The following is a 72,089-nucleotide window of genomic DNA, read 5'->3' on the forward strand; positions in this document are numbered from 1 at the left end:
GAAAATTATGGGCTTCTAGTGTTTCTAGGAATAGGAATGTTGTAGATATCATGTGCAGGTTGACAACTATGGAATCATGCCTTTAGAAAGAAAAGGGTTAGCCTTACATACCTTCACGTCTTCTTAACTACTAACATTTTCCTTCAAAGCCCGTAAAATCTACATTCAAGAGGATTCATAACAAGGTTAAGTCTTGAAAACATGCTTAAGTTCAAACTAGAGCAACTAAAAGGCTAACGGAATTTGGGCAGCACTTCCCCTATTTTATCAATTTCCAACATATTGCAAAACAACTTCCAAACAACAATAACAACATCCATAATATCATAATCAAGAAGTTATATTCAAATTAGTCTCAAATTTAACCAAAGTCCTTTTTTCAAGTTCACCTCGTAGTCATCTTCTTCAACTTAATACCTCACGACTTCTCTATCCCTATTTTCTTGACTTTAAGACTTATTAAACCTCTAAATCAACTCAACATTCGCAATAAGATGAAGAACATACCTTGTATTTGAATAACTTCCACTCACACAACTTATTTCAAGGCCAATTTCACCATAACTCCATATAGAAACAAGAACAAACACCTTTCTATAAACTAGTTGAGGATTTAGGGGTTTGATCCTTTCTTAATTTGATTTGGGGTGCCGGGAAAGACAAAGACGGGATTTCAACATAAAAAGCGGTGGATGAACGGTAATGGCTGGGGAAGGGGGCAAGTATATCCTTTTGTTCTCAGTTCGTGGGAATTGCTTCCATTACTAACCAGAGGGAGCTTAGAGAGACTTTAGGGATTTATTTTGGGTGAAAATTAAAGCCTACGTCATGAAAAAGACTATTTAAAAGCTCAGGAAAAAAAATACCACCGACTCAAATTTCTGAAAATTTCGGGCAAAGCACGGGTTACTATTCATCCCGTACTTAAAAGTACGGGTTACTGTTCATCCCATACTTTGGAGGAAAAAATTTCAATTTTCTGAAAATTTTGGCAAAATACGCCCAAAATGTACGGGACATACATTTTTGTACGGGTCGTACTTCACTCCGTACTTCACAGAAATATGATCTGTCAGTTGCATTGAAAAAAGACTCGTCGAACTTCAATTTACATAGGTTATGCATTCCATAACTCCTCATATCCTAGGAGATATGTCTCTTTGAATTTGGACCAAAAAATCCTGTCCAAAATTCTGCCAAGTTTTTCCAAATTTTAAACAAACCTAATTTCTTCGATTCGCTTGATCCCGCAACCTTTAAATACTTATCTAACAATTATTAAAAGTCGTCCTTAACCTTATAATGGTATCATAGCCTCTTTAGACTCACGTTAGTTTTCTTACGACGACGCGAAAATTTACGAGGCGTAACACTAGTAGGCTGCTTCATCAGCGATTGCACAGGGACGCTCCATTTGTTCCGGAGCTGCGGTTTAGTTGGTACTATTCTTTTCTGTACATATATGGATATGAAGGCGTCCTGTCCCGTCTTTATGATGTTATGCACTCCATGTAGGGGCTCGTAGATGTTATGATGTATATAGTTAGATGCTCTATAAGTTTATCGGTTCATAGTTTGTATATTATTTTTGGTAACTTTGTCGGCTTGTACGTATGAGCATAGTTGATGGTGATTATATAGTTGTGCATATATTTATTGAACTCGTGTCTCTTACAGTTTATGATATTTATGAGTTAGCTATGTAGCCCATCTAGATATGATTATGAGGTAGATGTTAGGAGGTGCTCGGTAGGTTAGCTCCGGGTGCCCTTCGTGGCCCTCTATTTGGGTCGTGGCATTAAATGATCAACAAGTTCTGAAACAAAAATTAAATTTAATGTTAAATCCGGAATGTAAAGGACATCCTTCAACTATATCCTATTATTTAGCCTGGTTATTCCTTCTCTTGTGGCCACCGAGCTACTTCCATCCGGAAGCCCAATCGGACAATTAGGAATGTTGTGCTGATCGCTCAGTTCCTCCAAATTGCCTGTCACATGGTAGGTAGTTCCGAAGTAAATAATCCAGAATGAGTTTTCGGTCTTACTATTCATTTTGCCATTCTGGTTTATTCCTTAAATTCAAAATGTGAATCACAGTCTTCCGGATCTCGTCGCTCAATTATAAGATAATCTCCTGCCTTTGGTCACTAGTCTTGTCTCCGCTTGAGTTCCTTCTTTTGCAACCACGACGTTAGCTCGGTAGTTGCCTTTTCCAAGACCGGATCCCGGTCCACCCCTCTACTGTTATTGCTGTACTTGTCTTCTTCCCCCAATTTTTCATCTGCTTTTTTATTTGTGGGCCACCAATACGGATAATGAATGAGTCGAAAACATTCGTCCACAACGTGTTCGAATCTCTTGCAGTGTTTGCAGAATGCACCATCATTTTTCCCTTCACCTTGATCACGGTAAGGGTTTCTCTTGTATGGCAAAAGTCATGGTTTCACTCTGGTCCTCCATTTTCCGTAATCCTCTCACACACTCTTGCACCAGCTTCGAATAGACCTTGTTTAATGATGGTAATAATTCTTGGGCTAGTATTTTTGACCTCACCGATTCATACATTGCCTCATCCAATCCCATGAGGAAAAGATGCATTTTTTCTTCTTCTCTTTTGTCTTCTAGAACCGTTCTTAGATTGCATGTGAACTTTCCGCACATACAAGTTGGAATCTGTTTGTAATTCATCAATTCCTCCACAATCTTAGTGTGTTTTCCATAGTAATCCACTATAGTCCTTCCCTTCTGCTTGTACTCCGCTAGTTCCACCTTTAGTTGTTGCATCCGAGGGCCGTTAATAACGGCAAACCGCTCTCGGATGCTCGTCCATAATTCTTCCACTTCCTCTTTATGTGAAATCATTGAGCGAAGCGTTGATTCTATGGTGTTGCAAATCCACGACACCAACAGTGAGTTCATAATCCACCAATCTTCCAAGTCCAGCTAGGCTTCATCCGACTTTTTAATTGTAACGTCGACGAAGCCGAACTTCTTTCTTGCTCTTAGGTTTGTCCTTATGGATCTAGCCCATTCTTCACAATTCTCACCCTTTAATTGTACTTGTGTCATCACAATTCCAGGGTTATCATTCGATGTAATGTCGTAAGGAGAGATTGTTTTTCGTTGGATTTTGTTTTCTTCACCAGCAATTCTTTTGCCTTATTGTTGGTTACTTTACAGTCGCCTGCCATTATTTTAGGATTTTGGTGTTCTTTCTAACGTGACTCTGATACCATTTTAAAATCGAGACAGGGACGAGAATTTAGAGAGACAAGAATAATCGGAGAATTCTTTCTGCTTTGTATTCATCATAATGACATTCTTATGTAGAAGGTCCTCCTTCTCCTAGTCTAATAAGGTAAACATATTCTAATAGGACTACACGTCCTATATTACCATAATTAAAATTTCACCATAAATAAAACTATCACAATTAGACTAGACTTGGGTTCCATACAATTTTTAAGAAATTACAATCCAAATTCAAACCAAATCGTTAAGGTTGGCTTAGTTTGAAGTTTGATTTTGGATTAATTAGTTTGGTTTGTTCGATTTCTTGATTTGTGCCTATAAATTGGATGTTTCCTTTTTCTCACTGATATGAACATTCAATTAAATATTTATACACATTATTCTTGATAAGTTCTTGTTCCCAATACAATAATCCAAATAAAGTTTAGCCTTTGTCTCGAGTGTCTCGGTATCTCGATACTAAAGGATAAAGTGATGAGGGTGAGAGAAAACTATCTTTGAAACTTCTATATTTCTTTAAGTGGACTAATATGATATTGAACGATTTAACTTAGAAATGTTGACAAATATATTGCAGTCATGGAAACTATAGACACCGAATTATCCAAGAATTAAGCTTGGTAACTAAAGTTCATCCAAGAATTAAGCTTGGTAACTAAAGTTCATCAAGTCTTTCAAAATAGAAAAAGAAGTACCAAGAGGTGAATATTCTCACTCTGATTTCACTTAATGACTCCTCAATGACTCATAAAGTACTTAACATAATCCTCTATAGCCAGAAAATGGCAAGTCCTCGAAAACTTTTATTTTTGACAAATCTTCTGTCAAAATTAAATTGATTCTACAATCAAATCTAAAGGTACTTTTCTCTTTTTTTTTTTTTTTTTTTTTTGAGTGAGGGTGATTGTAATTAAATTGGAAAACATCTAAACTTTTGAGAAAGATTGAGGGTGAATGTACATCTTAATGCGTATTGTGCCAAATTTCATCCAAACATTTAAGGAAGGTTAGAGGTAAAATTAGATCCCTGATGTAGATCCTCAATGTGTATTTGCCAAACTAATGAGGAATTCAGAGATCACATGATTGTAAATTGCACATTCATTACAGAGTTGTGGTGTAGAAAAATGAATTGGCTTCAAATGCAACCCCATGGGATAAGCAACTGGCAGGCTCATTTGTAATGGTGCATCAAACAAGGTAAAGGAAAGTCTCAGAATGCATAAGTGTTCAAAATGATTTATACAAAACTGATTCATGCCATTTGGTTGGAAAAGAATCAAAGAGTTTCTAAGAAAAGAAAAAAGAATGTAACGCTATAGCTAGGGAAATGGCTTATAATTTAATGTGAGGGCCCCTAATAGGATCAAAAGGAACTACAACCCTTTTGGTTTTGATAAGCTTAGTTTCGGTTTTGATGTAGTTGATTGAGGTGAGAGTGAGTAAAAGAAATCTAGATATCGATGTGATGATTGAGCTATGGTATTGTACAGTTTTACTTGGTAATTAAATAGAATGCTTAGTTACCAAAAAAAAAAAAATGAAGATCGAAGGTGATTTGGACTAGGTTGAAATCAACAAGAAAAATGTCACTTTAATGATGTATATCACATGTTTATTGGTGTATATTGCACGCGAGTTTTCATGGATATACACATATATACATGATATGCAGACATGAATATATAGGAAAGATATACATAGATATACAAGGAGACATGCACGAATAAACAAGTGGATACACACGGATATACACTGACAATAAAACTTATGTCACACATTCTCCGCCGCACTGCCACCATAAAATCACCATAGCAGCCATTCATTCTGCCATAACAATACAAAACACCATTTTAATAAAAAAAAAAAAAAGACATGAGTGATGTTCAAATACTCGTCATCCACGATTTACCTCTTTCTCTTTACCTGAAGTCGTGGCTTATGTTGGGGAGCCAGGTAGAAGAAGGAGAGTCCAACAGTTTCAAGGATGTGCTTTAGTTGAAACAAGGTAGTATTTGCAGGATGTTTTACAATTATATGGTTGTTATAAAATAAAGGCTATAAAGTAAATACATCAAAAACAAGAATATAGAATGAGATTGATATATTATTCAACCTTTAACTTAAGAGAGATTTCATTGTATATATATTTTTTTACAAATGAACTACTATTTATAGGAGAGAAATGCTTGATGGCCGAGCAGTAAGCGTGGCTTGGTGGCTAAGGAATCTTGCCATCCAAGTTTACTGAGGACATCCAATTTACAACACTCCCTCTTGGATGTGCATTAATTAGATGATGTGCCTCATTAAAACCTTATTAGAAAAAATTAGTGGGAAAAGTCTTAATGAAGGGAAAAGAGTACACATATCTAGTAATACGCTTTAAGAGCTGCCTCATTATAAACCTTAACAGGAAAACCCAATGGGATAAAATCTTGGTTAAGGGAAAAAGAGTACAGCGCGTATTTACTCCCCCTGATGAAAACCAAACTTCAGATGTCGAAGTCTTCGCATTCCAATATTGAATATCATCTTCTCAAGAGTTGAAACTGGCAAAGATTTGGTGAACAAATCTACATGATTGCCACTTGAACGGATTTATTGCACATCAATATTACCTTTCTTCTGGAGATTATGTGTGAAGAATAACTTTGGTGAAATGTGCTTCGTTCTATCTCCTTTTATGAAGCCTCCTTTTAATTAAGTTATGCATGCAACATTGTCTTCGTATAATACTGTGGCTATTTTTGTATCATACTTCAAGCCATATCTTTCTCTGATGAAATGTATTATTGATCTCAATCACACACACTCTCTACTTGCTTATAGCTATTATCTCAGCATGATTCGAAGAAGTAGCAACAATTGACTGCTTTGTAGATCGCCATGATATAGCAGTACTTCCGCATGTAAACAGATAGCCTGTTTGAGCTTTATGTGGATCAGATAAATAACCTGCATCTGTATAACAAACAAGATCTGCACTACTATTCTTAGTATAAAACAGACCCATGTCAATAGTTCCCTTCAGATATCGCAGTATATGCTTAATTCAATTCCAATGTCTTCGTGTGGGAGAAGAGCTATATCTTTCTAGCAAATTAACAGAGAATGCTATGTTAGGTCTTATAGCATTAGCAAGATAAATAAGTGCACCAATTGCACTAAGATATGGTACTTCATGACCAAGAAGCTTTTCATTTTCTTCTTGAGGTCAGAATGGATCTTTACTCGTTTCAACTAAGCGAATAACCATTGGAGTACTTAATGAATGCACGTTGTACATGTAAAATCGCTTTAATTTTTTTCCGGTATAAGAAGATTGATGGATAAAGATCCCGTCTGCTAAATTTTCAATCTGCAAACCAAGACAGAGTTTTGTTTTTCTGAGATCTATCATCTCAAATTCTTTCTTTAAATATTCAATCGCCTTTTGGAGCTCTTCTAGAGTTCCAATTAGGTTTATGTCATTAACATAAACAACAAGTATAACAAACTCTGATTTTGTTTTCTTAATAAAAATATATAGACAAATGGCATCATTTATATAACCTTCATTTATCAAGTACTCAGTGAGGCGATTATACCACATGCACCCTGATTGTTTTAAACCATATAATGATCTTTGTAATCTAATTGAATACATCTATCGATACTTTAAACTAATTGTTTCAGGTATTTTAAACCCTTCAGGAATTTTCATATAAAATTCACTATCAAGTGAAACACAAGGTAAGTTGTAACCACATCTATCAGATGTATTTCAAGGTTTTCATGTACAGCTAAACTAACGAGATATCGAAATAATATTCCATCCATAATGGGTCAATATGTTTCTTCATAGTCAATACCGAGTCTTTGAGAGAATTCTTGTGCAACAAGGCGTGCCTTGTATCTCACAATTTCATTTCTATCATTCCTTTTCCGCACAAAGACCCATTTGTGGATAGCTGATTTTACACCATTAGGCGTTTGAATACCGGTCCAAATACCTCACGTTTAGAAAGTGAATTCAATTCTGATTGAACTGCTTCTTTCCATTTTGGCCAATCATAGCATCGTCGATATTCTTCGACAAATTAAGGTTCCTGATCCTCAATGTCTTTCATATTATTCAATGAAACATTAAATGCAAAAACATTATCCACCATAATCTTCGATCGATTCAAAAGAACTTAATTATAGTTCTTTACTTACTTGAGTCTCAGGTTCCCTGTTATCTTCAGGAGTATCAAGATTAATCAGATCTTGAATATCTTCATGATATTCTTTCATAGTGCCATTATGATCATTTTTTGTGTTTCTTTTTCTAGAATTTTTATCCTTGGAACCTAACGGTCTACCATGCTTCAGGCGTGTATGAGATTCAGAAGCTATGGCATTAGTAGATCCCTTTGGGACATCAATTCGGATAGGCATATCTCTGCAGGGATATGTGACTTAGTTATTATTTTCAAATCAATAAATGCGTCTGGCATTTGATTTGCTATGGATGATCTTCTGGATCTCCTGTTCACATATAGGGGCACGTGGATCAAAATGAGCTAGTGATGAAACTCTCCACACAATTTCTCTTTTGATTTCTTCTCTCTCCCCTAATTGTGAGAAATTTGTTTCATCAAATCGAAAATCTGTAAATCGACCAGTGAATAAATCTCCAGTTAATGGCTCAAGGTAGCGAATAGTGGAGGGTGATTCAAACGCAATATATATTCCTAACCTTCTTTGGGGGTCTATCTTAGTGCGCTGTGGTGGTGCTACCAGCACATATACAATACAACCGAAGATTCGGAGATGAGTAATATTTAGTTCAAGGCCAAATACTAATTGTGACGGGGACTATTTATTATAATGAGTAAGTCTGAGACGAATAAGAGATGTTGCATGTAAAACAGCATGACCTCAAAAGATAGTGGGCAACCGTGTTTTCATAACTAGTGGTCTTGTAATCAATTGTAGGCGTTTAATAAATGACTCAACAAGACCATTTTGGGTATGAATATGAGCTACATGATGTTCAACTTTAATCCCAACTGATAAACAATAATCATCAAAAGCTTGAGATGTAAATTCCCTGACATTATCGAGGCGTATAGCCTTAATGGGATAATCTGGGAAATGTGCCCTTAAGCATATTATTTGTGCCAACAATTTCACAAACACCAGGTTGCGAGAAGATATGAGGCACACATGAGACCATCTAAAAGATGTGTCTATTAGGACCATAAAATATTTGAAAAACCCACCAGGTGGATGAATAGGTCCACATATATCCCATGTATATGTTCTAGAAAGACAAGGGATCCAATGTCAACTTTCATTGGTGTCACTACCCAACCAGAGGGCCATGATGGGTACCCGGAACTAACCCACCGAACACCTATTAACATACTTCTCGTAATCATATCTAGGTGGATCACTTGCCTAACTCACATTTATCATAAACCGTAAGAGGTAAGAATTCAATAGATATATGCACGTCTATAATAACATCGTCGACTATGCCCAATTGGACAAGCCGACAAAACTACCAAAATGATATACAAAATGTGAACCGATGAGGTTACATAACATCTAACTATATACATCTGTATGCGAGCCTCTACATGGAGTACGTAATATCATAATAGACGGGACAGGACTCCGCCATGCCTAAGTATGTACACAAAAGGATAATACCAACTAACTGCAACTCCGGATCAAATTGAGCCCTTCTATGCAGTCACTGATGAAACAACCTAGGGGTCTGATCCGTCTCCTTGTCTACCTGCGGCATGAACGCAGCGTCCACAAACAAAAGGATGTCAGTACGAACAATATACTGAGTATGTAAGGCATGAGTAGCAACATAATGAAAATATGAAGATAACATAAGATAAGGAGGACAAGTTATACCTCATAATACCTCTTAAGATGACTGTCATGCATACTGAACCTTTCTCTAACGGAAACATATCATACATATACATACCATGATACCATACCCGGCCATATAGGCTCAGTGTCACCCATACCCGGTCATAATAGGACTCGATGGTGTCCATAACCGGCCATAACAGGGCTCGGTGTTGTCCATACCTAATTGCAGTGCCGCGCGCAATAGATATCATACCCGGCCATATAAGCTCGGTATCACAACATTGTTATGTATATAAGTAAAAGAAACATCACGATCATAAGTAAAAGGAACATCACCATCATCATCACTATATCTCTCCTTAGAAGGTCAACTGCCATAAGACGGGATCAACAATGATGGGCAAAGCTATATATATATATATATATATATATATATATATATATATATATATATATATATATATATATATATATATATATATATATATATATAACATACATGCGTATCCAAATGAGGCATTACAACTCTATCGGGGTGACATAAAGTCGGTAAACCCCCGATTTCATATTATTGAATCATCCTCCTCCTCATTATCATTATCATCAACAATATAGAGAATATTTGTCAACAATATCATAAGAACTTTGAGAATCATGAGCTTCTATCGTTTCTAGGAAATAGAACGTCATGGATATCATAGATGGATTCACTATGAGGAAATCATGCCTTTAGAAAGAAAGGTTAGCCTTAACATACCTTTATGTCTTCTTAACTACTTAAAGTTATCCTCTAAAGCCCGCAAAATCTAAATTCAAGAGGATTCATACTAAGGTAAAGTCTTGAAAACACTCTTAAGTTCAAACTAATGTAGTTAACGAGCTAGTGGAAATTGGGCAGCACTTCCCCTATTTTATCAACTTCCACCAAATTAAAAATCAACTCCCAAACAACAATAATAAAATCCACAATATCACAATCAAGAAATTATATTCAATTTAATCTCAAATTTAACCAAAAGCCCCTTTCAAGTTCATCTCATAGTCATCAACTTCAACTCAACACTTTATGACTCCGCCACTTTAATTCTTTTCCTTTCAAAGGGTTACTAAATTTTCTCATCAACTCAATCATGTACATAATAGGAAGAACATGCCTTATAATGGAGGAACTCCATATTATTCAACTCTTTCCAAGATCAAGTTCATCATCACCTTGAAGAGAAACAAGAACAATCACCTTCCATGGATTATCTTTGAGGTTTTGAAGTTAATCTTCTCTCTTGATGCTAAGGAAAGGTTGGAAGGTTATGGAACCTTCAAGAACTCTCTAGAAGTGTGGGGAAATAAGTGTGGGAGGTTGGCATGAAATGGGATCTTTTGGGATTTAAAAATGTGTCAAAATCGCTCCCCCGCATCACTTTGCGGTGGAGATGCTGCTCAGCATATTGGATATGCGGCCGCATCTCCCCTCCTCTCTTTAGGGAGGAGGTTGGGCAGTGAGGCCAGATATTTGGGTGAGTTTGCGGCCAATATGCTGCACAGAAAACTCAGTTTGCGGCCGCATATTGGTCCACAAACTTCGGTTTTCGCAAAAACGCATTCTTTTCTATTCGTTTGACCTCCAATCCTTATAGAACCTTCTTGGAACTTGCATAAAAATTCATTAACCATATAAGGGGCCCTATATCTCCCCCTCAAGGTAATTCTAAGAAATGTATAACTCAAATGATACGAAATCTTCCCAAAACATGACTCAAATTCCAATTTCTTCAACGAACTTACTTCTGCCAATTTATATGACTCCAAAACCTTAGGGTACACACTTAGAGTTACAAAATGGCCTCCTTAACCTTGTAATGGCCTCATGTACACTTTAGGCTTGCGTTAGTTTGCTCATAATGCAAATGGCACGAAATTTCCAAAGTATAACAGATGGCTTAGCTATCAATTTACTCAGATAACAAGCGGGGTGGGGGGGGGGGGGGGGATATGAAAATTTGCCACTTTCAAGAATCTTTAGGCTCTTAAGTGGATGCCCAATTGAATTTCAATAATTCGTCTCATTATTATTGATCCAGGGTAACCTATTCAGTCATGTCAAAGCACAAAAGTACTTGAATCATTAAACTTCTGATTTACAATTGAGTGTGCTTCAATTGTACTAATTTCTGCATAATACAGGCCAAAAGACAAAGTAAGTAATTTCTCCAAAATATATTTCTGGCCGGAGACATTCTTTGTACTTCCAAGATATCCATTATTTATTTCATTTAATGTCTCAACATGATACCTATTACGGCGAATATCTTTGAAACTTAACAAGTTTCTGGGGGATTTAGAAGAGAATAATGCATCTTCTATAACAAGTTTTCTTCCCTTAGGCAGAAATATAGTAGCTGTTCCAGAGCCTTCAATCAATTTCGAATTGCCAGAAATTGTACTAACATTTCCCCTTTTCCTAAGCAAATGAGAAAAATATTTCTCATCTTTGAATATGGCATGCGTTGTTCCACTATCAATTACACAAATATCTTCATGATTGGTCATTGATCCAAACAGAATTTGAGAAATTTCCATATGTTCTTCAAAATGAAAGAATAGACAAAGTGAACATTGAAGTAGATATTATATTAAACAAAGCATTACATAAACTTTATTTACATAACTATGGAAACAGAACTATATTAGCTAATAGTAACAACATGGATGAAAATATCTAAGTTATTACAGATCCATCACCGATCAGATGATCTAGTTTTTCTTCAGGGAGTTTAAAGAAATCAGCCACATCTAGATGTATGGACTCAACATCATCTTCAGAAATAAAATTTGCTTCGGCATTCTTTTCGGCCTTTTTTAGGGAGGCTTGATAAAGCTCAACTAGATGCTTTGGCGTACGACATGTACGTGACCAGTGCCCCTTTCATCCACATCGGTAGCAATTATTTTTTGAATTTTTCTTTTGCACAACTTCATGCTTTTCATCCTTTTTTTTACACTGTTGGTTGTGAAGGGTACTATTTGGTGCAAGACGGCTATCATGATTAAAATTCTTCCTCGACCACGGCCATGACCACGACCTTTTCCACGCCTAGAATGGTGAAAGTTTGCTTTATTCACTTCAGGCAATGGGACAGTTCCAGTAGGTCGATTATCATGATTTTTCATTAATAGTTCATAATGTTGTTCAGCCGCTAGAAGATGTGAAATTAGTTTAGAATATTTCTTGAGCCTCATTTCTCGATATTGCTACTGCAGGAGCATGCTCAAGGCTGGGAAAGTGGAGAATGTTTTTTCCAGTATATCATGATCATTGATATTTTCACCACATAATTTCAACTGAGAAATAATTTTAAACATGGCAAAATTATACTCATAGATAGATTTAAAATCTTGTAGCCTCAAATGGATCTAATCAAAACGTGTTTGTAGAAGCACGGACATCTTTAGGTGGTCATATCTATCTTTTAAATTATTCCACAACATAAGAGGATCTTTAACAGTGAGATATTCCAGTTTCAAGCTCTCATCAAGGTGCTAGCGGAGGAATATCATTGTCTTCTATCAGTCCTCCCTCAATTATGACTATTCCTAAAATCTTGAATTAATAAATGGTAACGTATTAATTGGAAGTATTCCTTCCCAAAATATCTCTCTCACTCCTAGGCTATCGTGGGGTCACACTATGTAGGAAAGAAAAGCCAAATTTTTATTGATATATATTTTTTCATTTAGAAATGACCTTTATTATAAATAGATACCTTTCAAACTAAAAACTACAGACATATAGGGAATATTAGCAAATGAATATCTAGTATAAACCCTACTGGAAAAAATGATTTTCCCAAAAAACAAAAGTCAGATGCATAGGATTGTTAGCTCGTTTTAAATTTATTTTTTCCCCTCCTTTTGATTTATATTCTTTTACTCTTCACTTTGATGCAATTATCTTTTTGTGACTAAAAGAAAACTATTAAGAAAAATGCATGAATATTCATATTAACTTGTAACTATTATTCGCACTTCAGCATGAAAACTATTCTTGTAACTTTTATACCATAAAAAAAAAATATCAAGTATATTGTAATATTACATATGGTATATAATATCAAGTATATTGTACTATTGTATACTTTATATTATATTAAATATACTATATACAACATATAACATTGGTATAATATTAAGTATTGTGCTATTGTATACATTATAATATTATTATTTTATTTGGACAGTTACATTAATTCTCTCTCATGTCTTTTTCATATTTGAAAGAAAGAGAAAGTAAAAAGTATATGAATTAATAGTAGTAACTCTTAAAAATATGTGTTATAAAGATATTACAGAATCTAAAAAGTTGTAAACTATGTAAATAAATTGAAGAAAAATTTTATGTGATTGAAAAATTGGAATAAATTGAAGATTTTATTTTTCCAATACCAAACCAAATCAAATTAAACCACTAGTCGGTGTACAAAGAAAACCAACAAACCGCACCAAACCGATAATCCGAATCAAACAGAGAAAAAAACCCGACTATTGGTTTGGATTGACTTGGTTTGGTATTGGAAAAAAAAAACCCGACCATAATTGGTTTGATTTGGTTTTAACTAAAAAAACTTAAACCGAACCAAATCAACCCGACATTACATGTATATAATTTTTTAAAGTATTTTATACATAAAAACATTTATTTATAATGTAACTTATATATATCTCTTAAACTTTCATAGTTTTTGTCTTTTATATTATTTCAAGCTTGGACTTAAAATTTGAATGCCCATAAGTTTATATCCCATTGATGTTAGTAACTCAGATCAATACTAATGCTAAAAAAAAAGAAATCAATTCTAACACTAGGAATAACAATAATGTCAGATATTTATTCTTAATTTTGCATTAGTCTAAACAATGAAAATACATAACTTATTTAAGTTTTTCTTTACTATTTGGTCATGTAATTAATACTTATTACTTATTAGCTATACTTATTTTAGCATGACTTGGTATTTTTAGATTATATCATTTTCATAATGATTTCACTATTTTTTTTTGTTGAATATTTTAGTATAATGTCACCACTCATCTCACATTTTGTGTTGTTTTCTTAAGAAAAGAAACACCTTAATTAGATAGTTGTATCTTACTAGGACTAAAGAAATATTTGAAGCACAAGTTATATGTTTTGTATGAAGACTTTACCGCAAAACTCCGAATAACCTGAGAAAACTGCGGTTAAAAACCCGCCTTTTTTTTTTTGCTTGATTTGGTTTATAGATTTAAAAACCCGACAAAATTGGTTTGCTTTAGTATTTCCAAAACTCAAACCAACCCGATCCATGTACACCCCTAATTATGAGTTTTAAATTTGACAGGTGTTATGGAATGGAAAAAACGAGAGATAAAATCGAAGAGAAAAAGAATGAAAAATCTTTGTATTGATTCTTGCATTGAAAATAATAGCTTGTTTAGCCAAGCTTCTAAAAACACATTATTTTAAAAAGTACTTTTTCAAAAGTATTTTTCAAAAAAGTACTTTTGGCTAAAAGCAGTTTGTGTTTGGCCAATTAATTTAAAAAGTACTTTTGAGCAGCAATTAGTGTTTGGTCAAGCTTTTAGAAAGTGCTTCTATATATATTTTTCTCAAAAGTACTTTTCAAAAAAGTGTTTTTGGGCAAAAACTATTTTTTAGCTTCTGAAAAACTGATTCTGCTACTCCCCAAAAGTACTTATTTTCTCCCAAAAGCTTGGCCAAACATCTCATTTTTTTAAAATAAGTACTTTTGGGAAAAAATAAGTTTGGCCAAACAGGCTATAAGAGACTACATCACTATTTATAGAGAACTAAAATAAAAGGAAATATGTTATATTCCTTATAGATACTAAACTAAAAGGAAATTAAATATTATCTAATTAATGTAAATATTAAACTTAGAAGGAAAATAAATATTCTAAAACATTCCTAGACTAAAAGTAAAGTAAAAATTATATCATTAATGTAAACCGTAATATAGAAGGAATGTAAATTTGAACAACAGGTTCATTGATGAATTTCATGGCAATACCTATTTATCAATCATAAGGGCTGAAAATAGTTATTTGTGAATTTACCAGATTTTTTTCGGTCTTAGTAGGAGAAGATATCAATTAGTAAGTGAAATCGGTATTTTGTCGGTAGGAACTTTATTCCCCGGCAATGCCTTTGAAAACAAAAAAGGGAATTTTTGACCGAAGTAAGCTATTATTTAAATCAATAGCCCGTTTGGTTGAGTTTCTAAAATTAGTTTATTTTAAAAAGTGCTTTTCAAAAAAATACTTTGGGTGAGAAGCAGTTTGTATTTGGCCAATAAATTTTAAAAAGCTCTTTTGAGAAGCAATTAGTCTTTTACCAAACTTTTAAAAAGTGCTTTTGGGGAAAATATATTTTTTTTTGCTTCTGAAAAACTATTTCTCCTACTCCCCAAAAGCACTTATTTTCTCTCAAAAATTTGGCGAAACACCTCACTTTTTTTCCTTCAAATAAGCACTTTTTGAGAAAAATAAGTACTTTTGGAGAAAATAAGCTTGGCCAAACAAGCTATAATTCACCAAAGCAATATGTTTTTTTTAAAATTAATAGAAATAGAATAAACGTATTCTGCAACAACGTATTAGACATTATTTTATTAAAAAAAAAATAGAAGGCAAAAAAGTTAGTAGTTGACGGCGTTAAAAGATAACTCGTACTTGTGAAACGTTTTACCTTTAATACGTAACTGATAGTAACATATACTAATTGTCCCCTCATTTAAAAGAACGATGTTGCTTTGGATTTACCCAAGTTTGCTTTGGATTTACCCAGATTTAAAAGTTGTTAATCTGACAAAATTAAAATCAATTTTTGATAAAACTGAAACACATAAATGGATATTTAATATTTAAAACTAAATACTTAAGTGTCTAAAGTGCAAACAGCATACATTCCAGCAAGAATTACTTGAAGGTAAAAGAAAAGTTGAGAACGATCTTCATATGAATAAACGAACAACACCATGGTTGATATTATGTTTGTGTGTTATTACTTCTCCATCTTCGCCCCATTTGGGCTTTCGTACCCTTCTTCCCCTCTTATGTGGCGTTCACAAAGACCCAGCGATTGCGCACAAAAAAATAATTTCATCGCACTTTGTCATGAAATAAGAGACCAAATAGAAGGAACTAAAATCATTGTAGGTAAAGGAATCAAAATCTACTATGACTTTAGGCTAGTGATTTTCCGTGGTATTTTTTCTTATCTTCAATTGCAGTGTTAACTCACATAAAAAAAATAATAATAATAATGAATCAGTGATAATAATAATAATAATAATAATAATAATAATAATAATATCCTACAAGGAGAACCACACAATGGTATGAGTTTTGTCGAAGAAAGCAGGGCTTAAAGCGTTCATGGTTTGGACCGGTCTAAACAGTTTTTAGATCTGATTCTAAATATGACCAATCAGATTTGTTCAGATATGATAAGAGGTACAAAAAACTAAAAAATATATATTTAATGGCCTAAAGACTGATTCATATCTCTATTAAGGGCAAACAAATGAGGGGTTAGAATCGTTACTCTCAGTTACGTATTAAGGGTAAAACGGTACTCACAAGTACGAATTATCTTTTAATGTCATCAATCACTAACTTTTTTGCCCATAAGTTTTTTGGAATAAAATAATGCATAATATGTGAGAAAAGGACATAAATGGTCCCTTAACTATGCACTTAACGGTTTTGGTCCTTTAAGTTTGCCATAAGTTAACAAAAATGGTCCCTCAACTATGAGGGTTGGTTAAAAATAGTCCCTTAAGTATGCACTTAACAGTTTTGGTCTTTTAAGTTCGCCAAATGTTAACACTTTTAGTCTCCGACAAAATATTTATCGAACTCTGTTTGTTAGATTTGACGAGAATTATGAAAAAATTAGCGAGAACTCACATTTGGGTGTACACATTACTAAAGAAAAGGCCAAATACCTCAGGATAAAACCGACGGACATCAGTCGGTTATAGGGAAAAACAGAGGAAAAACCTACAGACTTGATAATGTCAGAAAATAGTGTCTCGGAACACAAAGACCGACGGACTCTGTTGATTAAAACTGAGGTAGTCTATCAGCTAAGTAAAATACACCAGACCTTAGAAATAAATTAGAAATAGCAGAAACTACAAAAATTATCACTACTAAAAACAAGCGAAAAAAACGATGGACGGAAATCGATGGATAAAATCGAGGGACACTATTTTTTATTTTTTTTAGCTTTTATTATTTTTTACGAAAACCAACGAACGTCCGTCGGTTATTTTCAAGGAAAATGCGCAGTTTTTTTTTTTTTTTTTTTTAAAGAATCACTATGATGGAAGATTTTTTTTTCGGGTTTTCAGTACAAATGAGTCTAGTGTATTTTACTTAGCCGATGGAGTCCGTCGGTACAGAGTCTGTCGGTCTTTGTGTTCCGAGACGCTATTTTCTGACATTATCAAGTCTGTAGGTTTTTCCTCTGTTTTTTCCTATAACCGACTGATGTCCGTCGGTTTTATCCTGAGGTATTTGGCCTTTTCTTTAGTAATGCGTACACCCAAATGGGAGTTCTCGCTAATTTTTTTATAGTTCTCATCAAATCTAACAAACAGAGTTCGATGAATATTTTGTCGAAGACTAAACGTGTTAACATTTGGCGAACTTAAAAGACCAAAACTGTTAAGTGCATACTTAAGGGACTATTTTAACCAACCCTCATAATTGAGGGACCATTTTTGTTAACTTGTGGCAAACTTAAAGAACCAAAACCGTTAAGTGCATAGTTAAGGGACTATTTTGAACCTACTCTCACGGTTAAGGGACCATTTATGTCCTTTTCTCCCTAATATGTTACTGTGAAATATATTTATTCTAAATTTTCAAAAAACATATTATTTTGGTGAATTGATTTAAGTAATAGCTTATTTCGGTCAAAAATTCAAAAAAAAATCTTTGTAAAATTTGAGAAAATGTTGAATATACGGTATGGGGTCCTGGTCCAGTAGTCCTAATTCCACCTAGTTGCAGGTCCTCTTCTCCACTATGAACATTTTGATTGTACGTACTTAATAGAATTTTATAGAGGCGTGGGGTATCCTTGAGGCCATTACACTATACTGAATACTGAATAGAGATTAGCATTATGGCTCGTCTCTGAAAGTCAAAAAACAAAATAAACTCTCACAAGTCACAACAATAAATAAATAAAATTAACACAAAACAAAAGCAAACCATTTTTCTAGTGCAAAACACCACTTTTAAGTTTTTAACAGCCTTAAATGAGAGGGTCCGAAACTAACTATGAAATGTAACGGGTTGGACATTTTTATCTCCTTTGTCTGCTAATACGGTACCCAGAGAACAAATTTCCTTAGCACTCGAATGGCAACACTGTCCATACAATTGCTATTTATCTGGACAAACAAGTTCTATTGGAATACAGCCAATTAGGTAGGTACAATGCGCAATATTCTCATCCCTCGTGCCCACTGATACATGGGGCTCTCCAAATTTTTGGCACTAAATTGAAACATGGCTTTGCATCACAACTGCGACCCAACACCTTAGTGGCGATCCTTATAGATTTGAGAGGGTAGGGACCCCCTATAATGCATTCCACACTATAATGCATTCCACACTAGCTAAGGAATACTTAAAAAGGCATGTTAGCAGGGTCCGGGAAAAGGCTGCACCTCAAGAAATGTGATGTAGACAACCAAACCTAATGCAAACATTACTGGCTATTCCCGCGACTCTAACTCGTGATCTATAGGTCATAGAGAGACAATTTTACTGTTACTCCAACTAATAGATATTTCATTTCATAAATGTCCCTGGACTTCCTTTCTTCTTTCTTTGCCAAGTTTTATTGTAGTTTATGTGTACCGACAGTAAATAAAATATTTTATATGTGCAATCATGTAGATTAATTTACAACTATAGGTAACCTTTTTATATTCAAATTATGTGTAACATGAACTCAAAGGTAGATTCGGGATTTAAACTTTAAAGTTCTTAGCACTGATGATGTCATTGCGTCTTTAAACATATGAATTCAGATCTACAATTCATTACAATTTTAATGGATTTTCATTCACAAGTTTATATTCTGCGTCAAAAGTATTGAGTTCATATGAACCCGATACCGTAACACGGCATCCGCCTCTCAATATGGTAAGTTGGTTAATAAAGTGAGAACATGTAAAATCACACCGAGAAATAAGAATGTAAATGATTCTTACTATAACTTTAAGTTATTAGGCTAGTTTGGTAAATGCAGCTCAAGATATGACCAAACCTAAACCACAATATTTTTCGTGTATCAATATATATACATATATATATGCATGTGATCATGCAAACACAAAGACAGTGCTTTGTATTTTTAGCTTACTGATATTGGATAGAATATTTAATATTTATTCTTCCACACTACCCGTTCCAACTAAACTTTAAGCTCATTGGCTGCCACACTTATTGATATCCATGGCATCAGCTTCTTCCACAATTATTCTGCTGCTCTTCCTTTCCGTGCAGCTGCCAGCGAGAAGCTTGTCTTTACAAAACAGGCCACAATTAGAAAAAGATAAGGGGCAGTTAGAGGAATGGATATCTTTAAATGTGAAGCACTACAACATAAAGAGAGCAGCCAGTTTGAAATGGATGCAAGAATCAGTCAGACACAAGAAACAAGAAGTTCCAGCTGATAGTAGCAGCCTGGATCCAAAGCTTAGAAATGCGGAGATGAACAAAATGATAATCGGTGTGAGTCAAGATGGAAGTGGCAATTTCAAGACCATTAAAGAAGCTCTTGCTAGCATTCCGCTCTATAACGAGCGTCGGGTCATACTAGATATCAAACCTGGAGTATATAGGTATCTATCTAGCTATATAATCACCAATGTTTGTAAAAAATATTTACACAATCAAATTACTCAACAATGAAAGATAGGTAGGTACATATGCTAAATTAACATGGTTTAGTAATGTGAAAAGAGTGTATTTTTATATTTGGACTATAAAGAATTTTTACACTATTATAATATTACTCCCTTAAAAGTAACCTACAAAAAATGGTAGTAAGTTACTTGGTCACAGTACAAATAAAAGTATGTTGATGACGAAAAATCTCTTACATTGTCACTGTACATATATAATTTATATTTATCCAAAAAATAATGTAAGTGACTTCTAATGACCTACCACATTAATTAAACTATAATAGCAGCGTGTTTAAAACTTTTACCCACTCTAAAATAAACAAATTATGAAGTATTTCTTGTTTATGGAGGTGAGTCAAGGAATATATGGCTTGGATGGAAATATAGAATATTATTTTGACGACTGTAAGTGAAATTGTAGGGAAAAGATTAATATCCCAAGAAGTTTGGCATTTGTGACATTTCGGGGCGATAGTAGCAACCCGCCACGGATCACAGGCAATACCACAGCTTCGGCCACTGGAACCCACGGCACGCCTTTAAAGACATTCCAAAGTGCTACTGTTTCTGTGAATGCTGATTATTTTGTGGCTATGGACGTCATTTTTGAGGTAAGTTGATTTCTCGTATGCTCACTCAACTAGTAGTTGTTGAAGCAATTAAATAATTTTTTGAGATAATAACTATTAATAGAGTAACTATTTGATAAATCAACCCTTATGTGTTCTTGTCCACTGGTACTGTTTTCGAAAAGTTTTTTTTTTTTTCGATTGGAAAAGTTGTTTACTAGACCAAAAATCACACAATAGTCAATAGGTCCATGACAGTGACACTGTTCTTAACTTTGTTTGTCACATGGGTTTTTTTACAAGTTTTTAGTTGAAAACGAAATACTAGTGACATAAAAAAACTTCCAACGGATAAAACAAAAAATGAAGAAGTGTTAGCATATGGTATTGTTTCTAATTTTTTGAAAAATACACTAGTATCTCAATCAAAGACGAGGGCAAATTGCAGTTTGCAGGTCCACTAACAAAAATGTCCTCTTTTCTTGTTGAACCAGAGGACGTGCTAAATTGTGAATATTTGTAATAGTAGTGCTATAACAATTAAGGAGTAAATAATACCCCTATTGATGGATTCAATTGAATCTCCTTTTTATCAAAAATTGTACTAAGCAATTAGATTAGGTAAAGGCAATTTCTTTAGTATATTTAGAAACTTTTGAATCCCCTCAAGTCCTTGACACAAGAAATTTTTTATTGTAGCGGTAAAGGTAGTTCAGAAATTTCTCTAGATTACCATTTGAATCTTTTGAATTCCCTTGCCAAAATTTCTGATTTTGCTGCTGGTGGCGCATGTAGATAATTAGTTAAGGGTTCAATCCAACTCAACATTTTTTTTCACGGAGGTTATATACACACACACTTGAATTTCAATGACAATTACTTTTACGAACCCATAAAAAATCAAAACTACAATGAATTCAGGGGTACAAATATAAAGATTGAACTCATCATATTTAATTTTGGATCGGCCTCTAGGAATCACAAATGTCAAGGTAGGATTTTGGCAATGTAGTATACCATAAATGAATTAAGGTATGATCTAGCACTTTGGTTTTGTAGAATACAGCACCCCATGTGGTTGGAAAGGTGGGAGAACAAGCAGTGGCACTGAGAATATCGGGGAACAAGGCAGCATTTTACAACTGCAGTTTCTACGGAAGTCAAGACACACTATACGATCACAAGGGTCTTCACTATTTCAACAATTGTTTCATCCAAGGCTCTGTTGATTTTATCTTTGGCTATGGCAGATCCCTCTATGAGGTCAGTTCATCCTTCCTCATTACATTTTATACATCGTATTTACATCTTCGTGCTATCAATTGGAGGGGCAGAAGGATTACTCATTAAGTCATTAAAACGTAACGTTACTAATTACTAGCAGAGAGAAATCCAAAAGGTTTAAGTCAATACTAATTAATTTACATCCGTCCATGGAAATTGTACAATAGAACTGCCAATTGAACTCGGTGGCAAAGAAAGTGGCGTCCCTAACGGCCCAGAAACGTACAAATTCGTCAATATTAAGTGGATTCTCCTTCAAGAACAGCGTCATAACAGGGACCGGTTCGGTCTATTTAGGCAGAGCCTGGGGTGATTATTCCAGAGTGATTTTTTCTTACACTTACATGGACAAGATTGTTCTTCCACTAGGATGGAATGACTGGGGCAAAACAATTCGAGACTCGTAAGTCCTTTCTTTCTATTTTTTTTCTTCCTTTTTTGGTGTTGTTGGTCTCTAAACTTGAAACACAATGTGCAAAATGGATGTAGGAGAGTTTACTATGGGGAGTACAGGTGCAGTGGACCAGGAGCCAACGTGACAGGAAGAGTGTCGTGGGCACGAATACTCACCGATGAAGAGGCCATGCCTTTTATTGGCACCTATTATGTTGATGGCAATTCATGGCTTATACATCCCTATTAGTATTCATTAAATTTGAACAATTTTAAGTACCTATTACCTATATATGTTGTGCATCAAGCATGAACTTTCTTATATAATACCGTTCCACTTTCCTTTGTTGTTGTGCCAAGGCCCAAGCCAAAAGCAGAACAATGTACTATAAGTTACATTTCTTCGATTTAACCGAATAAAGAATACATTGTGTGCCTCATTTTTATTGTAAAAGGTAGTGCAGCTTATAGTTAATTTGATTATTTTCTCCAAAATGTTAGCCTCCGGCACAAAATCCCCTGTTATTCGCATAGTATTTTTCTTCAAAGTTGCTGTAGACAATTGACATAATACAGTTAACAAGTTCAGATTTGGAAAAGGCGGAGACATAAACTGGTGTATAGAGTTGACAAAACGTCGGCCTTTCAATTCTCACATTCAAATTCATATCATAAATATGACTCTGCTTACATGTTTTTTGCAGTTTATGGACTAGGTTGGACACTAGGATCCATCTTCCATTTATTGACAATGACATTAGGTTTGATACTAGGATCAAAGCATGGATATAGAAACAACTTACATAACATATGCTAGTACAGTATACACTTGGAAATGTTTGTGTGAGATTCTTTATATGGGCCAAATACAACACTGAGATATGATCTTCCAGCTAGGGATATTCTCAGCGTCAAATATCCAGCCATAGTAATAGTAAGAGTAATCCTTTTTGCCAGAAACCAAACTCATGTAACTATTGTTATCGCCTGCTTCTAGATCATCAAAAATCAGCCTATCCTCTGTTCCTTCCAAATTGATCATGTCCTTGTGAGATCTGACAAGTGCTTCCAGCAGCAACACAAGCGATGCCATTCTTTAATTTGCGTTTTATTGTTGTATCAAAAGGCAAAAAGAGAGAGAAAGAGGGCACAGTACAAAGAAAAATGAATCTACCACTTTAAAATGTAAGTAGGCCTGCCCTGCAGTACCATATTCATGAGTTGATCATCAGAACTTCAACTACTCATTTTGCAACACGAAAAGAATTTGGACTCCCATAAAATTAAGTTTCTTTACCTACTTAAGTTAAACAAGTGTGGACGTTGCTTTTAACACTCTCTAACCAATTATTAACAAGCTGGTACTTTAATTTGCAAATGCCCCTTTCAGAGTTCAGACTTGGCCCTAGTCCGTTCTTACATGCTCCGTTCATTATATACTTTCACAATGTATATAATTTTTGAACTTTAAATTTGTTACAGGCAAAATACTGTTGCAGTGTGTTAAATTACATCGATTGTGAAGTCCCGTATATTTCTCATAGGAACTTAAGAGAGTAAAAGTCCAAAGAATGAACGGAAAAAAATTGGTTTCATGCAAATCTTACCTTTGAAGCAGTAATGGTAGTTTATAAAAGGGTTGGCTTATTCACGTATATAACGTGAGATATATGAGTCAATGGGAGTTGAACAATCCATCACTAAGCTAGCCCAATTACATTAGTCCTTGTGGGAGTAAAGGTATAAAAGAAGTTTCAAAGAATAGTTAGCTATAAGGACAGCCCTGAGACCCAATTCGATCACCTAACGGTAGATTGTTGTACAGACATTATGCCACCGAAGCAAATTATCCATCTGTTGCTATTTAAGTTTCTTTTTTAGAAAAACTAGACCATTAGGCTAGAGGCCAAATGGTATTGTTAAGTTTGATTTAAATAAAATCATTTATTTTTTGTGAAAGGTACTTTTGTCATTTTCAAATCACTTTGTATCATTTTCTTCTGTGCATAAAACTTTACGCTTTTAACTTTAAAAAAAAAACGTTTGAAGGGTTAGTGAGTTCCTCACATTAATTGGCCAGAAGCATTTTCCAAGAGTCCGAGGATACTGCAAATGGGAGGAGAATAAAGTACACGCTTTCTACCCTTTGAAGGATGAGAGTATCACCAGTGGATTGGGTACTCATTCGTCTACACCTCCCCTTTTCCATCCGGTTCAAATTCCCTATGATATTATTGTAGAGGAACATGTTTTTAGAATATTTGACCAACCAAACATAAGAAAAGGGGAAAACACACATTTGATATGGGTAAGTAATATGTATTCTCACGTTAATTTATAACGGCTACTTGAGCTATATACATATAGATGTTGAACCAAAGACGGGGAAGACATGTTTCTCGGATACACATTTATCACTAAATCTATGTTATGTATTCTTACTTTAACTTTTAGATGCTAAAGTTAAATTATTTGATTTGGTGTAAATAGCTCCTGGTCAAGCTCCTAACAGCGTCCCCTCGCGTCTCAATTCTCCCACACTCTAATATCCACAATAAACCCTTGCTTTTATTCCATAAACTAGTAAATTTACCCACATTTTGCATGGTGGAAAAAAAAACTAAATAAATAATGCCATATAAAATAAAATAATTCTCCACCCAACAAATATTTCCTCATAATTTTATCATGAACTATTACAATAAATACAAACAGGTGAAGTGAAAGTACTTTTACACATCAAATTTTCATCAATTCTCTCGCAAATAAAAGCTTAAACTTGAGGCATTATACATGTAGCTTTATCTAAAATTATAAGATTTTTTTTTACATATGCCTCGACAATTCTCACCCTTTACTTCAGTAGGAGTTGCGGGTTCCTCCTATTTTTCATCTTATACTTCAACCATTATTTTCCTCTCCTTCACTGCTTCAATTGTGTCACGTGTTTGGTTTCTCGATTCAGAATCAACCACAACTTTCATCATTTTAACAGTCTCACACCGCAGCCTGAAAAATGACTTCTTCCCCGGATCAATCAGTCCTCACAAATTGATTACTTTCAGTGGTTAAAACTTAAGATTTTTTTTGTTTGTTTGTTTATAACTGGAATAGAAACTCAAATTTATGCTTCCAAAAGGATTTTCTTCAAGGTGTTTGTGCAATTTTTGGTTAATATCTATTATTTAAAATTCAAATGCTACTCTATTAAAAGCTCATGATAATACAAAATGCACGTGAAGAATGAAGAAATGAAGAGAGATAAATAAACCATCCAATTAAGTTTTAAGTTGTCACAATGTAAAACCACAAGATTGAATCATTAAAATTACACTTGGATCAACAATGCAAGAAAATATACTTTTGATAATTATATTTTACTAATTTTAGTCTAAACTCTCAGAAAAAAAAAACCATAAATTTTAATAACTCAAAAATCCAACCGAAATAAAGATCAAACAACAGTTAATAAAGAACAAAGTTCAAGTGACTTTATTTTACTGTAGATACATATTCAAAATGTTTGAATTGCTCCAACATTAGTTTAATAGTTCCCATCTAATTAAAATGAAAAAAGAGAAATTAGATTGGTACATTGAATTAAAAAAACTCATACTGCATGAGCAATGAAAATAAAATGTGGAAACAAACACAAAATTGAGAACAAAATCATGTATAGAGCAAAGTTGAAAGAGATAAATAGGTTTAACTGGTGTCATTTATTTCTTTCATCGGTCATATAGAATACCAAGACGATAATATATTAAAGTTCTATTTCTATTTTTTGTTTCACACGCCAGAGAAAATATAAATAAAAAACAGTTTCTACTTGCTTCCAAGAAAAATAGTAGGAGTAGTACACATTATTTTAGCCAACCATTAAGATACAGAGGACAAAAATATAATGACAGAAATCAAGCAACATCAAAATATGTAGAACAGATAAGTACCTGTTTGATCTTCCAGTACCCAAATTACTCTATCAAGCCCCAATTCCACTCTCATGATAAATACTGTTAAAGCCAAATGGAAAGTAAAAAAGAAGACGAAGAGAAAGAAGTGCACCATAATACTCATGCTTGGACTAACCCGATGGGGAAAAGAAAAAAAGATTTAATAAAGAAATACATGAAATAAAGCACGAAATTTGTACCTTCATATATTTCTCAAGGACGATAAACTTCTTCTCTGATATTATTCAAGAATTCAGCCAATGAAAGTTCAAATATTCAACTTTCTCTGACAAATGCTTTTACCAAAACTCGAAAGATACGTTAAATTTATGAAGGTAAATTCTACTGCTCCTGTGTTATTTCTTTCCCTCCTTGAAAATTCCCTTGCTCGTAGAAAGATTAAATCCTTAAAAAAAATTAAGCTTCATGATTCATATTGATTGAATTATGAATTAATTAATAACATAATATATGAAGAATGAAACTTAATTACCCAAGACAATAATCGAAAATCAAAATTCCTAAACATTAGATGAATAAAAAAAAAAAAGTGTGTAATGCAGTGTGTACAACAACAACATATCCGGTATAATCCCACCAAGTGGGGTCTGGAGAGGATAGAGTGTACGCAAACCTTACATCTACCTTGTAAAGGTAGTGTGTTATGCAATGTAAAGAATAAATAAAAAATATGACAAAGTTCACATCAATAACCAAAAGTTTAGAGTTTGTAACAACTAAGCAAGTTAAATGAGCAACGGGACAGAATTGAACTAAGAGTTCAAGATTATATACACAGGTATACTGACTGTAACAAAAGAGCCTTCAGCCACTGGTATATCTATCCTCCCAGCTATGTTCAACTGAAACATTAAGACCACAAATTTATTATGCTAAATCACTACAATGTCGCAAGCGAGGAGAAAATCTTTTAGTTAAAAGTCTTTTTAGAAACATACATTTTAAACAAAAAGTACCAGGAATATAGTCAATTTGACAATAGAACCTTCAGTTAAGTATCCATTTTGAGCCTTTTTTCTATTATTGTCAATCCCATCTTCCAAAAAGAATACAATAAATAGCCAAAGAATCAACAAACTAAAATGAAAAAAAAAAAAAAGATAAAGAAGACGAATTTTGAGAATATGACACCACCGGTTTGTTTTGCCTGACTTGAAAGGAGTTGGGCCTCTTCTTGCTTCTTTCTCCTAGCAACTCATCTGCTCTTCGCATTTGTTGGCATTTTTTACTTCATCCTTTCTCAAAAATCAGATTAGAGTAATTAACAAATGGATCAGTTTACCAAATATTTTAGAGCCACAATCAGTAAAATATGTGCTTTCGTAAGATACAAGAACATAACATACTGGCAGATATACAGGTGATATGAGAATCTTCCAAAACTTAAGCAAGAACAATTAATAGAGATGCCTTTTAAATATAGTGATATGGAAAAAACAAAGGAAAAAAAAAAGAAGCAAAAAGACCACGAAAAGGATAAATGTAAATACTGACCAAAGAGATTCCCTTCACCTACTCAACGACCAACTTTATATAATATACAAGAGATGTTCAGATCCATGAGAATTAACTGTTTCCAGTAGAATTCTATGCTGTCTTCCACTATGGATCTGAAGAATATCACAACATAAAAAAACATAAAGAGATTGAGACTAATCAAAATGGGTTCTAAGTTGAATTCTAAAAATATTATGAATCAAATATTCAATGGACCTATTTAGAAGAATGAGATCAATTTCTTCTTGAAATCCTAAAGCATCACTTATTTTGAAATAAAATGAAATGCCTAAAACGCAATTTATTTAGAAACGGAGGGAGTACTAAGATTCATTTTATTTTACTTATTTTGAAATAAAATGAAATGCCTAAAACACCAACCTTTAGAGTGAAAGCTTTCAGAGAAATTCCGAAGAACCTAACAGTTCCTGCAATAGGGTTTTCGCTTTCCATAATCTGATTTTTCAAACATTGTTCTGAACTTACTTTCATTTTCCTTGACTCCATTTCTCCATATTCATTTGTAGTAAACTCCATACATCAACAAAGAGTTAATACAATAGACCAGTAAAGAGCACGAAACAAAGTCTTGAAGTAAAAGAAAGAATAAATAATCTGTGGGGATAATTGCAAAAGAAAACAAAGTCTAAAGAATAGATAAAAAACGCTAAACAAATTTGACTAATACTATTAATTTAGTAGTAAGAAGGCAATGAACAGTTAATATATGTTACCTGGCGATGTCCCAGAAGAAGAACTTGATCTTGGAGCAAAGCAACAGTTGAAGACAATACGCAAAGAATCAATTTAATTGTAAACTGACAATAGGGCAAATGTTATAACACCAGCAAAAAAAATTATTAGTTTTCAAGCCGTCTTCCTAATTTCCAAAAATCAAAGAAGGGGAAAAAAAAAAACCGTCAGCTTCTTCGCAGAGGCCGTAAAATGGTCCCTCAAATTTAGATAAAGCAGGAGCAATAAGTGTTGCTGCTAATGGATTTCATGTTCTTGGCGTTACTGATTTCGCACTCGTATAATGCATCGCAGAACTGATCAATTAAGGGGGAAATAGCACTATCCCTAAAAGTAAGAAAAAGGAGGGGCAAATCCTGCACGGCATCTGCACTTCACTGTCTTCAACGCCCATTTGTTGCGATCGTTAGAGTCTAAATCTTGGAAATCTGGAAAATGTCTTGATCAGAATCTTATTCACTGCGGGAAAAAACGTTTTCTTCTCCGGTTATGGCATGGTTAAACAACCCTAATTGAGATGGTTAAACAAAAGCGCCATTTCGGGAGGCAAAAGGAAAATAGTAAGGGAAGAGAAAAACATTTTTTAAGTGGTTGAAAAATGGAAAAAGAGCGAAAATCTGGAGAGAGAAAAAAAAAAAAAAAAAAAAAAAGATAAATGAGTTTCGCATTTGTGTTGCACCACGTCAGCGGGTCTTTTGACTGCATTTATATATATTCATATATATGATATAACGTTTATGAAAATAAACCAATTCTAAAAGTACAAAATCTAAAGCTACCACGTAAGGGCAGAAAGGGAGTTTGCTAAAAGGCCACTCTCAACACTTATTTTGACAAAAGGTCATAAGTCTCAAAGAATGGGCTAAAGGGCTACTATTTATGACATCATCAAATGAAGTCTCCCATGTCATCACCCCTATACCCAAAGTTTTAAAAAATACAAAACAGACCCCTAACCACCAACATTTAACTACCCCAATTTAGCAGCCCAAATTTTTTTGTTCCCTCCAACAGCAGGGATGCTCCCCATTTCTGCACTTTTCCGATCCCGTTTCCGATCAAATTTTCGGCTTTCATCTGAAAATCAGTCCCAAACGACGGATTTCTTCCCTACTTCAGTCATTGTAACTTAAATCTCTTAGAAATCATTGAAAAAAAACTCGAATTATTTTCACCATTGTTGTCAAAGCTCAATTATCAGGTGTCAATTCCATCCGCATCTACTCGTAGTGGAGTTCGTTTTTGTTCTAATCCTCTTGCGGAGTCAATTCTCCATTAAAAGAGTCGTGACCCTGCTTTTTTTTTTTTTTGTCTGAATCTGGTACTGTTCTAAGTCTAGGCATCGACCAATTATAGACCATAGCAATAGTCTATTATATCTTTAGTATGGAGAATATTGGAGAATATATTATAGTAGGTGGTGATTACATGGGTGAATGGGTGGAGACCTCAAAATGTTGGATTTGAAATCTGCGAGCAAGGTGATAGTGTCGATCGCCGTGCGTCAGAGTGGTACGTATAATGATTTGGTTGAGAGTGTAAAGGAAAGTGGGGAGTTAGATTGTGACCCCAGTGACTTGCACATTAGTTATATGATTAATGCTCTGTCCACTAGGGGAAAAGCTTACCCTTCTTTCATAACGAATGATAGGCATGTGGTGTTGTATATGCTTGATGTTGTTGTTGATGGTTGTAGGCCTGTTTTGAGAATAAATGTTGTTGAGAGGTCTCATGCAGCGTCAACATCAGCAACACCACCCAACGCAGCCACAGCAGCCAGTGGATGCAAATTCAATGCAAAATGAGAGCATGGGTGATCATTCAATGGATACGGATGATCATGATGTTGATACGGATGATCGCGATATTGATACGGATGATCATGATATTGATGTTGAAGAGTGTGATGGGTAGCCAAACCAATTTGGAAGGAAGAGAATAAACGTATCCCTAATTGCAAAATCTTTTAAGCCCAAAGGACGTGTAAAAGGGAGGAGAAACAAGTGCTCAATTTGCAAGGGAAGCGGCCACAAGAGAACAACGTGCCGAAATAGAAAGGGATGAACTTGATGTATTTTGCAATATATTTCATTGTGCTTTTCTTGTAATTTGTAGTTTTTGGTTCTTCAATTAAATATGTTTTTCTTGTACTATGCAGTTTTTGGTTCTTAAATTAAATATATCAGTGAATGTATTTCATTGTGTTTTTCTTGAATGTCAGTTCAATATTAATCAACTGTATAACTGCATATAATAAACCACGACTGTGTTTTATATATCTACTAAGTATAGGAAATAATAAACTTAATATCTAGTCTATACTAGATAACGTATATGATATATAATCGCCTTTAAAGCCCATCGATTGCTGAACCGCAAAACGCCACCAATTAAAATTCAAAAAGCCTGCGGTTATGTCTAATCAAACCCAATATTAAACGCTACCTCCATGCGCATTGACACGTGTCGCTCACACATTAGCCGTCGATTCACTAAACTGAGGTCATCAGTCTATAAATCGCCTAAGCCTATTTCAAATACATCATCTCATCTCTCTCATCACAAAAAACTCCTAAAACTTTCTGATAAAAAATGGCGAGAAGGATTAGGAACAGAGCATACCGTCACCCTAATTTCAGAGCACCACGTCCTGAGTTCCTCCTCCTCAGGAACGACTTCCAGAGGCTCTTCAGGGGCCTCGGAGAGGATAAGGAGCGGATGGAAACTGCCATCCGCAGAATCGCACGCATCTTGCGTGTGCTTCTTGATCTGGAGGGTGTGGACCCTGATGCTCTGATAACCGCCCCCCCCCCCCCCCCACCATCCCCCTAGAATATTAGTAGTTTTTAGTATATTTTTGTATAAGCTTTCAGCGATGAAAGTGGTAGATGGAAGTTTTTGGACTTTCATCGCCGAAAGCTTTAGGTGATGTTTTGGGGTTTTATTTTGTTATGTAAAAATCCACCATATTTATGAAACTAGTTTATGTTATGATCTTTGTGTTCTTACTTTATTTTCTGTATACTGTTGATTTAATGTTGTTTGATGAGTCGATTAATAACCAAACAACTACCATATCTATAACAACCACAAGATAAGTTGATTAATAACCAAACAAATACAATATATATAATAACCACAAGCTATAGCCTATTATATACCATCGATATATTATAGACCAAGTAAAGGAGACTGTTTTGGAATGAGAAGTCTGGTGAATGTAAAGCTCATAAAAATAATTTTTTTTTAAAAAAAAGTCAAACCCGAAACCCCAAACTGCGTAAATCTAAAGGACCGTGGATAGGTCTATAATATACCAAAAGTGTATAATAGCCAACGAGTAAAGTATATTATAGATTCTGTAGTTTGTCTATACCTCTACTGCAGTTGATATATAAACCAGACCACTATTTGCCTAAAATGGCTATAATTAAATAAAATAAAATAAATAAAAAGACTTGATGCTATTTTAACACTTTATTACATCATATTAGAGTCCCCATCTATTATACACATAATCCAAAGATATTTAGAACAAGCAATGATCCTTAATCATCGAATATTTGCCTAAAAGGCTATAATTAAATTAAATAAAATAAATAGAAAGACTTGATGCTATTTTAACACTTTATTACATCATATTAAAGTCCCCATCCATTATACACATGACTCAAAGATCTTTAGAACAAGTAATGGTCCTTAATCATCAAATATTTGCCTAAAAAGACTATAATTAAATTAAATAAAATAAATAGAAAGAATGATGCTATCTTAACACTATATTAACACTGTATTACATCATATTAGAGTCCTCATCCATTATACAAATGATCCAAAGATCTTTAAAACAAGTAATGGTCCACCTTGGAACAAGGTTGTGCTTTGAGAACTTTAGCTTATTGTCAGACTTATCGGATAATAGTGTTAGGATTACCATTAATTGTTCTAAAGCTCTTTGGATCATATGTATAATGAATGAGGACTCTAATATGATTTAATAAAGTGTTAATATATTGTTAAAATAGCATCAAGTCTTTTTATTTATTTTATTTAATTTAATTATAGCCTTTTAATTAGGCAAATATTTGATGATTAAGGACCATTGCTTGTTATAAAGCTCTTTGGATCATGTGTATAATAGATGAGGACTCTAATATGATGTAATAAAGTGTTAATATAGTGTTAAAATAGCATTAAGTCTTGTTGACACCTAATTTTTGACCTCCCGTAATTTACTTTAAGTGCTCAGGGCCCTTGGACAATAAATAAAATCAGTTGTGCACCCTAAAGGGTCTAGTTAATTTATATGAAATTATTTGGGATAATATTTTGTCACACCCTAATCTCACTAGGGTGTGATGGGCACCCGACCCTTATTTAGGGCCGAGCGAACCCTCTGACTCTTAGTACACACATAATCCCTTTGGACTTTTAAATCAAATAAGGATGGAACACATAGTAAAGCTTTCAAAAATATTCTTTCTCGTTGTTCTCAAATCAAACAAAATCTGTAATCATATAGAATTTATCACATAACACATAATGATATATAGGCTGATGGAGCCGCTTACAAAACTGACATCCTATACCCACGACTCTGTCTGCAAAGTCTCTAACATCAATCAGAAATCATAGCACATATGCTCTGACTCGGCTACACTCCAGGAGCAAATGGAGCTTGCCATCTCCGCTGGAACATCTTCTATAATAGCTTCAACTCATCTGGGTGTACCTGCGTGGCATGAAACGCAGCCCCCGAAGAAAGGGGGTCAGTACGGAATATGTACTGAGCATGTAAGGCATGGAACACAAAAAAGGGAGATCATAATTGAAGCAGAGATTTACCAGAATCAAGTATGACCTTTTAAAACATCAAAGCACTTGCCTTTTTAAATGAAAATCATGCATATGCACATCATATATCATATATACAGATAACGTGTCCCGGCCCTCCAGTGAGGGACTCGGTGGATAAAATCATACATGTCCACATCATATATCGTATATGCGTAACGTGTCCCGGCCCTCAAGTGAGGGACTCGGTGGATAAGATCATGCATGTCAACATCATATATCATGTATACATATAACGTGTCCCGACCCTCTATTGAGGGACTCGGTGGATAGAATCATGCATGTCAGCATCATGTTTCATATATACATAACGTGTCCCGGCCCTCTATTGCGGGTCTCGGTGAATAAAGTCATCATATGTCATCCTGGCCGCCATCCCCGTATCATCATATCATCATATACATATACATATAACGTGTCCCGGCCCGCAAGTGAGAGGGACTCGGTGAACAAGGCACGATAACATACCCGGCCCGGGACTCGGTGAATAGACATATTGAGACTTGCACGAACAGAGTAGTGCGAAACCACATGCACATAAATCACGACTCGATAGATACGTACACTTACCGACATCTGAAGGCTCAGAAACAAGTTTCGGGTCAATCCGACTTAGTATAAGAAAGTTATGAGCGTTTGAAGTACAGAACCTTCTACGAACGTTTCAGAAGCCATTTTTGGAAAATCAAAGCAACAATCATATCAAGTACCTTTCGGATATCGTTATGGATCAAATCAGATAGAGCTTTTGGAACCATATGTACGTATCAAAATACATCAAGGACTCAGTGGAATAATCAAACGTGCTATCATTTGAAAATCAAAACTTTAGTCATATCAATTATCTTTCGAATGCCATTCGGAAACATATCAAACAGAACTTCGGACATCATAGATACGTATCAAAACCATATGAAATAGCTTATGCAAATCAAGAACGTTAGCCATCCTAGTGGCTCTAAGAATAGGAGTTTCTTTGAAATCATACATATACTTTGTCATGTTGGTTTCACAAAGATCATGCCAAAAGAAAGAAAGGGTAAGCCTTACATACCTGCTCCACATCCTATTAGCTACGCTTATTTATCCAAGCTTGCTAGTCTACATTCAAAAGAATTCACATAATCATTAGATTCATCGGCATATACTTGTCTTAATCTTTCAAATGAATTCATTTATATTCTACCGAAATTTCGGCAGCATTTCCCCTGTAAATACACCATCCCTGAGAATCTAACTCGGCCAAATCATCAATCAACAATCCGAGAATTCAACTCGGCCAAATTATCAACAATAATACCAACAATCATGCCAACAACATCAACAATCAATTCAAGATGCATTCTAACATTAACAACCTTTGTCATACAATTCAACGACGTTTCACTTATATTCAATTCAATTCACATAATATTCAAACAACCCAATCAACATACTACTTTACCCGAAACCTTCCAAATTCAACAAGAACAATAACGACACATTTCCTTCCTTCAATTCATGAACTATACCAATAATTCACACACTAACAACATTATTCTCATAATTACAAGAAACCATATTAGAATCACATTAAATCCTCCAATAATTTCTCAATGATTACGACTTCATTTCAATTCATCCAACCTTCATTTTCATCAGGGAATCCACATCTATAACAATCAAAATACTAAATAAAATTGATTCATTCTCTTCTACACCACACAATAACCACACGGCCACAACACCCCATATACACGGCCATCACTTGCACACACATATTTCATAGTTTTCATCTATTTCCACACACTACAACATGTACAAAACATTCATGACATATGAGAGGGAAGATCAAACCTTACCTTTATTCTTTGACTCTTCTATTCGGCTAGAGCTTCCATCTTGCACCATGAATACTTTGCTTGTTCCAACAACCACTCCATGCTAATTAGGGCCTTAAAATTAGTTGGAATGCTAGAATAAAATAATTTTTCTTGATAAATTTCCATGGCTTAAATTTTTGGTGCCATGGCCGAATACTCTCTCCTTCTTCTTCTCCTTTTGTTTTTTTTCTCCAAGCTTCTTGAAGTTGTATGAGAAATATGACTACTAAGTCATATATATAAGCATAAATAATTCATCCATGTGGGCCAAGCCCACCTTAACTTGGACGGCCACATGGCCAAAATGGTCTATTCAAGAATTTTCTTGAATTGTTGGTGAAATTCCCATTTTGACCCTAGCCTTCCACAATTTTTCCATACTAATAATGTTCATAACTAATATTCATAAACAACTTGTACATTAAAACAATTTTGAAAAATGGTCTTGCCCTTGACTTACCACGACTACCTCGAAATATCCGAGCGTACAAAATACGGGCTATAACATATTTCACCCTTTTAAATTGATAAAGAAATCTCCAAGGTTATTTTTAATTTTTTTGTAGAAATTGGTGATATTCAAGAATATTTTTATCGAAATTAATCAAAGGGGCAAGAAAACCCTTTTGGATAATTATTTGTTTAATTAATTAAATCAAGGAAAAATTAGATTAATAGGTGATTTTATTTCATTTTTTATTGTCCAAGGTATTTTGAGTAATTCAAAGAATCGACCATTTCATCCTTTAAATCTTGATTCAGTGTGCGTTTGCATAGTTATTAATTTTCTTTTATCTGGTTAATTAACTCAGAACGGTATCTGCAAAATGATTTTTTATTTTCATTTATGAGTCGTGTTCTTAAATTATTTAAGTCTTGATGGACAAATAATTAGTTTTTCTTTATTTATTTATTTATTAGTCTATTTTTCCCCGACCCTCTATATTGGTATATACATGGTGTATACACACACACACACACACACATATATGTGTGTGTATATAACAGGCCCAACCTTTAAATAAAAAGGACCAGGCCCAGTCCAACAAAGGACCAAACCCGGTCAATTAAGAGGCTAAAGAGGAGGGGAGTTTATACTCCTTCCCGTTATTTTCTTTTGAGACCCACCCTAGGGGTCTATTGTGCAACGTAAAGAAGGAGCAGGCGACTAGGGGTAAAACCCTAGCGCCGCCTCCTGTTCCACCACCTACCCGCCCCTTTTTTCGGTCATGTCCCATCTATTGGAAGCGTATAATGTGGAGGAGAGGATGAAGCATTAAAATCTTCATCCTTCTCTCACCAGAAAATGGCCAAACAGGCCCTTAAAGGTACACTCCTCCCCCCCCCCCCCCCCAATGTTATATGTATTGCTAGTCTTGAAGTGTTTTGAACCTTTGATTTCATTTTTACTTCAAATCTGGACCGTATATTTGAGTTTGTGAGTGATACTTGCATAAAACTTGTGAGTCCCACATCGTTGGTTGTAGTTCTAAGAGCATTCTAGGGTTTCTATAAATAGAAACCCCCATTTATTCGAAACGAGAGGTTGAAAACGGGAAAAGGGCTGAAAATTATATATTTTGCCTTAAGAGTTCCAAAAGTTCAAAATTTTAGTTTTAAAAATCTAAGGGTTTCAATTCATTTTCATTAGTTCTATGATGTGTTTAGTCAATAAGATTGTTGGAGTTTTTATGATAAAGATTGAGTAGTTTTGTTGTTGTTACATTTAGACTCTATTTGTATTATGCTTAGGTAGTATGGCTGTGTGATTTATGATAGGATTTAAGTTGGTACTTTGGCTCATCACCTTTATATTTTGGTTCCATTTACATTATATCTAGTTGAGGGGTGTGGGGGGGGGGTCAGGATAGGTGTCTGAGTCAATATGATGGTCCATTCTCTTTATTTTCAATTTTATGTTCATACTAGTCCTGGTCAATGTGGTTGTTTGTGGTTCAGGACAAAGCCTAAACCTGGTCCATTCTCTGGATTCTGTCTGCATTATGTTTGTTTAAGGACCTTCATGTGGGTTATATGCGAGTTTCAATTTGATAGGTTGTTTTGACTCAACCTTTTTATTCAGGACTTTTGTTTCATGCTTTGGGACTAGTTGTTCCTTTTTCTTTACATACAATCTAGACAATAACATCAAGTTGATGAACCTGCTTGACTTAGATTTCATTTAGCTTTCCTGTCTGCCCCCAATCCCACATTTGCTTGTTTAGTTGTGATTAAAGGTATATTAAGTGGGGTTTTAGACCATGGTTTTTGAGTTAGAGGATTTTTATCTGGATTTAGGTGTCTTTTCTGTATTTTCTGTTCCATTAGGGTTGTCTAAACACCATTAAATCCCTATGAGAGCGTTTGGAATGTAGTATAAGTTGATATGTTAGCCTGATGAAAGTCCTATGTTTTGATCAGAGTCAAAATAGGTATGTTAAAGCCATAAGTGATCTAGTCCCATGTGATAAGGTTGGGTCATGAGGGGGGTTAGTTTGAAGTCACAAGCTCTTTTGAATGACTTGATTTGCCTTATGTCTTATTATTTACCACTTGGAGGTTTGTCTTGGTCTGGAAGATAATTAAGGGAGGGGTCAAGAGGTCTGCCTGAAGTAAGTTGCCTAATCTAATCATTGCTTATATTAGTTGGAATCATGTATAGTTAAGCTTTGGTCTTGTCTTGTTGTTATTTGATTATTTGTTGCATAGATAACTTAGTTTAGATGACTTAAGGCATAAATTTTATTAAAAGAAAACTAAAGTAGTTACAGTTGTATTAATCTTGGGAATTGTCTGGATTGAATTTTCTGAATGGATTTCTTTATCTCTTACATGACAATCACTGTAAAGTAATGAGTTTTAAAAACGAAGTTGGATCTGTTGAGAGGTTTAAATTAAGGTTCATTACTAATTTTGTTTGTCTTGTCTTAATATAGATTGTGGTCATGAGTTATGATTTTCAGACTTGTTTGGCTTCCATTTTGGTATTAGCAGTAAGTCATTTGGTTTAAGTACTCTAGTGCTTTGTAATTGAAGCAGTTCACAACTTTGCTCTTTTTTTTTTTCAAAAGTGTTTTTTGATAAAAGTTGTCTTGACAGAGTTTAATCTTTAACCATGTGATGTCTCTGTGCTTTGATGAAAAAGAATTTGTAAGTGATTTAACTTGAAAAAGGAATGAGAATCAGTCTCTTTTTGTCACTCTGTTCCAACTGATTTAGATAGAATGAAAATATGTTAATAAAAATTGGATTCAGTTTGAAGAATATAAGAGGTAGGATCAGTCTTGATCTTTTAAAGCTAGCTAGGTATTTCAACTTGGTCTAATTGTTTGTATTGATGCTTGTGTCTTATCTGATTGACTGCTTTATTCAAAGAATCAAATTGGATAGGTTATGTGATCAGTAAAATGTTAAGTTACATTTTGGTCAAGATGATTGTTGTAAAATGGTCTGGATTTTCTCAAAGTGATTTACTCTTCTGTTTTTCCTTAAATCCTTGTGAGTCTGTCCAATAGGGACCTAGTCCGTAAGCTAAGTGTTGTTTCTCTTCTCTGTGTTTATGTGTTTGGTGTGTCCATGTAACTTGATAAAGGCATTTTGTGTGATAAGTTCTATCAATTGTGTCTCTCTTAAAGCTTGTGGCTATTTTTGAGAAGCTAATTGTAAGATTAATAGGTCCAGTTTTCAAAAGGAAACTTTTCTGATGTTTGTTTAAAACTTGAGGTTAAGGATTTACTAGAATATAGTTTGTTACTCCTAAATTTGATTTCAAATTCCTTTTTTCTCAAATTATAAGACACTTGCACACATCTATGGTATAAGTAAAACTCCATCATATTTTAAAACAAAACTTGTAGATTGTTAACTAGTTGCATTATTCATTTCATTTAGAGGGACTTATTATTGTAAATTCATTTCGGTTCTAGGTCAATAACAGAGGATCAACTTCTTCCTCTATCTTATTGATAAAAGTGAGTACAAAAGATCTTTTCTGCTTAATTCCACGGTTAAAATGTTTGCTCTCTTTCTTTGTTCACTTCTGTGTAATCTACTACTGGGATGCTTTGCACCTGGTTCCTCTTTACAAATCCAAGATTTTTTTTTCATGTCCTTGTGTGATAACTGTGACACTTATGGTCTTATGTGTTAAACTTCTAAGTTTTATCTTTAAGATCTTTTCCTGAGGCTATTGTGTGAAGTGCTTGTTTCTCTTCAAAACCATTTATGTAGAGTGTTTGTTTTTCCTTCAAAACTATTTCTGTGAAGTGTTTGTTTCTTTTCAAAACCATTTTTGTGAAGTGTTTGTTTTTCTTTCAAAACCAATTCTGTGAAGTGTTTGTTTCTTTTCAAAACCATTTTTGTGAAGTGTTTATTTCTTTTCAAAACCATTTCTGTGAAGTGTTTATTTTTCCTTTCAAAAACAGTGTGAGGAAGGTTTTGTTTCTATGTCCAACTATTCTATGAAGTGCTTGCTTTCCTTCCTTTTCCTGTCCAACCATTCTGTGAAGGTTTTGCTTTCCTTCCTTTTCCCTTCTCCTCTACTATGCTCAGAATTTCTTGTGACATCCCTTGCTTGTTCTTGGTCTGTTTTACGTCCGGTTGCACTATCTTGTCCACTTTTCATCTCAAGTTGAGTTACAAAAAGCTTTTATGTTATTGAGTTCACTCTTGTTTCACAAAAACCTACAGAATTTGATAAAAAAACACAGAGATGATTTCCTGTTTCTGGTTCTGTAACCTCTGTGATGTATATGTATTGGTCTCCTATTATGTGTTGATTTAGTGAATCATTTTCCTATCCCTAGGCCATGTCTTAGACTAAGTAATGCATGTTTAAGCTTCTTTTGCTTGTCTGAATTTGGTCTCTTTTTCCTTTAGGGAATCACCTTAAGTTTTAGTTGTTGTTTCACTTATTTTACCCCAACATACACCTGAGCAGAAGAGTTAATTGTTTTGGGCATGACTGAAGGCTTCCAGCTCATGTGCGACATGTCTTGCCTGTGTAATACACCATAGACCCTCTTACCAAGATTAGAAGATTAAATAAAACAATAGAATTTCCTATAGCATCGGGTTATAACCAGGTCTAAACTGCACTTAGATGTAATGTGTGCTCCTCAAATCCAATTCCAGACCCTGTATTTCACTTAGTGTTTGTTTTTCTTAACCAAATTACCCTATTCTGCTTTCCTTTGCCATTTCACTTAGCTTGACCTTGTGTTGCCCTCTCAGTTGTGCTTTCTCTATGAAATTGTATGTCCATTTGTTTGTAACATTGGGTGTATATGTGGTATATTGTCGGGATGTTGGGTATGACCATTCACTTTTCCAGAGGCAAGCTGTTATTATGTTAACATGAGGGAGTTAATCTTTAATTCTGTTGATAAGCTTGTAGTTTTTTCTTTTAAAAATTCCTAATTATTATGTGTAAGTCTGCAGTTGGGTTTTATTATAAGATATAAATTGTGTTATCCCTTTTGAGATACTGGAATGAACATGGGCATTAGTTTGGGCTCATCTGCTTGGGCTTGATATTTACAGTTTGGGCCTGGCCCAAAAGAGTTAGTTGTTGTACATTTGAAAAAGATTACCAATTCATATCCATGTAATTCTTTTTCCTGTGACGGTGAATAAGAGGCTGTTTGGATGGGCTTATGCCTATAAGCTGCAAACAGCTTATAAGCTAAAAAAAATAAGTTGGGGCAGTCTAACTTATTTTTTTTGGCTTATAAGCTATTTTCAGCTTATAAGCTGCTTTAGATAAGCTAAGTCAAATGGGCTCAATTATTTTTTTGCGCTTATTTTAAGCACAAAATGACTTTAAGCTGGCTAGCCAAACACTCAAAAAAGCTGAAAACAGCTTATAAGCAACTTATAAGCCAATCCAAACGGGCTCTAAGTTTGAAGTAGTTTTCCCTTTCTTCCTTTTTAGTTACTGTTGGTCTCCATATTTATGTTCATATCGTAATTCCTAAAAAATCTTATACTCTCCATGTATGTTATTCTGCTCGGATCCATTTGAGATTAGGTTTTGGTAATTCGGGGTTGTTCTACTCTCCCCGGTGTTAGCCATGCCTGGGGTTCTCAAAAACCCCATGGAACTTGTGCGACATCGGGAATACGGGGCTAGAACCCAGTCCCCATGCCATACTAGGTCTTAAAATAAATCATTATAACAGTTTTAAGATACAGACGGGCAAGTATAGGATTTGGTATGACTGTTTTTATTTATATATATATATATATATATATACACATATGTGTTTTTAGTTATTTTAGTGATAAGGATGGTTAAATATAAACAAAACGAGTTTCCTTTTTTCTTTTCCTCCTCCACTTTCATGACCATTTCGGGTCAAGACCAGCCTCTTATTGGGCCAAAGGCCTAATAGGACTTCTATTCAAATTAGGATCGAGTCCGCAAAGAAAATAATGGCGAGGCGCGCAAAAGGCCCAGCCATGGGTGAAAATGGCTACTAGGGACTTGGTACGCCCCTAATCTAATTTATTATTTATATTTATTATGTGTATATTTTTATGTATTGGCAAAAGATGTATTCAAACTCATATTATAGTGGAACTTATGGCTTAGACGTCGTAAGATAACGGTTCCTACGCTGTTTAGGCGACCTTAGGTCCCCAACAATTCCCAAAACAACGAGAATTTCTATAACATTTTGTTACTAAGTTAAAACTGGGTTTGCAAATTGTTTTCACTCAAATAAGTTTTAAATCAAACTTTGCATTTTCAAACTAAAAATAGCTATTGAATCTAGTGCAAATGAGTTTTAAAGCTGTTGTGGAAAAAAAATTGCCAAAACTCTCTACCATTTTTTTGAAGAGAGGAAACGTCAACAAAGTTTTAAGTCACAATTCAGTCTAGTACATAAAAAAATGTGCCCAATGCCCACGAGATTTTATTAAATCAGATGACATATCTCTTTTTTGTAAATTTTCCAGAAACATAGCATTTTGAATAAAGATAAGGCAATTAAGTTTTCACCAGAATTGGGCTTGTGATTTTCAATAAAGCAAAAGGATGTTTTGAAAACTCACGATGCCCTCTCTTTTAAAATCAAACCCCTCATCCCCTTAATAAATCTGGCCCAAATAAAAGGCCAAAAGATGAGTATATACAACCAGTATATACCACCTCTTAAAATAGAAAAATGCCTTTTGATATAAAAATTGTCGTAATATAAAGAATTCCGGATAAGACTGAACATATTAAAGACAGATTAACTCGAGTCTGAGTATGAGTACAGCATGAGTAAAAAACATACTACCTTTTTCACTTCGTTTATAAAAACAAACATATATATATATTCCTTATATGTAAAAGGAAACTATTTATATGTCACGCCCCGACAAGGAGTATGACGAGCCCCGACTCATAGGTCGGGAACCACCTGACTTAACAGTTACTTGGAGCATTATATATTGTAACTCAAAGAACATCTGCACGCAGAAAAGGCCCAATATAGAAATATCCGATAATCCAGCACATATGTACATATGCGAACCGACAAAACCGCTACAACACCATGAGTATCATAAAGCCGGCAAGGCTAACAGGAAAGTATCACTGGCCAAAACAAGGCCAACAAGACCATACACAATATTTACATACCCCACTATGTCTATGAGCCTCTAAGAGTGTACATATGAAAATATATTACACTAGCAAAAAAGTACCAAAGACAGCAAGTCCGGAGTAGTGGCACTTGCTGACACCGTTGAAGCTGGAAGTCCTACTGCGGTTGCTCTCCAATAACTCTGTCAGAGCCTGCAACACGAAATGCAGCTTCCCATGCAATGGTACGTCAGTCCGGGTAAAAGTACTGAGTATGTAAGGCTAGAATTAATAACATAAGTAGGACGGAGATAAAAAGATAATAGAGGTAACCTGCTATCTGAGAATGTACAACATATTTTGCATGAGTTTAAAAAAAAATCATATACAAGCATATACATATATATAAACAGTATCATCATCATAACGTACCCGGCCCTTTCGAGACTCGGTGTGTAACGTACTCAGCCCTTTCGGGACTCGGTGTGTAATGTACCCGGCCCTTTCGGGACTCGCTGTGTAACATTAACTGATCAGTGGTTGCACAATAGATGTCGTACCCGGCCAACTATAGCGCGGCTCGGTGTAGTAAAATAGTACATACATACATATATACAATGCATAATGAGCCAATGGAGTAACAACGGCCTTTCAAAGTGACATAAGGTCGATAACCTCCGAACGATTTATGAAATTCGTATCAAATCAACGAAATAACTAAATGACGATAGACATGATAACATTTCCAGAATCAATCATATAATTAAAACATTAAGATTGGAAATACAAAGCATAGGTGTGGAATAAAGTTGTTATAGAACGCTCATGTTCATATTCTAGTTGGATTCGTACCAAAGAAAGAGAAAAATGAACACCTTACATACCTTATTCGCCCAGTTACCAGTTAAAGGATCTTTTACTTTGATGCTTTCCCTTCGCCTGAACCTATATAATGAGAAACACATCTTTAATAATACTTTCCCATCAACTTATTCGTACTAGTTATCGAAGACTAATTTGGGTTACGAAAATTTGGGCAGCATTTCCCCTATATTCTGTACTTCCTCCAAATACCAAAACAGCTCCCAACAATACCAACAACATCAACAATAATATCATCAAGATCCTACATGACAAATATGTATAATTCCATCCAACACTTTCTTCAACCTCAATCCAAAAGCCAACAATATCAACACAACAAACTAAACTCTTATTCTCGTAAATATTCTTAAATCAATGTTAATAAAGAGAGATTCATACCTTAACTTTGATAGAATAGGAAGATATTCAATATTTACTTTGAAACCAAGCCAACTCCAACGCAAGACAAAACTATAATCACGGCTATACGGTACTCGAACCTCGATCAATATTCTGTCACTTGAAATTACTCAAAATCCTCACTTTTGTGTTATATAGAAGCTCTCTAGAATATTTTAGTAAATTATTATGGAGGAAAATGGGGGGTTTTAACCCTTATATAGTGGATTAGAGTCGATTAGAACCGACTCTAAAATCCTTCTGCGCGTTCGCGCTGCCCTGGGGCGCGTTCGCGCAGAGTTGCCCAGTGCTACTCTGTGCGTTCGCGCCACCTTTGGGAACGTTCTTGCAGGGTTAGGCCCTGCACTAGCAGTCCGTCTTAAATTGCTCATAATTCTCTATTTCGATGTCAGATCGACACACGGTTTGTTGCGTTGGAAACTAGACTTCCCGAACTTCAATTTGGGCTTTTGTTTCACTCCAAAACTCCTCATATACTAAAAGATATTCCTTCCTCAAATAGGGCCAAAATTACCCCTCATATTTTCTCAAAAATCCATCAAACTTAATTCGGAAAAGGGCCAAATATACCCCTCGTTATACTTTAAGTCCAAATATACCCCTACCGTTATATTATTGAATCAAATATACCCTTCCTCCATTAAAGTTGTCTACTATGGACATCCTATCCTACGTGGCAGTGACATTTGATGAGGTGGATGCCACGTTGTATTGCCACCTCATCGCACCTAACTCATTTTACTATTCACTCTTCCACCACTAAAATCTCCACCCCTCCGCCACTATTGTTGTATTACCGCTATATAGTACAGCTTTAGGGGAAAAAAACTTGCTATTGAAATAAGCTAATGTAATTAAACATTCATAACAACAACGAGTTAGCCATTATATCATTTTTTTAACTTTTCCCAGAGATCTAATAAAATGAAAACTAGATTAGGCTGACCGTATATTACTGAAAGTTCCTGGGTAACACAAGTGGATTGCGGGATAAGTTTATGTCATGGTTGAGAACTTGATATTAGCTTTGATACACATACTTCAGTTGTCTTCTCCTTATCCTTGATAAATTAAACGGCTTGCTTACTACGTAATTTCAATAGTAGGTCTTTTTTTTGCCCCTAAAGCTGTAGCTGTATAACGGCAATGATGGTGAAGGGATGGATATTTTAGTGGTGGAAGAGAGGAATAGTAAATGGGTTAGGTGTGATGAGGTGACAATGCCATGTGGCATCCACCTCATCAAATATCACTGCCACGTAAGATAGGATGTCTAAGGTGGATAACTTTAACGGTATTTAAGCCAATAGTATAATAGTAGGGTTATATTTGGACCCAAAGTATAACGAGGGGTATATTTGGCCCTTTTTCAATAGTACAGGGGTATATTTGGTCCTTTTCCGAACTTAATTTCCTTGATTCACTTGCCCTCCAATCCTTCCGCAGCTTATTATATGAACTTAAACTCTCACAATCATAAGATAAGTGCATATAATCTCATATACCTCCTGAAAGGTGACTCGAATCTCAACATACAAAACTACGGGGTGTAACATTATATTTGGATATTATAAATCCAAAACTACACTACCCTGTATATAAAAGGGACCAATTTAATTATTTTTCCAAATGATATGCAATTTACAAAAAATGACAGTTCCTTTAAATGCCAGAATAAACACAAAATAGATAGTTTAGGCAAATACTCATACTTTGGAATTCGAAGGTTATCCTTAATACTATGGTACCTAATACCTTCCCCAGGGGATCATTAGAACCTACCTAGAACTCTGGATTACGAAGGTTTTTTCACGGTATTTGAATAAACCCTTCAAAATCGATTTTCCTAATTTCCTAAAAATTAGGTGCGACTTTTTAAAACAAAGTCCGAAAGAGCATCAACGAGTTCGTAGTAGCCTTTTATGCCCTAACCCCGTGTAAAAAGCAAACCGTTACAAGTCTTTTTATTTATTTTATTATAGCCTTTTTAGGTAAATATTTGATGATTAAGGACCATTACTTGTTCTAAAGATCTTTGGATCATGTGTATAATGGATGGGGACTCTAATATGATGTAATAAAGTGTTAATATAGTGTTAAAATAGCATCAAGTCTTTCTATTTATTTTATTTAATTTAATTATAGCCTTTTTAGGCAAATAATCGATGATTAAGGACCATTGCTTGTTCTAAAGCTCTTTGGATCATGTGTATAATACATAGGGACTCTAATATGATGTAATAAAGTGTTAATATAGTGTTAAAATAGCATCAAGTCATTTTATTTTATTTTATTATAGCCTTTTTAGGCAAATATTTGATGATTAAGGACCATTACTTGTTCTAAAGCTCTTTGGATCATGTGTATAATAGATGGGGACTCTAATATGATGTAAAGAAGTGTTAATATAGTGTTAAAATAGCATCAAGTCTTTTTATTTATTTAATTTAATTTAACTATAGCCTTTTTAGGACAATATTTGATGATTAAGGACCATTACTTGTTCTAAAGATTTTTGGATCATGTGTATAATGGATGAGGACTCTAATAATAATAATCAAGTCTATAATAAACATTCAATACATACTCACAGTCGATAATCATAAACATTAACTCAAGTCTATAATAAACAAAAGCACATTCAAATCGACAAAGCAACAACACAGTTAAATACAAATGTTTTAATGCTCCAAGCTTATCATAAATTACCACTTACAAAAATTTGCTCGTCCAAATTCACAAGGCAACAACACAGTTGTCATAAATTGTTTGTTAAAGTAAAAAACGGTTAAGACTAAGCAATAAAATTGTTTGTTACCATCCACCACACACAAATTAACTGTTTGTTACAACCCAAATATCAAATTACTCCTTGATGAAGCCATTACTTTCCTCGACAACAGTCGACACAGCTTTGTCAGCGTTAAACTCAACATTAGATTCATCATTAGGGACTTCTTTTTCATTCTCAGCTTCATCATTGGGGACTTCTTTTTCTATCTCAACTTCAGCAGCAGAGACTTCTTTTTCCTTCTTTTCTTTAGCGGCAAGGATCTCGACTTTAGCAGCAGGGACTTCTTTTTTCCTTCTCTCCTTCAGCAGCAGGGATCTCGACTTTAGCAGCAGGGGCTTCTTTTTCATTCGCAACTTCAGTAGCAGACTCTTTCTCAACTTCAGCAGCAGACACAATAGCAGGGATATCTTGATCAGTTGGCACAGAGAGATCTTGAGCACTTGACACATGGACATCTTGAGCATTTGGCATATCGACATGTCGAGCAATTGGCTGATCAACATCAACCTCAACCTCACCAACAACTTCATTGAGAGTCTCCTTCTTCTTCTTCTTCTTCTTCTTCTTCTTCTTTGTCTTCTCGCTCTTTCTAATTCGTTCCCCCTCAACATAAGCGACAAGAATATTCAAAGACTCCTCAACCTTCTCCACACGCTACTTCAGTTGCTCATGCTCCACCTGCCCACTTAGTGCAGCACGACCCATAGATGTCCCAACACCAACATTATCTTTTGCGGCTGAATTATCACTAAGATCTTCCGAATGATTATCCTCGGCCTCTTGAGTATAGTCTTCATCAAAATGATCCATGGACTCCTTCCCCTTCCGACTAGAAGCCTTCGAGGAATTTTTTGGTGTAATCAAAACAGTCACGCCTTCAAGTTCAAGCTCCAACTCATCAATGATTGGGTCATTATTTTCATCATCACATGGCAGCAGATTTTTCATGTAATCCTGCTCCAAAACACGCACTATAGGGATGAGGTAAGGGTGCACCATCTACAAATAAAGAAAACATTAACATTAAGCTTATCTTTTTGCTAAAAAATTAATAATAGAGTCCAAATTTATACCTCGATAACTCGAGCTCTCTTAAATGGATCTCCTTCAACAAATCGCTCCATTTTCTTTATGTGCCACCTAAGAAAGAAAGAAACCTCCTCTGATTTCCCAGCATTCCTTCCAAGTGCAAGCCCAAACCTGTAATCACAGAAATAAAAATTGAGTGAAAAATAAACAAGACATAGTCTATACTCTACTGCCCAGTGGTCTATAATATTTACCATGAATGCCCAGGGGAAGCCATAGAGAGTATATGATGCAACCCTTTTCTCCGCGTGCACCTGGTGGTGCTTGCGAATGTCTATCTTATTCTTCAAGTAGTCCAGAGTGAGTTCAAATATTTCCTTTCCCCAAGGATAGCTATTGAAGAACTCCAAATCGTCTGCCATTTTATATCGTGTCATGATCCACACCCCTCGACATATCTTTGGGAAGCAATATTGTGTGTAGAAACCACACTAGACAACATTTGAGATTTTCCTCTTTGGTCAGCCTAGGCCCTCTGATCACCGCCAATAGCTTTTCTGCGGAAATGTTTCTATCGCGACGAACTTTTGTGCAGAATGTTGCCCCTTTCTTAAGTGCCCTTTCCTCTCTAGTTCGGCTGGGATATGATCCACAGTTTAGACCAGTGATCAAAGAAAACTCATCTAAGCCAAAACACACGGGCTTTTCATTCACCAAGAACCACATCTCGCACTTCTTCTTATGAACCACATGACGAAGAACCGTATAGTCCACCAACATTCCATTGAATCTATTGAAGTGTTCTGATATTTTTCTTAAGTGACCAAAACAGGAATGCCTGAACATTTTCCTAAGTTTATGATCTTTTATCAATGTTTTAAAATCAGCAAGCAATGTTAGCCTACTCCTAACCGAAACTTTTACTGGAAACGATTCGTAGTCATCCATCCAATTAATTAGACGACACTTGTCGACATCAATTGTCCTTGCACAATATGGAAACGACAAGGGATCAACATTTTCTTCACCACCAGACTCCTCAAAAACATGGGGATCATCTCTTTCACCTTCCTTGACACTATACATATCATTATTCTCCTCTGAGTACGCTTTATTTTTAGGTTCTATAGTTTTTCTTCTTTTACCTTCTCGGCTAACTTCTCTACCTTTTCTTTTTCTATCGGCAGATGTGGCCCTAGAACGGGTTTGAATTATGTGCCCTCCTCTTCCTCTAGTTCTAACCATTTTTTATAATCTATATACAAAAAACACAGTGACGTTGATCAGCGCCACGACAAAAAAACAAGAATGATCGACCAAAAGTCTATTAATAGACCATACTTTACAAAAAGCAAAAACAGAAAAACAAAGATCGAAACAAGCAAAATAAGAAGAAATAACACATATTTCTAGCAAAAAACAGGCGAAACTTTCAAAATTTTGATGAAAAAAAAATCTCAACTTTATGAACACTAGAGTTCTATCGAGTTCGTAAAATAATAACAACTTTTATGGCAAAATGGAGCTCTAAATGCTCTGGAGGAGTTGCTAAATTAAAGAAAATACCTAAAATGGACGGCAGGAACGTTACCAAGACTGGGAGAGAGGGAGAATTCTGATGGAAACTTCAATTTTTTTAGAGCAGGAGTTGGGAAGAAATGAGGAGAGAGAAGCGGTTTTTGTATATTTTAATAATAAGTGAAAGAGGACTTAAGTGTATAAGTTGTAAACTCTAAAGTTTTTAAAATTATAAAATGACCTCGGGACCACTAACCTTAACCCTAAAATGAAAAAATAAAGGGAAAAGAAAATGAATGCCCTATTGCAAATTAAACTAAGGGAGTGGCTTCAAAGCCAAATACTCCCCAGAAACTTTTCAAACGTTAATTGGAGATCGACTAAACAAGTGTCCACTGTCCGGATCACGAAATCAGAACAATACCAAATTATTTTAAAAGATACAATTATTTTATATCATTGATAGCGTAAGTGGAATTCTCTTACAATTATTTTATATCATTGATAGCGTAAGTGGAATTCTATTACATTCCACTTAATTAATCTTGCACCATATCTCCTAGCTAGGTAACAATCAGTTGAGGTGTAATATACAGTCAAGATAGGATGTGACTTTCAATAAGCATGCGCAAAAGTAATATCCAACAGACTGCTGACAGACAAGATCCCAAATTTCAGCTCAGAGGGTTTGATGCAATGTGGATTCAATAGTTGCGGTTACAATGTTTAATCCAGAATGTGCCACAAGAGCTACATATGTATGAGCTTTAAAAGAAAATTTTGCAAATTAGGATTAACTGGCTTACATTTTTTCTTCTTTTATAAACTTTTATCTTATTAGTTGTCTGAAGATGAAGGGACGGTTTTATTGCAATTTATAAGTTACAAGTTTGAGCTGTGAAAGCGTGACCGTTTTCCGTACCTTGTGCGAACACAAAATGCCTTCTACGTCGATCGAACTGCTATTTTTCTTAATTGTCTGAAGTTCCAAAAAAGAATTGCCATCATTCATCATAATATAGCGGACAGCCGATTGGTACAAGATTATAAAGAGCTAACTTAGCTTCTATATACTGAAAATGTAAACAACAAATTTACTCTATCAATACACCTAACTACGCATATGGAATTACACTTACACCTCCTAGGCCTCCAAAAGATTTTTCCTCACATTAGAGTACGAGCGAGCAAAGGTACTCTCCTGGAGAGCAAATAAAGTTAATGAGGTATCATCTATTGGGTGTGATTCTTGAAATGGTCAAGACGACTATCAGCCAGACGCAAGGAGTATACAGTCTGTTTAAACTCGCCCCATGTGAAAGGCCTGTAGATATTATGAGTCAAAAGAATATTGTTGATTTGAGGAGGAGCATTTATCCAAGCGTTAAGTGCAGGAGCCGCAAAGTACATCATGGACATTCTGGTCTTCCATGAATTCATCGCCAGCACCCTATGCCTCACGCTTGTGAATCTTCCATTCGTCAAAGCCTGCACCATTTGTTCTTCCTATAATTAGTCCTTGAATTCAATAGCTTTAAAAAACTTTTAGTACATGTTATTCTCAGTCCATGTTTCTATTAAAACTTTGAATTCAATGGCAAAGTTTGATTGACCATGAAATTTAATCAAGAAAGATTTTGAAACGATTTAAAATAAATCATAGATATTTATGTGACTACAAATCATCTTATTAAAGTTAAAATAAAAATTTTAAAATTAAATTATTTCTAAATAAACGTATTACTTTCTTTTGAGATATGCTAATTAAAAAGAATAATATATAATTTGGATAGGGAAAGTATTTAATAATCTAGTAAAATTGATAATCAATCTGGTATACAATGTTATATTTAACTAATAGTATTCAAAATTTTGACATTGTTAAGTGTATATAACTTGAACACAAGTAGTAAATAACAGGCACCGACCTGAAAGGTGTCCCCCACAAAAACAAAGAACTCATTGGGGTCAGGAGGAACAGGGATCCAAAATCCGTCATGAGAACAGATTTGGAGGCCACTAACGTCATTTGATCGAAGTATAGTTAATATTTGAGGGTCAGTATGCTCTCCAAATCCAACTCTTGATTTTGATCCAACAGTAGGGAGAGGAGATATGTGGAGTCGTTCTTCTTCTTCTTCCACTTCTCCTTCCACTGATGATGGGTCCCAATGATTGTTAAATTCTTTATGATGATGACTATGATTAGGTGAATTAAATGGGGGATAGTGATTGACCCTGAAGCAAGAGTCGTTCTGTGAATCACTTATGAGCTTGCTAAAAATAGACTTGTCTTCCATCCGTAAACCTTCAGCCACCAATTCAAGAATGTCGCAAGCCAGCTTCCTAACTGCACTTATGTAATCATTTGTGACGCAGCTGCATAATTTACCAGGCAAATTGCACAATGACATCAGCTTGGAGTACCCCAAGAACTAAATTGCTTATTTAAAGATTGTGACGATAAAACATTATAACAATAAAATAGAAAGAAATACAGTTAAAGGCTTTTGACTTATTCCTGTCCGGTACGTGGTCCTAAATGAAAATTGGTTACATTATTCATTGACTTATCCCGTTTGCCGCCGGTAGTTACTAGTTAGTAGTTACTAGTATAATAATACTCACATTTATTATGCTTGTCAACGGCGAAAAATAAAAGTAAAAAAGTATTCCTTCATATGTCCTATATGTCACATTTCTATAATTAGAAAATTTTAACTTTAAAATTCATTTTATCTTTAATAAAATGATTTATAACCTCACAAATGTTTAAGCTTTGTTTTAGATCATAAATTTCAAAAAAAAAAAAAAAAACTTATTTTCTTGCCTTGTGTGTCTAGTCAAACGGTATTACATGAATTGGGACGGATGGAATAGTATATATTGGTAATAAATTTGTTTAGATGTTCTAATAGAAAGCTACAAGTCTAATTATATAAATAAAAAATAAAAAAATAAAAATAAAAGATATGCATCAAGTTTACAGTTGACAGTGCAACTGTTTGGGGATTAAGAAGATGATATATACATCTAAAATTCGAAGACAATTGGGTAGTCTGGTCGTGTCTATAACTTAGCATGCTATTATCTGAAAGGTTTTTCTCATCCAACTATAAGCTCACCATATTGACCTAGAAAGGGGATCCATTCACGGACGTGTAAACATATATTTGACTTGCATTTTAAAAATCCAATATGGCCTTTCGCTGGTCAACAGTCAGCAGCTAGCTAGCTAGAACAAACAAGCATTAGGTAAGTGAGATATACTTTAATACGCGACAACCTATCTTTTTTTCTGAAAAGGAGTTGCCATCCGTATAAATTAAAAAAAGAATATAACTAGTCTGTTTCCAGGTAACCATTTAATTTAATTAGCCTCAAATTAACCACCTTAAGACTATAGTCTTTATATTATACTACTTAACTTTTCGTCAAATTTCCATTATATATTTAATTATCTTTGCGCAACAAGAATTAAATTTGTAGATAATTTTGATGAAACGTTTGGTACAGTTGAGAAGACCCATTAATGCATCTCCTCTAAGAATATCTTCAGGAAAAAAGTAAATATTACTAATTCTTATCTCCCCTACACGTAATTGATGATGTAACCAAACCAAATTGTACAATAATATATTACGTGAATATGAGAGGAACAATACGAATGCGACGTAAATTCATTAATGGCCTACAGGATAATATAATGCCCACTTGATTTTGTTTAAGTGGGGTAGAGCATAATAATCAGAAGAACAAACTGCACTTTGTTTTTATGACCTGAGACTTGGTCCAAATAACAAAGCTGGATTAGCGGAGAGTTTCATCAGCTTGGTTGTGTACATGCACCGCCATTGAATGTTCACATTTTATGTCTAAGTCTTTTTGTAAATCTAAATCAGAAATGTGTCTCATCTCAAGGAAAAAAATAAAACGCAAGTTGTAAAATGAAATGGCTGTCAATCGCCAATGTTCAAGCTAATTATGATGGATCAGAATATCAGATACGATTTCAGGATACATTAACATTGTGATTTTTTTTTTTAACATTGTGATGACCAGGGGCGGATCCACCCTTTAGGTTGCGGGTGACATGGCACCCCCTAGATTAATAAAAAATTTATAAGTAATTTGCTTAAATTAGATTAAATATTTAATCTTGTCACCCCCAGTTGTAAATTAGACAAAGGTGTCACAGCTGGTAGACACAAGTTTGAATCTATCTTGAACATTTTTCGACTCCCGTTTTTCTTTGTGCTTTTTTACTTCCTTTATACCAGTAATTTCCTTTTCGGCTCTCCCAAATTTTCTATTTATCTTTTTATTATTTAGATTGTCTTTCCTCTTTTCTATTATTTTATCTGTGATTTCTAGCGAGAACACACAAATAGAAACTTCAAAATCCCTTAAATTAAGCATTTCTCTTAATCTCAAATCTGTGAGTATTTAAATCGAAAAACTTGGATCTCAATGAGAATTTTGGATTGAGACCAAAATTCAATTTTTTTTTATAATTTCTTTTGTTTATTAATACTCCCTCCGTCCATGTTTACCTGTATAGATTTGACTTAGGACACTCATAATAAGCAATAAATAAAATGAGAAATGAATTGAAATACTTAATAATAAGGATAAAATAGGTATAAAATGGTAAATTATGTCTTGATTTTTCAAACTATATAACTAACAAGTAAAAATGAACAAATAAAATAGATGAAGGGAGTATATTATAAAAATGTATGCTATTCTATAATTGTTAAATTCAATTTAAATCACTTTACTACTTAAATTGTGATGAAAATTTCGCAGCACTGCTTAGAAAAAACATGAAATTTATGATTTATTTTTTAAACTTGTAGTTTATCTAATTCTACATTTACTTATGGGGTGTATTTACCTATTGAAGAGTTTTTTTATTTTATTTTTTATTTTAGTGTTAATGAGTGATTCCTTATTTAAGATGTTAATTGTGTTCGTTTCTTAATTTTTGAGATGTAATTTCCATATTTGTAAATTAAAAAAAAACTTATTAAATTAACCCGAATAAACTAAAAAGAGATGGACCCGATCCAAATACACGTTCCTAATAAGATGTACATTGAAAAAAATTATAACACCCGTCACGTTCAAATCCTCGATGACTACATGTTGTTAATACACCGGCCACCAGCAGCTAGGAAACTCTCATTTCACCTAGCCAACATAATTTAAGAGGAAAATAGAATAGCGACCTACTGGTTAAGGAAAGGATAAAAGAAAACATAATTATGGTAATACGTTTGTTTCTATAGCTGGCTCCTCTCTGCTAAAAACTACCTTTGTTAGGCAAAACACGGACGGTACTTGTTTATCTAGTTCGAGTGCTATAAATTGCACTAACTAACTTCTACTTTGACGCATATTAAGTATTACTACTGTCTTAATTATTTTGCCATTTTTTTTATATTTAAAAATAATTTAATTTTATAATTATCATTTTAGCCTTAATTATATTATTTACAGAGATACAAATATTTAAGGTTTGTTTTAAAATACAAGTTTTAAAAGTCTTTTTTTTTTAATCTCAGTCAAAATGTCACGTAAATGGTGATGAAATGAGTAATATACTTATTCTTTCAACCAATAAAATTTTAAAAAAAAAATGTTACCTGAAAGTAGAAGGGTCATTAGAGATGGTTTTGGCTCGTTGAGAAAGAGAAACAGGATTGGCTTCCAAGAGAATATATTCAAGATCACCCTTGTCCCCATTGAATCCAATGTTCTTGCAACCATACCCAAAAGGAGTCGCAGGTCCAGCGCGTTGCTTCTGCGAAACTGGACGTGAAAAGAAGTCCACAGCTTCCCTCTCCATTCTCGCAATAACCTTTTTTGGAACACCATGGTTTATTATTTTGAAGAAACCATAATCTTCGCATGCTTTCACTATCAGTTCAGACACATTGGACTTGTCATCGGACAAGTCAATTGTGGGAACTCCGAAAGCCGAGGTTTTCTTGTTAGCACGCCGTAGTAGCGGAGTTGGAGTTGCCACGACCATATTAGAATGTATAATCAAGTTATAAGTTGTCTTTGAGGAGTATGTGATTTTCAAGAGTGAAGACTTTAATGGAGGAGTTGAGTTTGCTAGAATGCTCTATTGGTATGAGCTCTCGTCGATGATGCATATAAATAAATAGATTAGAAAGATGGAAACGAGGGAATTAGGACTTGGAGAGGGGCCCTCAAAGGATATATAAAAGGAATAATTTTTATTATAAAAAGAAAAAGCAAACAAGAAAGGGTGCCGTGGGACTGGGGGCAAGGAAGCGTAGGGGTGTTGCCACGATCTTTGACAAACTTATTTACTAATCCTCTCTCAGTTTATATGGTTCTTTTTTATTTTTGAAATTCAAACAGTATGAATTTTAACTATCATTTTAAAATGTATTTTTTCTTCAAATTGATACGAGAAAAGGTGTCATTTGTAGTATTTTTCATGTAATTTTCAAATGTATAAATTTTAATATTAAAATATCGAGTTAATCTAATCTAATTTATCTTTAAAGTTTAGTCAAATTAACTCTCGAAAAACAAAAAGTATCACATAAATTGGGACGGATGAAGTTTACTATTCAACAATTTTTAAAATGAGGTTCCCAGCAAAATTTATGACACCTTCGTTCTAATTAATGGGATATAATTTTAATCGGTTCAGATTTAAAAAAGAAAGAAATTATAATTTAAAATTTTATGCATAATATTTATATGACTATAAAAATTTGGATAAAATAAAAAATGTAGTAACTTATAAGAAAATAATATCTTTTTTTAAATTGGAGAGTAACTTAGTAGGCGTTTGGCCATAAGAATTATTCACTTTATTCCGGAAATATTTTTCACTTTTTAGCGTTTGGTCATAAGAATTACGAATACAACTTGAAGTTCTATTCCGGAATACCAAAAATTCAAAAAAAATATTTTTCAAAAAATTTCACTATTTTCACTTTTTTACAATTACATTTCATCAAAAACTATAACTTTAAAAATTATGGCCAAACACAACTCTAACTCTAACTCCAACTCCAACTTCAAAATTCCCCAAAAAAAGTAAATTTTTTTTTATTTCTATGAACAAACGGGGCTTAGTCTCTTTTTTCTTCATTACTACAAATTTGATGTACTTTTAGCAAACGTTACATCTTTTCAAGACTGGGTTAAAACAGTGACCACAAGTCGACAGATCAGATTCATATGTACTTTAAGACTCGGTAATATTGCACGTGCATCAAATAGTAGAATCAACAGTAGACTGACCACAATCACAGATCAGTCTATTGCTTTGAAAATGAGAATTGCATACCCATGTTTTAATACTCCCTCCGTCGGTGTCTTAGTTTAACTTAGACATTGAATTTAAAAAATAAAGAATTTTTTTTAAAATGTATGATTTAAAATAAACTTTAGATATTTGTATAATTATAAATAATTTTATAAAATTAAATTATTTTTAATTATAAAAATGTGTCAATTTTTTATTAATAAGAAAAATAAGATAATTTTTTTTTTTTGGAACGGAGGGAGTACTAAGTACTACCAGGCGGAATGTTTGAAGTTACAGCACCCTAACGAGTTCGGAGCCAAAATGACATATTTTTGCAACCATTAGCCCAAAATAGGCTGCATTTTTTTTTTATACCACAATGGGTATTTCGTTGGATAACCAACGAAATACCCACACAACACTGTTCCGGTGCCGAACTAATGAGTTGCATTTCGCTACAAGTGTAGCGAAATGCAACAATTTTTTTTTTTTTTTGCACTTCGTGAATATTAGAACGAAATAGGTTTTTTTATTTTTTTTATATTTCGTAAATTTGAACGAAACTGATTTATTTTTTTATTTTTATTTTGTATTTCGTGAATTAATTCACGAAATAGGTTTTTTTTGTATTTCGTGAGTAAAAAAAAGAAATATGGAAAATATAAATTTTTTTTATTTCATCTAAAAACTAAATTGGAAAATATATATGAATTTTTTTTTATTTCGTTCATTTAAAAAAGAAATTGGAATATATATATATATATATATATATATATATATATATATATATATATATATATATATATATATATATATATATATATATATATATTATTTTATTTTATTTTGCATTTCGTTGGTAGATCAACGAAATAGGATAAAATATATTTTTTCTTATTTCGTTGATATACCAACGAAATAGGAAATTATAATTTATTTATTTTTTTGCATTTCGTGTATTAGAAAACGAAATAGGATAAAAAACAATTTGTATTTTTGTATTTCGTTTATATAAAAAAATAGGAAAATAATTTTATTTTCATTTCGTTTATATAAAAACGAAATAGGAATACATATATATATATATATATATATATATATATATATATTAGTTCATTCATATACCAATGAAATAGGATGAATATATATTTTTTTTTGTATTTCATTTATATAAAAACGAAATAGGAAAATAATTTATTTTTTTTCGTTTATATACCAATGAAATGTTTTGTTCCATTTCGCAGGTGGAACAAAACATTTCGTTGGTATATAAACGAAAAAAAAAATTATTCTCCTATTTCGTTTTTTTATAAATGAAATACAAAATATATATATATATTCATCCTATTTCATTGGTATATGAATGAACTAAAAAAAAAAATATATATATATATATATATATATTTTATATAAACGAAATGAAAATAAAATTATTTTCCTATTTTTTTATATAAACGAAATACAAAAATACAAAAAAAAAATTATCCTATTTCGTTTTCTAATGCACGAAATGCAAAAAAAAAAAAAAATATATATAATTTCCTATTTCGTTGGTATATCAACGAAATAAAAAAAATATCCTATTTCGTTGATCTACCAACGAAATGCAATATATATATATATATATATTCCAATTTCATTTTTAGATGAACGAAATAAAAAAAATCATATATATTTTCCAATTTCGTTTTTAGATGAAATAAAAAAAAATCCATATTTCATTTTTTTATTCACGAAATACAAAAAAAAAAAAAAAAAAAACCAATTTCGTTCATTAATTCACGAAATGCAAAAAAAAAATCAGTTATATTTCGTGAATTAATTCACTAAATACAAAAAGAAAAAAAAAAACCTATTTCGTTCTAATATTCACGAAATGCAAAAAAAAAAAAAAATTGTTGCATTTCGCTACACTTGTAGCGAAATGCAACTCATTAGTTCGGCACCGGAATAGTGTTGTGTGGGTATTTCGTTGGTTATCCAACGAAATACCCATTGTGGTATAAAAAAAAAAAAGGCAGCCTATTTTAGACTAATGGCTGCAAAAATATGTCATTTTGGCTCCGGACTCGCACCCTAACGATATGTTTAGATACTGAAATTCTAGTACTGAAAATGGAAAGCTCCTGACATGAAGCATTTTTTTTTTCTCTTTAGACTCATACATGACACAAATTTGAATTAATTAGGTAGTAAATAATTTCGAATACTGAATTATTAAACCATAAAAATACAAAATTCACTCTAGCCAAATCTATTCTCTTTAATTTTTTCTTTGCTAGCTCTAGACTATGGTCGACACTCAAGTCAAACAGATTTTTTTTTAAAAGAAGTCCTATATTAAGGTGTGGCGGCGAGGGAATAGGGGAAAATGTCGACAGGGGCATGGTGGTCCAGAGATAGGGGAGTGGGGAATGTATTGATGGTTAACCTAAGGGAGAAATAGAAAGGTCGGCAAATAGGGACATTAGGTCAAAGGATGACAGTTTGGGGCCAAATTAAAACTGTGTGTCCAGCGGAGATTTGTTTCTTCTCTTGGATTCTAATACTGTTCATTGTTCAACACGTTTATATTAATTGACGCGAAATTGCTTTTCTGAACCAGGCGAAACAAATAATCTACGCGGATTTTGACTTCAGCTTTTCCTGAGTCCCTTCTTCCATTTAAATTTCCCTCTTTATATGTATACTAATAATTTGTTTGGTCAAATTTATTTTTTCTTAAAAGTGTTTATATTTTCTACTAAATGCTTATTTTAAAAAAATGAGGTAATTGGCTAAGATTTTGGGAGAAAATAAGTGTTTAAAGGGAGTAGCAGAAGTTATTTTTCAGAAGCTAAATAATTGTTTGTGCCCAAAAATACTTTTTTGAAAAGCGTTTTTGGAAAAAATACACTTAGAACCAATTTTTAAAAGTTTGGTCAAACATCAATTACTGCTCAAAAGTGTTTTCTTAATTAATTGGTCAAACAAAAACTGTTTTTCGCCAAAAGTACTTTTAGAAAAGCGCTTTTGAAAAAAATATTTTTCAAAATAAGTTGATTTTAGAAGCTTGACCAAATAGGCTATAGGTCTCGTTTGGTACGAGGGATAAGGGACAATTAATCCCGAAATTAGATTTGAGATGAGTTTATCCCACATTCGATTGGTATGAAATCGTGATATAACTAATATTCCTAAATGTATTGTTATTTTTATTCTTGTGGGAGGATGGGATAACAATCACAGAGTAATTAATATGGATAATTGATCCTAAGATAACTTGTTCCCCCACCAAATGACCCCTTAGGGTTGTTTTATGAGCTACTTTCTTGCGAAATTTCACATACACCTTCAGATACTCTGTATATTTAAAGCGTGTTTAGATAAATTAAAATAAAGTAAGCTCAAACACTAAAAAGTTCTTTTAAGTGTTGAACATGATTTATAAATAACTTATTACGTGTTTGAATTCAAGTGCTGAATTTGGTATATAATAGGTATGTACTTGTAATTAATATGTTTGATTTTGGAGATTAAAAAAAATATTACTCGTAGAGTTAAATGGTAAACGATTTAGTCAAATAAAAAATTATAAAAGTTAGGGATAATAAACTTATATTATATGACTGAGTTTGATTTATAAGAAAAACGTTTATTATAAACTGGTCTAACCAGTTCATCATGAGCTTGCCCAATCAGCCTCTTACTCAAACGAATTAAGCAAGTCCTTTGTTGCATTCTGTTAGACAATGAGAATATATTGAGAAACATAGTATATCTGTAACCAAATATGTTTGGTCTGAAAGTAACTTGAGGAAATGTGCGCCTTAGTCACGGATTACCCTCTATATATGCCCTTAAGATTTTATGTGGGGTATAAATTTACCCAATTTCTCCTGAATAGTTTTGACTTTAGGGGTGTTGGTTGAACTGGGGAAGTAACTAATTACTCTTTATTAAAGTCTTGGTGTTGTTAGAGCTTAATCAAAATACTCCGTTCATTCATTTTTACTTGTCATATTTTATTTTTTAGAGTTAATTTGATTAATTTTTGAAACTATTAAATTAGATTAATTTGATAATTTAAACTTAAAATTTAGATTTGAAATCTATACGAAAAATACTATTATAATGTGTAATTTTTCTCATATTAATATGATAAAAAAAAAGATATTTTAAAATGTTATCACACGTGTAATTTGACTCTAGAAAAGTAAAATGTGATAGAATGTAGGGAGTATAAGAATTACTTACTTTGCAATTTAATATTTTACGCAACTGTAGAATTGTCAATTTGTCATGACAAGTTTGTGTTGATAATTAGACTCTGTATATCACAAATACATTTTTTTTCCTTTTCCAAGAAAGAACAAGAATCAATTACTTATGTTATTTGTATTATTATCTACATTGTGATGATTAAATAAAAAAAAAAAGATTCATAACCATGGCTCTAGAAGTAACTAGAAATAAATAAATAAGTCTGAGTTTCCAAATCACTGGACCTAACTCTTTTTATTCTGGAAAATTCTATCAACTTAATTCATCTTATAATTTATATCGAACGGCAAATTACCAATACAATAACCATCTATTTCTGTGATCATCAACTAGATTTGTAGGTTACTAAAGAATGTGCACGGTAATCTTGAACCATCCGTTAATATTTGACAATCAAATTTTGTTGATATTTTTCCTAGAAAAAAAAAAACCTGCTGTAAAGCTTCAATTAGTAGTTACGCAGTTTTGTATTTTATCTTCATATTAATACTATACGTTTTTTCAACGTTTCATACTACTTTTTGAAAAGATGTATTTGAGAAGTCAAAATATAAATATGAAACCACCGAGGTCTCTGTCTAATCCCAACGCTTAGTCTTTGTATTTACTATAATATGGCACCCACTTCACATTTGTTTACGACTAATTTATCAAGCACAGAAAGAAGTACTTAATTAATTACTTGACCTTGCATACTTTTTGATTGGCTGTCTTCTTCAAATCAACCTAAATAATTAAAGAATTCGAGATTTATACTCATCCTTCTTTTATGTAAACAAAGAAAAAAATAGAAAAAGAAAATTCCTAGTGGCATGGGTATAAAGAGGTTTGACGTTAATTAAACAAATTGTAGTTAGTTTTCTAGTCGAAGATGAACGAGAGAATATAATTTATAGGACTAGAATATTATATGCTCAACTAAAGGTACTTTGTTTCTTGGCAAATGGTCAACATAGACAAACTCAAGAAGGAATATGCCTCTATTGGTCATCGATCTTGTTTTAATTTGACTTTGTTCTAACGATGCGTCCTACTTCAGAGGCAAATTACCTGACGAAGCACATTAGAGGCACCTTTATCTGCAGGCCTACCACTAACCACATGCTGTTTTCGCTTTCTGTTGTTAGTATTTAATACCAGATACCAAGTGAGAGAGTACTCATCTTTTAGCATTATAAAAAATCAAGTATGGTTGAAAAGAAGTACTAAGAAGTGAAATGGTTCGATATATTATATGGAAACTCAATTATGCTCTGTTGAAGTATGGAGAAACAAGTAACATGAAGAAAAGCAGGAGTTTAGAATTAAATAATTGATTACGGAGAGACAAATTGGTAGCAGGGTTCAAATGATTCATCATCACAATCACTTTCGATGCTTAGCATCGTTAAACATACAATGAAGGAACTAATTAATCTATTTATAGAGAGACAAGCTGCTGCACTTGGATTCTGTTTTCTCTTCTTACAATAATAGTTATGGTGAAGATACCTTACCCACCTGAAAGCTAATCAACGAATGGCTTCTCAAACATTTAATAATACCAAGGCTAACGTGATTTTGATCTAAATTTAAGACACCTTCTTTCATTCACTAAAGAAGATGCAGTTGATAGATCCATGAATATAATATGATGGCTAATTCTATGAATCAAAATCCCGAGTTGGAGATGAAATAACTTCACTATACGATTGAGTTTCTCAAATCCAAATAAAAATGAAGAATTGCGTAGTAGATAGTTGAACATCAAATGACCTAATTTCAATAATTCATCTTAATATTGAACAAAGCAGAATAGTATAGACCATGAAAAATATGAAGGTAAACCACAATGAAAAACATACTTGCCCCATTAGCATGCATATAACGGAGCAACCACCCCCCTTCAACATCTCTCATAATTTATTCTTCCTCCATGCTTTTAGCTTAGACAATCTCTGAAAAATTCACACTCCCCTAGAAAGTAAGAGATGCCCGCACTAAATAACCCTTAATTAAATAGAGTACCTATTTATTTTGGACTAAATGCAAAAGTTAAAAACAACATATAATATGGACCGGTGGACGAGTAATTGATTTTACTTGCTTGCTCGTACTGCGTGTTAATTTAAGAACAAGTCGGTCTAATTTCTTATTAACGCTTTCACCTTCCAATTTAAATTCACATAGAAGTAAACGTGTCAACCGGTCCGGTTATACCGGTTCCGGTTAACCGTTTATTTCTTACCGGTCCGGTTCTGATTTTTTTGAAACCGGAACCGGACCGGTTAAACCGGTGAAATTAAAAAAATATATATATATATTAGCCGTTGCTGGGCTTATGGACCGTTATTGGACCGTTGGCAACGGTCCATTTGAAAAAATGGCCGTTGCCAAACGGCCATAAATTCATTTTTTGCCCCCCACCCCCCCCCCCCCCCCAACCCTCCAAACTTTTTTTTTAACACTTTAACTCATTCCCCAACCCTATATAAATCCTTCTTCATTTTCATTTTAATCCACACCAATTCACTCTTCTCTTTCTCTCAATTATAGTTACTTTGTAATAATTAGCCACTTTAAATTTCTCTCAAATAAATATTATAGTCTTATTCTAGTTTCAATTATTAATTTTGCAATTATAATATTGTTGGTGATTTTGCAACAATCCGAAGTAGCTTTGGTGGATTTGCAATTCTAGCCGCCTTCACTTTGTTGGAAATTAATCCGGCAATTTGGTACCTTCGTTCCAACTCTATCTTTATTTTTCACAATTTAATTTACGCAATTTAATTCTAGCAATTTAATTTGTTGCAATTTATTTTCTTTTGATTTATTTGATTGTGATTTAAATTAATTCTATTTAATAATGGCAAAGAGATTTAGACGTAGTGCCGGTAGTAGTAGTGGTATTGTTAGGGGTGGGCTTAATGAGGAAACATTTGTGGAAGAAACACCTAATTTATGTATTGATGTTGGTGGAAATAATTCACTTTTAGGTCATGAGGCAATGCAATAACATTTTACCGACACTTTTAATGAAATTGATGATGATGATGAAAACACAACCCCTCGAAATCCCATAGGAGATACATGTCCTGCACAATCACATACACAAGACAAACCGCCTAGAACTCGTAAGCCAACCGCTAAAATTTGGAAATTTATGACTAAGGATAGGGAAAACCAATCAGTTACATGTACACTATGTGGACAGTATTTGCTTTTAGGCAAGGAACTAGTAAGGATGGTGGAACGGGTACACTAAATGGTCATATGAGAAAAAAACATATGGATGTTTGGGGAGAGCAAACGGGGTATTCAAATGACGATAGACCCACGAACTGGTAGAAATTTTAAGTATGATAAGAAAAAAGAGCGTGTAGAAATAGCTAAAATGGTAGCTTATGATTGTTTACCATTTTCCTTTCCCTCGGGTTTGGGGTTTGTTACTTACATTTAACGTTATTATAATCTGTTATTTGAGGGTATTCCTAGAAGTACTTGTAGAGCGGATGTTATAGATTTGTATAAAAAATATAGATTTTATTTGCGCCATGTATTTAATTCTTTAAATTGTAATGTTTCTCTTACCGCTGATTTAGGTCTTAGTCTTAACAAGTTAGATTTTTTTGCTATTACATGTCATTGGGTTGATGATAATTGGATTATGCAAAAAAGAATTATAGCTTTTTTATATGATGAAGAAAAAGGTCGTCACGATGGAAAACTTTTAGCGGATTCAATGTCTACTATAATGAGATTTTTTAATATTTATAAAAAAACACTTTGTATTGCTTTAGATAATGCTTCTAATAATACAAAGGCAATTGGTCTTTTAAAAAGAGAAATAAACCGTCCGCTAAAAAAAAAAATTCATGTAAGATGTAGTTGTCACATTTTAAATTTAATTGTTAAAGATGGTCTTGTGTGTTCTGACGATTCTATTCAAAAAGTTAGAGATGCGGTTGCGTTTCTTTTTTTGTAATGCTAATAGGGCAAGACTTAGAGATTTTAAGAATGCTTGTGTGGAAAATAACCTTAGACCTAGGAAAATTCAAGGAGAAATTGAGACTAGGTGGAACTACACTTACATTATGCTACAACAAGCATATGTGTATAGGATTCCCATACAACAAGTTCACAACAAATATAATACTGATAGTGATGATTGGTTAAATTTTTCGCATTGGGAAGATGTTAAAGAATGTGTTGAACTCTTAGAAATTTTTTATAATGCAACTCTTGCTTTTTCTAGACAATTATATCCCACGGTAACCGGAATTTTAGCCTACTTAGCGGAAATAGCTAGAGTTTTACAAGAGTATAAATATAAACCCGGTTATCAAGCGACTATTTTTGAAATGATAATCAAATTTAAGAAGTATTTTTTTCCCATCCCAACTTTATTTATTTTGGGTTCTCTTTTAAATTCTTGTTTAAAAGTGTCTTATACTAAAGCATTGGTTGGTCAAATTTATACATTTTTAGAAATTGAACCGGGAGTTCAACCATCTTTAGCTGAAGCTGAACTCGCTATTGATGACGAGTTTAGAAAAGTTTTTACTTATTATTCTAATTTGGAAGAACGTGCTACACCCGTTGCTCCACACCCTACTACTTTTCAAAGTAGCAAAAAGGGCTTGTCGGGTTTGTCGCATTTAAAAGTTTTACATTCACAGCCAACTTCTTCTTGTAATGCAAACTTTGATGAATATAACTTTTATTTGATGCAGCCAAATGTGGATATCAAGGAACTGGATGAATTGGACGTCTTAGCATGGTGGAAGAAGTACAAGGCAAGTCATCCCATACTCTCAAGAATGACTCGAGATATCCTTACGGTTCAAGTATCAACTGTGGCTTCGGAGAGCGCATTTAGCCAAGGAAGACAGCAAATTGGAGACCATAGACATTCATTATCCGACTTTAGCTTGCAAGTACTAGTGTGCATTCGCGATTGGATTAGATCGGAGCGACGCAACCAAAACTCAGAAGCGGAGGAAGGCGAAGAGGAAGAAATTGAAGATTTGATAGCAAGTGGACCGGACCAAATGGAAGACTTTGAAGATATTTCCATGGCCAAATACGATATGGGGGAAATTAAAGAAATGATTCAGAATTGGTGATTTTATTATTCTACTATTTCTTTACAACTCATGTATTATTTGCAAGTTAAAAAAAACTACAACTTGCAAATAACTGTTATCCAAGAATGAATAAAATATATGGCTCATTGAGCTTTCTTCTATTTAGTTGTGTTTATAATTTTACTTTTATTAAGTTAGGAATATACCTAAAATATACTAAGAATATACTTATAATATACATCTACTTAAATTAAAAACTAGAAAGTTATATACTTGATAACTAACTAAAATATATTAAGAATATATATTATAGTATACATATAATATATATTAAGGATATATAGTGTACATAAAATATATTTGGAATATACTTATAATATATAGTATACATATATTATACATATAAGTATAACTTATATATATGTTTAAGTTATACTTATAGTATACATATAAGTATAGTATACATATAATATATATTAAGGATATATAGTATACATAAAATATATTTGGAATATACTAATAATATATAGTATACATATAGTATACATATAACTATATAAGTATAACTTAAACATATATATATATATATATATATATATATATATATATATATATATATATATATATATATATATATGTTTAAGTTGTACTTATAGTATACATATAATTGTTAAAGATGGTCTTGTGTGTTTTGACGATTCTATTCAAAAAGTTAGAGATGCGGTTGCGTTTCTTTTTTATAATGCTAATAGGGGAAGACTTAGAGATTTTAAGAATGCTTGTGTGAAAAATAACCTTAGACCTTGAAGAGTGGTTGAGAACTTGAGATGGACACAATATTGCGGCCAATGGAGAGACCAAACATAAACGCCATGTTATGCTTTGACAATATTACCTATCACTTCTCCGCTAGTTTTCTAACTAAATCTGCTGAAGAATATGTCAATATTGATACTACCACTATTACTACTACTATGCGAGTATGTAGTATCTCAACCTTTTTCACTTACTGTCATCAACTAAGAGGGGCATATGTTAATGTCATTGACCACTACCGCAAACAAATTCTTCCTCGTCTTCGGTTAAAATGTTTTAAATAACAATATAATGATACTGAATTTGTGCATATTGCATAAAGAGATAATGATTGCAGTCGTATTATTCACTAAGTGATTTGAAAATTGGAAAAAGTATTTCTGTGTTATCATGAGAAGCAAAGACGTTCTAACCGCTCTAACCACGGAAAGTTAATACCCGGGAGAACAAAAGAAATCACCAAAAAGGAATGAAGGGGAAAGCAAATTATATATTTAGTAAAATGTAATAATGCATCCAGACAAGTACGAAACAAACCACATAAAAAATTATATTTGTCATTATTCTGTTGATTCCTTAATTTAAGGATTGAACATGGAAGCTTAATTGCCGGCCTTACCTTCTAATTCTCCCCATAGTCCGCAATTTTGTAGAATAAAAGCTATACGCCTGCAGAAACATTAAATAAAGGTTCCTTAAATAAAAGGGAAGAAGGGGCAAAAGGTAAGGAATTTGGTAGTTGATTAGTTTGGCGGGTAAGGTAGTTGGTCCTCTAACTACTTCCCCAACCAGTCATCGCCGCACTAACAATTTTGCAATTTGTAAAGACAGAAAGAATAAATAAATAAATAAATAGACTAGTTGCGCCAAGTTCTATTTTTGATTCCCCAACTTCACGAAATTCTGTCCAAATACCTGAACATGTTTAAATCACTATATTAAATACCTTTGATCGTGCTTATCGACAAAAAATTAATTGTGAGTTCAACTCAACCTCAAAAAGTTAACTCATGAGTTAGAATTGCTCAAGATAAGAAATCAAATTCTTATCCCTTAAACTGTGCTAAAAACTTAACTCCCCCCCCCCCCCCCCCCCCCACAACAAAAAAATATGACCGGGCCTATCAATTGGAGCACACACAATATAATATGGAGGGTCAATATCGGGGTAAATCGAGAATTGGGATAAACTTGCTTCTGATATCATTATAGGAAATGGACCTCAGACCTAAATCAACCCCTCAAAAGATAGCTCAAGGGGTGAGAATTGTCTAATACCACATATGGAAACCAATCGCATCCGGCATCCGGTTTGAGACAACTCGACATATATCCATCGATCCCTTTGATGTAGATAACACTAGGGGTGTACATGGATCGGGTTGGTTCGGATTTCTTAAACACCAAATCAAACCAATTGCGTCGGGCTTTTAAATTTATACACCAAACCAAACCAATAAAATTCGGGTTTTTCAACCTTGAGTTTTCTCGGGTTATTCGGGGTTTTTTTTTCCCGGAATAATCTTGATACAAAACATATAACTTTTACGTCAAATATTTCTTTAGTCCTAGTATGATACAACTATGTAATTAAGGTGTTTCATAAGAAAATAACACAAAATGTGAGAAGAGTGATGACATTGTATTAAAATATTCAACAAAAGATAATAAAATCGGTTAAAATAAATATTGCTAATTAATAAGCCATAAAGAAAATGACCATAATCTAAAAATACTAAGTCATACTAAAATAAGTACGACTAATAAGTATTAATTACATGACAAGAAAAAAAAACTTAAGTTATGTATTTTCACTCTCTAAACCAATTATGCAAAATTAAAGAATAAATATCCAACATTATTGTCATTTCTATGGGTAAATTGAAATTCTTTTATTAGTACTAGTGTTGAGTTGGTTTTGGTTTGGACTTTATATGAGTTACTAACATCCATAGGATATAAAACTTATTCACATTCAAAATCCTAAATTCAAGCTTGAATAATATGATAATAGATGAAAAACTATGAAAAAAATTAAGAAATATTTATAAATTACATTACAAATAAATATTTTTATGTATAAAATATTTTAATAATTGAATACATGTAATGTCGGGTTGGTTTGGTTCGGTTTGACTTTTTTTAGCTAAAACCAAACCAAACCAATTATGGTCGGGTTTTTTTCTCGGTTTGACTCGGTTTATCGGTTTGGTGCGGTTTATCGGTTTACTTTGTACACCCCTAGATAACACATTAGAATCCACATATCAGATAAGAATATGTCACATCTGTAACACCCTGTACCTTTAACCTAAGCTTTGATCATGATCCTAGACTTAGAAAATCAGATAAAGAATGTGCGAATTGGAATTTCCCTGTTCAGTTGTAAGATAGGGGTTTACGCCCATGAACAGTGACCGTATTTCAGTATACGGCCCGTAATTCAAGTCGTAAACTGTTACCAAGGATTTCTGAGCATTCTGGAATTTGGCAGTTGGATGTCATATGGTTAAATACGGACCGTATTTCAAAATACGGCCCGTATTTCAAAACTTATTTGGAATTTGGGAAAGCTTCCTTGACGAAAGTTGTAGATCTTTGAAATACCTTTCCAACGGTATATTATGGGGGTCAAACGGACATCTGTGCAAAGAGTTATGACCATTTTAGTGAAGAGACGCAGTGCAGTCCGTATTTCAAAATACGGACCGTATTTCAAAATACGGCCAGTATTTAACAGGGCCGAAAATCCAATTTTTCCAGAACAGTATATATTCGTCCATATCAGTTCAAATCATTACTTTTCATTCCTTCAAGCTCTAGAACGACCTCCTACCCTCTTCCATCATCAAGAACACCAAGGTAAGCCTACTCTAATTATTCCAAGTCAATTCTAATACATATCCTTGTAATCTAAACAAGAAATCATCATTTCTAATCTAGGGTTTTCAAGAAAACCCATCTCAAGGTTCAAGAATCAAGATTTGGGAAATCTTCTTCAAACCTCAAGTCTCTAATTCAAGTTTTGGAGCAATTAAGGTATGTAGAACTTCCATCCACATATGGGAATCTCTACGTTCTTCCCCATGCTCCGTTTCTTGATATCCATGAAGTTCAAACCCTAGGGCATTAAACCCAACATATTGGTAGCCCGTAATTATGTATTTATGTACATGAATTTTGTATCTATATTCATTATTGTATTCCTAATCTTCCATTACGGTTATTAGGAACCCTAGCTTAATCCATGAATCATGAATTCTTCCTCATGTGTTCTTATTATGTTTATACGAAACTTTATGATTTTATGTAGCAAGTTACAAGCATGTTTTCAAGTCAATTATATATATATATATGATTTTGAACTATTGTTATTACTCATGAATCAAGAACATGTTTGCAAGACTAAGATAAGTTATCTCATGAAACCATATTATAAGATATTTCATGAAACCATGTTACAAGTTATTTCGTGAAATCATGATTACAAGTTATTTCACGAAGATCATGGGCTTCTTAGCCAACTATATCATGTTCATGTTTTTGGGAATTGCTTAGTTAATCGAGAAGGCTCAGATAGCCTGAAACTACGTTGCCACCGTAGGATAAGGGTTGTCAGCAAGGAGGCAACACCTTTATTATGCAGTTTGGATCCTTACATGCTTATTATTACTTAAATCTCATATCCCTGGCAAGGTGTGAGTGTTCTGCTGGTAGGACGCAAGTACCAGAATCATGTTGTCGGTTATACTATAGCGTTCCCCACGTTACAAGCAGTTTTACCTACATGTATTTCCATTGATTTACTGTTTTCAGACTTTACTCACGTTTCATGCTCATGTTCAAGTTACATTCAGTTTCAGTTCATGTCCCATACCTATGTTGTGCCATGTTCTTTATCTCAGCAGGTTTTACATACTAGTACTATTCACCATGTACTAATGTCCCTTTTTCCCGGGGCCTGCACTTCATGGTGCAGATACCTATTTTTAGGAGCATACGTCTGCGCAGTAGGATCACTTCAGTATCAGCCGATTGGTGAGCCCCACTCCTCTCGGGGTTCAACATGGAGTCTGCATTAGTAGTCAGTTTATGGTAGTCCAGGGCCATGTCCTAGTAGTTAGTATTCAGACATGTTTTAGAGGTTTCATAGACATATATTAGTTCACAGAGTCCGTTATGCTTTCATATTTGCAGACTATTATGTTTTCATGATATTTCATGCTATGAGATAATTCCAAGACTTTATTCCGCAAATTACTTTTTTCATGATTCATTTAAATTGCATCATATAGAGTACATTGTTTTGATGCCCATGTTGACAAGCAAGCCATGAGGTTCGCTTGGACACATGCAAGCAAGGCCCGAGTGCCGTGTTACGCCCAGGCCATGGTTCGGGGCGTGACAACATCACTCTTTATTTTTTATAAAAATAATATTAAAACAATTCTTAAAATATCCCATTTCCCCTTAATTACATTTCGTAACTGACCTTTGTCTACATCAAGTTCCATTTCTTTCTCTTCGATTCACAACTTGTTAGAAAAATAGGAAAATATAATGGAAGAAGATAATGGCTTCGAGGCATGAAGAATCGACTTTCCTTAAAATGATATTGCCTGTATAAATATTGGAAAAAATACGAGAGCAATTTCCTTGAGGATACAACAAAGCGTGTGTTATACCTGCAGATTTTTCACAGCCACTTCATGAAGGAAAACCTTATTTATAGAGTTAGAAAAGTGACTATTCTGAATAGTCATCTTGGTTCATGAACAGACATGTCCATTAAGTTCAAATTTTAAATAAAATTTGAAAATACAAAGGCTTTTAATATTTAAAGCCTTCAAACTCATTCTGTCTTTGGTCGTGAGTCAATCTCACTTCATATATATTACAAACTATCTAACAATCCCTCACTAGTTTGTAATATTCTTATGACACTATGCATACTGTCACGACCCAGCTAGGGGCCGCGACGGGTACCCGGAGCAATTACCGAGCACCGCTTACTCTACTGCTTGTCTTGCTCATTTGATACTCTTTTATCAATTTTACATACCAATTGTAGGAAAATCATATTTAATTAAAACCTAAATACTTTATATACATTTGCCTCTTGGCCATCAAAATATACATACATATGAAAACAT

At 33.7% G+C, this 72,089-nt stretch overlaps 2 protein-coding genes and 1 long non-coding RNA gene across 4 annotated transcripts; 1 reads left to right on the forward strand and 2 right to left on the reverse strand.

Annotated features, from left to right (window-relative positions):
• Positions 1-19,526: 19,526 nt before the first annotated feature.
• On the forward strand, positions 19,527-22,790 carry LOC132644911 (probable pectinesterase 53). Its single transcript, XM_060361575.1, has 5 exons — positions 19,527-20,038; positions 20,526-20,715; positions 21,733-21,936; positions 22,125-22,360; positions 22,447-22,790. Exons 1-5 carry the CDS (start codon positions 19,650-19,652, stop codon positions 22,598-22,600), a joined length of 1,173 nt encoding a protein of 390 aa, XP_060217558.1. The 5' UTR covers positions 19,527-19,649; the 3' UTR covers positions 22,601-22,790.
• A 2,212-nt stretch (positions 22,791-25,002) lies between these two features.
• On the reverse strand, positions 25,003-29,588 carry LOC132644913 (uncharacterized). Of its 2 annotated transcripts, XR_009583945.1 has the most exons (3): positions 28,203-29,233; positions 27,819-27,934; positions 25,003-27,559 (listed from the first exon to the last, which is right to left on the reverse strand). It is a non-coding gene; the product is annotated as an uncharacterized LOC132644913 (long non-coding RNA). The 2 variants fall into 2 exon arrangements; XR_009583944.1 differs by having other exon boundaries at positions 25,003-27,934; positions 28,203-29,588.
• A 20,850-nt stretch (positions 29,589-50,438) lies between these two features.
• On the reverse strand, positions 50,439-55,641 carry LOC132644914 (gibberellin 2-beta-dioxygenase 2). The gene is made up of 3 exons (XM_060361576.1): positions 55,137-55,641; positions 51,417-51,867; positions 50,439-50,976 (listed from the first exon to the last, which is right to left on the reverse strand). The coding sequence occupies exons 1-3, from the start codon at positions 55,523-55,525 to the stop codon at positions 50,722-50,724; spliced, it is 1,095 nt and encodes a 364-aa protein (XP_060217559.1). The 5' UTR covers positions 55,526-55,641; the 3' UTR covers positions 50,439-50,721.
• Positions 55,642-72,089: the final 16,448 nt, after the last annotated feature.

This window comes from Lycium barbarum, chromosome 6 (genome assembly GCF_019175385.1).
Source record: "Lycium barbarum isolate Lr01 chromosome 6, ASM1917538v2, whole genome shotgun sequence".
NCBI lineage: Eukaryota > Viridiplantae > Streptophyta > Magnoliopsida > Solanales > Solanaceae > Lycium > Lycium barbarum.

Coding starts and splice junctions, on each gene's coding strand:
- LOC132644911 (XM_060361575.1), top strand. CDS start 19,650: ATGGCATCAGCTTCTTCCACAATTATTCTGCTGCTCTTCCTTTCCGTG. Junction 20,039..20,525: donor ATCAAACCTGGAGTATATAG/GTATCTATCTAG, acceptor GTGAAATTGTAG/GGAAAAGATTAATATCCCAA. Junction 20,716..21,732: donor CTATGGACGTCATTTTTGAG/GTAAGTTGATTT, acceptor TTGGTTTTGTAG/AATACAGCACCCCATGTGGT.
- LOC132644914 (XM_060361576.1), bottom strand. CDS start 55,525: ATGGTCGTGGCAACTCCAACTCCGCTACTACGGCGTGCTAACAAGAAA. Junction 51,868..55,136: donor AATGACCCTTCTACTTTCAG/GTAACATTTTTT, acceptor TAAATTATGCAG/CTGCGTCACAAATGATTACA. Junction 50,977..51,416: donor TTGTGGGGGACACCTTTCAG/GTCGGTGCCTGT, acceptor CAAATGGTGCAG/GCTTTGACGAATGGAAGATT.